This window comes from Martes martes, assembly GCF_963455335.1.
Source record: "Martes martes genome assembly, chromosome: 2".
NCBI classification, from domain to species: domain Eukaryota; kingdom Metazoa; phylum Chordata; class Mammalia; order Carnivora; family Mustelidae; genus Martes; species Martes martes.
In genome coordinates this window covers 203368822-203440910 of record NC_137889.1, presented here as the reverse complement: position 1 = coordinate 203440910, position 72089 = coordinate 203368822, and the positions used below count along the sequence as shown (strand labels likewise).

Sequence of the window (72089 nt, the reverse complement as noted above, 5' to 3'; positions counted from 1 at the left end):
ATGTTCCATATCATATGTCATCAGGGAAATCCATGTTAAAACAACAGTGAGAGACCACTCTACACCTATGAGAATGGCCCAACCCCAAACGCTGACAGCACTGAACGTTGATGAGGATGTGGAGCAACAGGAACTCATTCACTGAGGGTGGTAATGCAAAATGGCACAGCTACTCTGAAATACAGTTTGGCAGTTTTTTATAAAACCTAACATGTCCTTACCATATGATCCAGCAGTTGTCCTCCCTGTTATTTACACAAAGGAGTTGAAAACTTAGGTCCACACAAAAACATGCACATGGCTATTTATAACAGTTTTATTCATAATTGTCAAAACTTGGAAGCAACTAACCTGTCCTTTAGTAGATGAGTGAGTCGACAAACAAACCAGACAATGGAATGAAAGGACACGAAGGAAACTTAAATGCATACTACAGAGTGAAAGAAGCCAATCTGAAAAGACTGTATGATTATAATGATGTGATGTTCCGTAAGTGGCAAAACTACAGACACAGTAAAAAGATCGGTGGTGGCCAGGTGTTTAGGAGAGAAGAATGAATAGGCAGAATATAAAGAATTTCAGTATCATACTCTGTATGATACTATAATGATGGACACACATCATTACATTTTTGTCCAAACCCACAGAATGTGCAACATCAGAAGTGAACCATAATGTAAACTACAAATTTGGGGTGATTATGATATGTCAGTGTAGGTTTATCAATTGTCCATTTCTTGTACATTGTCCAATTTACTGGCATATAATTTTTCAAAATATTCTCTTATACTCTTTTGTGTTTTGTGGTTATGAGCTGCTACTTCTTTATTTCTGAATTTATTTATTTGAGTCCTCTCTTTTTGTCAGGATGAGTCTGGCTAAAAGTTTATTAATTTTAGCTTTTCAAAGAATAGCTCCTGATTTCATTGATTGGTTCCACAGTTTTTTGGTTTTTTAGTTTTTTATTTTTGGGTTTTTTTAGTCCCCATTTATTTCTGCTCTAATCTTTATTATTTCCTTTCTTCTACTGGCTTTGGTCTTTGTTCTTTTTTTAGCTCCTTTAGATACAAGGTTAAATTGTTTGAAAATTTTTTTTTATTTCTTGAGATAGATCTGTATTACTATAATCTTCCCTCGTGGAACACCTTTTGCTGCATTCAAAGACTTTGTACTGCTGTGTTTGTTTGTTTTTCCATTTGTCTTCTTGCATTTGTTTTTATAATTTTTCAATTTACCCATTCATTGTTTAGTAGCATGTTATTTAGACTCCATGCATTTGTGTTCTTTCTGGATTTTATCTTGTGAATGATTTCTACTTTCATATTCTTGGGGTCAAAAAAAAAGATGTATGATATGATTTTAGTCTTTTTTAATTTGTTGAGACTTGTTTTATGACCTAAGATGTGATCTCTTCCGGAGTATGCTCCATGTGTACTTGAAAAGAATGTGTATTCTGCTGTTTGGGGAGAGAATGTTCTGAATATATTGGTTAGGTCTGTCTGGTCTAATGTATCATTCAAAGCCACTGTTTCCTTATTGATTTTTTGTCTCAATGATCTATCCACTGATGTCAGTGGGGTGTTAAAGCTCCCTACTATTATTGTATTCCTGTCAATTTCTTTCTTTATGTGCTCCCATGGTGGGTGCATAAATATTTACAATTGCTATATCCTTTTGTTGGACGGTTCCCTTTATCGATATGTAGTACCTCTCTTAGTCTCTTGTTAAATTCTTTGTTTTAAAGTCTATTTGTTAAAAAAATAAAAAATAAAAATAAATTAAAAAGTCTATTTGTTCTGATATAAGTATCATTACTTCCTCTTTCTTTTTGCTTCCATTTGCATGGTTAATGTTTTTTCATCCCTCATTTTCCATCCACTTGTGTCTTTAGGTCTGAAGTGAGTCTCTTTAGGCAGCATATGGATGAGTCTTATTTGTTACCAATTCAGTCACCCTATCTCTTTTGATTGGAGCATTTAGTCCATTTAAAGTAATTTTTGATAAATATAGACTTACTGCATTTCTGTTACTTGTTTTAGGGTTATTTTTGCTGTTCTTCTCTGTTCCTTTCTTCTCTTGCTCTCTTCCCTTATAGTTTATTTTTTAAGGTTTATTTATTTATTTGAAAGACAGAGTGTGGTATGCAAGCAGAAGATGGGCAGGGGAAGAAGGACAGAATCCTCAGATTCCCTGCTGACCATGGAAGGAAGCCTTGATCTCAGAACCCTGAGATCATGACCTGAGCTGAAACCAAGAGTCAGATGTTTAACCGACCAAGCCACCCAGGCACCCTCCCCTACCTTTTCCTTGGTAAAATTTAATTTATTTTACAGAAAGAAAGAGCATGCATCCCTTAAGTTTGACAGCTTTCTTTGGTGTTATGCTTGGATTCCCTTCTCTTTACTTTTTTGTGTATCTATTACAGATTTTTAATTTGTGGTTATAATTAAATTCATATATAACATCTTATGTGAATAACAGTCTACATAAAGTTTATGGTCGCTTAAGTTTGAACTCATTCTAAAAGCTTTTACCCCACACGCATTTTATATATATGATGTCATACTTCACACCCTTTTATTCTGTGAATCCCTTAACTTATTTTTATAGGTATAATTGTGATTTTACTGCTTTTGTGCTTTAACTTCCACATTGGCTTTATAAGTGATTAATTTACTATTTTTATTATATGTTTGCATTTACCTGTGAAATTTTTTCCTGTCCTAATTTTATTACTCCTGATTATGGCCCTTTCTTTCCACTCAAAGAATTCCCTTTAATGTTTCTTGTACGAGTGGTTGATGAACTCCTTCAACTTATGTTTGTTGGGAAACTCTTAATCTCACCAACTCTGAATGATAACCTTATGGAGTAGAGCATTTCTGGTTGCAGGCTTTTCTTTTCAGTACTTTGAATATATCGTAACATCCCATTCTAGCCTGCAGTTTCTGATTAAAAAATCAGCCGATAGCCTTATGGGGTCCCCCTTGTATATAACTGTTTTCTTTTCTCTTGCTGCTTTTAACATTCTCTCTTCACCACGACTTTTTCCCACTTTAATTGCTCTGTGTCTTTGTGTGGACCTTCTGGAGGCTCTCTGTGTTTCCTGGATCTGGATGTCTATTTCCTTCCCTAAATTAGGGAACTTTATAGCTACTACTTCTTCAAATAAATTTTCTGCTCCTTTCTTTCTCTCTTCTCCTGAGAAGCTTAAAATGTGAATATTTTTATGCTTGATGATGTCACTGAGTTAACCCATTCTCATTTTTTTATTATTCTTTTTTATTTTTCTTGTTTAGTTTGATTGCTTTCCATCACCCTATCTTCCAGGTCACTGATATGCTCTTCTGCCCCCCGCCCCATTCATTCCTTCTAGTGTATTTTTGTATTTTGATTACTTAGTTCTTCATTTCCAACTGGTTCTTTTTATATTTTCTATGTCTTTGTTGTAGGCTCACTGAGATCCTCCACTCTTTTCTCAAGTTCAGTGACTATCTTTATGACCATTACTTTAAATTCTCTATCAGCCATATTGCTTATCTCTGTTTCATTTAGCTCTTCTGCTGTGATTTTGTCCGATTATTTCATTAGGAACATATTCCCTGGTCTCATTTTTCTTCTAACCTCTGTGGTGAAGAACAGAGAGCTTTTCCTCTAAGATCTGGAATAAGTCAAGGATGTCCATTCTCACCACTTTTATTCAACACAGTAATGGAAGCGCTAGCCACAGCAATCAGACAAGAAAAAAAAAGTCATCCATATTGGTAAAGAAGTAAAACTTCCACTATTTGCAGAAGACATGATATTATATATAAAATACCCTAAAGGTGCCACCAAAAACTGATAGAACTGCTAAGTGAGTTTAGTAAAGTTTCAGGATACAAAGTTAATATACAGAAATCTGTTGCATTTCTATACACTAATAACAAAGTCAGCAGAAATACAGAAATTAAGAAAACAATCTCATTTACAATTGCACCAAAAATAAAACCGAGGAATAAAGTTAATCAAAGAGGTGAAAGACTCATACTCTGAAAACTATAAAACATTGAAGAAAGAACCTGAAGACAACTAACACAAAAGAGTAAAAAGATGCTCCATGCTTATAGATTGGAAAAACAAATATTGCTAAAATGTCCATACTACTCAAAGCAATCTACAAATTTAATGCAACCCCTATCAAAAAAGCAACAGCATTTTTCACAGAACTAGAATAATATTAAAATTTGCATGGAACCACAAAAGACCTCAAACAGCCAAAACAATGTTGAGAAAGACAAACAAAACTGGTGGTAACACAATCCCAGATTTCAAATTATACTACAAAGCTGTAGTAATCAAAACTGTATGGAAATAGCACAAAAACAGACAAATAGATCAATAAAACAATAAAAATCTCAGAAATAAACCTACATTTACATGGCTAATTAATCATTGATAAAGGAGGCAAGAATATACAATGGAAAAAAGACAGTCTCTGCAACAAATGATGCTGGGAAAACTGGACAGCTATATGCAAAAGAATAAAACAACCATTTTCTTACAGCACACACAAAAATAAACTCAAACTGAATTAAGGACATAGATGTGAGACCTAAAACCAAAATACTCCTGAATGAAAACATAGGCAGTAATTTTTTTGACATTAATAATAGAAACATTTTTCTAGTTATGACTCCTCAGACAAAAGAAACAAAACCAAAATTAAGCTATTGGAACTACATCAAAATCAAAAGGTTTTGCACAGTGAAGGAGAAGCCTGGTTGGCTCAGTGGGTTAAAGCCTCTGCCTCTGGCTCAGATCATGATCCAGGGGGCCTGGGATCAAGCCCCACATCGGGCTCTCTGCTCAGCGGGGAGCCTGCTTCCTCCTCTCTCTCTCTCTGTCTGCATCTCTGCCTATTTGTGATCTCTGTCTGTCAAATAAATAAATAAAATCTTTTAAAAAAAATGTGAAGGACAACATCAAACAAAACAAAAAGTAATTTACCAAGTGGGAGAAAATATATGCAAATGATATATCTGGTGAGGGGTTAATACCCAAAATATATAAAGAATCTAGACAACTCAACACCCCCTGCAAATGGTACATCATGAGACCCAACTCTAAAAATGGGCTTCTCTTCCTTCCATCAAGAATCTCTAAGGCATCCACTCTCCACAGTTCTGCAGTATTTTAGTCATTTCATTGTTCAGATTTCCTTCCATCTATTTTCACTCTTACAGAGTGAGCTTCAGCCTCAGAAGTCTACGAGCACAAACAGAGTCTTACTAAAGTAGTAATAAGCTACATATACAGCTGCTATCCCCTGTCTGTAAAGCTGTAAACATCTCTAGCTCCTGAATCCCACCCTGGGAGGTGTCACAGGTGAGCTCATACACAGTCCTTTTTTTTTTTTAATTTGAATTTCATACTTTTATTGAAAAACTAGTAACACAGTAGAAGATTTAAAGTTTGTACCTGAAACAATAAAGAGGAACTATATTGGAAGAAAATGACATTAGTGTTGTGGAAGAACAACTTGGAAAATTCTTCTAGCATTTTTTTTAATGTTCCAAGTTCTTAAAATTCTAGTTAGTTAACATATAGTATATCAGATTCAGGAGTAGAATTTAGTGATTCATCACTTACAGATAACACCCACTGCACATCACAAGTGCCCTCCTTAATTCCCATCACCCACTTAGCCCATCCCCCTCTCACCTTCCCTCCAACAACCCTGAGTTTGTTTTCTATAGTTAATAGTCCTCTTATAGTTTGCTTCCCTCTCTTCCTCTCTTTTTACTTGCCTCCATGTTCACCTGATTTGTTTCTTAAATTCCAAATATGAGTGAAATCATATGGCACTTGACTTCTTTCACTTACATAATACACTCTAGCTCCATCTACAACTTTGCAAATTGTAGGATTTCATTTGTTGTGTGGATGATTAATATTCCATATATATGTGGAACACATACATACACACGCACATATACCACTTCTTCTTTATCCATGCATCAGTGGATGGACATCTGGACTTTTTCAGTAATTTGGCTATTGTTGATAAAGCTACTATAAACATCAGAGTGTACGTGCCCCTTCAAATCAGTATTTTTGTATCCTTTGGTAAATACTTAGCAGAGCAATTGCTAGATTGTAAGGTACTTCTATTTTTAACTTTTTGAGGAACCTCCATACTGTTTTCCAGAGTGACTGCACCAGTTTGCATTCCCACCAACAGTGTAAGATGGTTCCCCTTTCTCCACATCCTCGTCAATCACACAGTCTTTTTACCTTCCCCGACTCCAGTCCCTCTTGGACATGTCTGCTGCCTGTATAATCATCCAAGGATGAGACTTCAGAGCCTGGCTAGCACCACAATCAATGCACAAGTAATGACACTAATGTCTGGGTCTATACTTGGGTCTGTGCTTGCTGTCCCATTCCATTCCTCCCATTCTCTCTGAAACCCATTCTGATTAAATTTTAGCCAAATTTTTGATGTCACTGCACAGGGGGCTTTGGGCTGAAACAAGATTATTCAAATTTAAACCCCTTTCTCTACCCTTTTAAATTCTGCAGATAAATCTTGGTTAGAAGCCTAGAAATGTTTAAGGTTCTATTTAAACAATTAAACATATAAAAATGCATTCATTAGTTCAATATATTTAATTTTCTTTTTAAATACTTCAGTTGTTTTATTGGGAAAAAACTTTCCAAAGTACTTAAATAATTTTTACATACTTTTTATATTATTTAGTATGTTAAATATATAAAGAGCAATACTAACTTCTCTTAAGCATTCAAATACAATAGATAAATTTAGGAACTTTTACACATAAAAATCACAAGTTGAAACTAATTTCTTGACTATGCATTTTAATTTGAAGTTATAGACTATCATTCTAAGAGGCTGAAATTTGCTCATTTTAAGCAAATAGGATATGGAGTATAAGCAGATTCTTCCCTAACACACAAATATTAATGCTACAATTTTGAGTCTTAAACACTTTCACACTCCATTTTAAATCTTGAGGTTGAAAATGCATACCCATTAAAGAAGACAATCGGATCTCAACTTAGATTAATCAGAGATTTGGTAAGAGTGAATAGATAGATAGGTGGATATGTGTGTATGTTAAGGTGCAATTTCTTTATGTTCATAATACAGCAAATAATTAAGATATATATCTATGTGTTGCTGCTTTCCCCAGAATCCTCACTAGTCAAAAGGCTGCTGAAAAGAATACCCTGTTTCTTGGGGCGCCTGGGTGGCTCAGCAGGTTAAGCCTCTGCCTTCAGCTCAGGTCATGGTCCCAGGATCCTGGGATGGAGCCCCACATCGGGCTCTCTGCTTGGCAGAGAGCCTGCTTCCCCCTCTCCCTCTGCCTACTTGTGATCTCTGTCAAATAAATAAATAAAATCTTTAAAAAAAAAAAAAAAAGAATGCCCTATTTCTTATGCTGCACATTGTTCATGTCCACGTCTCACAGTTATTCTGTTTAATACAAATCCTTTAGCTCTCTCTCCTAAAGCAAGGTCCACAGCACCATACTTGCCAAATGAGAATGAATCTCTCCTTCGTCTATGCTTCTGGAATATGTTATTTATACTTCTTTTATACTGGTTAACACTTTCTGCTTCAAGCAACATATTTAGTTGAATTTATGTGTTACTCTCCTCTCTGAACTATGAATTCCTTAATGAAAGGGGCTGTTTCATGCTTAACTTTTATTCCAAAATATATCAGGCAAAACACACTCATTTTGTAGTAGCTTATAACAAACATGTTTATTTGAATTGTAAAGATTTTATGATTATCAGCATTTAATAAGCAAAAAGTAAGAACTGGGATATTGATTCAGACTACTAATCAGAAATAAAGGTGCAAAAAGCTTCAAACAGTTGAAATGACCATCATGTAGTTTTGTACTGGCAAGTGGTCTCAAATGCAGCATGTACAAGGGTACAAGTAAGGTCATTCAGTTTTCTGGATATAAATCCTGGTGACTTCTGTAAGCTACTTCACCTCTGTGTGAGGTTTCTTATCCCATACAGGACCTAATAAAAGCCCGTAGGTGAGATATGAGTATGAGGATTAGATGAGATAACACCCACAAAGCATCTGGATTAATACCCACCACGGAGAAAGCAAACCATGGAACAGAACACCCACCTTATGCAATGCCCTCTGCGGGCAGACAGCAAGTGTTCAATAAACTTATTATTATTACATCAGTATATAACTGTTCTCATTACATGTAGAAGAAGTATAAATTATGGAATGCAAAAGGGAATTTGGGTAAAGGTAAATTTTATCCTAGAAAATAATATTCAAGGACTCTTAAACACCTATTTGCCTAATAAGCTTCCCAAGGATCAGATGGTATCATAGCAACAAAACAGTACAAAAAAATAATGAAAGAAGTGACATTTCTAAAATAAAGACAGAATTCACATTTCTATTACCATCACAAATTAAGAGTGCACAGTACATAGCTTCAGGTTCTTAAAATTTTTTCCATTAAATAAATACAGTACCATTTTCCTAAAAGCAAAATCAATGCTATAGTACAGTAATTGTTAATTTTTAAATTTTGAAAATAGACTGTTTATATCCATACATAAATCTAGATACACTTATGTATCTAGATTTTCCCAGAAGTATTTTCAGATTGTGTTAACTCTAAACAAACTTTCATAAGTGAAAAAATAAAATGATTGAGGACAGCTAAGAATTAGTATATTAAGTACCAGTTATACATATAAATTACTATTTTAATTTCTTCCAAAATAGTTAAATTATCATTTTGTGTTTAACTTAATTGTGAAAGTTTGCAATATCCCATGTCATTCATGCCTTTTAGAAGTCTAGATGCTCAAGCTCCAAAGGTTATTTCTGAATTATAAAGCCTTTACAATTCATAAGATCACCATTCGATTGTCTTAATTATGGATCAAATGACCAAAGGAATCAATCTTGAATACATATGTTGCTGATTTGACGTAGGGGAGCAATCTATTTTTTTTATTTTAATTCCAGTATGGTTAACATATAGTGCTACATTAGCTTCAGGGGTACAATATAGTGATTCAACAATTTCAAATATCACCCAGTGCTCATTGCAAGTACACTCCTTACCCTGGAGGGGAACAACTTAATTATGACATATATCATCACCAAATTTTACCCAAAACCTAAATCTCGGTCCTCATTCATTCAACACATATTTTCTAATGTTCTCCTAACTGAGACTATTATTTTTTGGAGCTCATTCTAATTCTTAAAATTACAAAAGCTTCCAGTATCAATGGAGGATGCTTCTAAATATGTGTGATTTCTCCTCTGAATAGAAAAAAGAGACAAGAAGACCAAGGTTTGAATTCTGCCTTTCTCACTGACTCATTAAAGGACCTTAAGTTAATGACTAAATTCTCTAAAGTTCAGTTTCCTTATCCATGAAAGGAGAAACAGACCAGCTCCCTGTGACTGAAATAATCTATGCAAGGCCTGACTTTCCGTGTAACAGTGGCTAATACAACTTCCTGAATTGTCACTGCAGGTTCCGAGAGCTCTGAGGAAGAAAGACACCATTTACTCCAGTCTTTCCACCGAACGAGTGAGAACTACTTTCTCCTCTCTGGTCCATCACTAGTGTCTGCAGAGTTAGGGGGCAATCAGACACGCAAGGGCAACACAAGATCCCTCTTTCAGCTCTGTCTCTGCTGAATTCTAGCTTCTGTCCTTGGATAGATACTCCTGACTGTCTTCCAGGTAACTCCGCAAGAGTGGAAACAGCACGCATAGATCTCAGAGCTGGATGAGTTTCAGAAAGAGATACAAAGTAGCTCCCTGCTCTGAGGGGGAATGACACTTAGACCATCCAGGCAGATGGCTATCTACTCCTAGTTTTAAAGATCTCTAAGGATTGAACTTCCCATATTCCTAGGTTACCTGTTTCAACGTTTAATCCCTTCTTTATAGTTATGTCCATCTTTATGATCAACTGAACTTTTTCTCTTGCTACAACTTAAAAGTATTTCCTTTTATTTGGTCTCCTGTGGAAGTAAAGAACATCTGTTCTGCATCTCCCATATAATGACCTTTCAAATACTTGAAGACAGTTAAATCACCCCTTAGTTTTCCCTTCTCCAAGTCAAACAGTCCTGATCCCACTGAGCCCTCTCTCAGGAGCTGGTCCCCATTCCTTACATCACTTCTGCTGATCTTCGCTGGACCTTCTCCAGGGTCTCCATATGCTTTGCCAAAAGCAAAGACCAAAATTGAACACAGCAATAATGCCAAATAAAGCAGAAGGATTACTTTTCACTTCTGTATCCCTCTCTTGATAAAACATTCCAAGTGGTATGGTTGCCCTTTTTTCCAAAATCTACTGCTCTTCCTAATACTCTTTGCTTTGAAATCATGTATACTAGCATCTTGGGGTATCGTTCTCCAAAGCTTGTATCATATTTCAGGTGCTTCAAAAAATCCCTCCCTGTCAGTAAGGACCAAACTTAGAAGAGCACAGCTTCAGAACATTTTTTACCTTCTATAAAAGCTAAAATAAAAAAGCTGTGAAAACAAAACCCAAATTTATACAGTTCATGAAACAGTCATCAACATTTACATCTTGATGACATTTTAGACACATGTTTTTTTCATATGTTCATTGAAATCCATTTTCTTTTAAGAATGATATAATCTGACAGACTTTGTAGGAATATCCTGTAAATAAGTAACAAAAGAAATAAAAAGGCTAACACTTATAGAAGGTTTTGTCAATAAATTTGAGAAACTGGTAAGTCCCCAGTATATTTTAAATCTGGTTTATGTCTTATAACTTTAATCTACACTCTATAATAATACATACTGTGACAGATGGTAGCTATATTTCTGGTGAACATATAGCATAATATATTAAAAAGTATACATTAAGCATACATTTTCTGACACCCGTATTGGTTCAAATATTTCAATGTATTTATTAAGATTTATGTTTCTGAGGGTTTTAGAGATGTTAATAACTGTAGCTTTTTTTTTTAATTTTGAATGATTGTAAGTAACTGTATCTGAAATCACCTGAAATTTCTCACTGTTTCCCTCTTTCTGTCACCGTCGTGAAGATTCCTAACTATGTACAAATTCTCATTTCACAAGCATGTTAAGCCAAAGTTATACAGTTCCCTAATGCATATATTTATCAGCTGTTTATATTTTTCAGACATCACTTAACCTTGTTATTGCTTAGGAATGCTGAAACTGAAAGATATAAAAAGAGAAGTATTAAAACAATTTGAAGAGAAATTGTAGGAGTGTGTAATCATTTTAGAAATTCAATTTTTCTTTTAAAGTAGGGAATTTTCTTCCTGATTTCTCCTATACCTTCAGAGCCTCTTCTGGGTGTTACCATTTTTTTTTTAAGATTTTATTTATTTATTTGACAGACAGAGATCACAAGTAGGCAGAGAGGCAGGCAGAGAGAGAGGGGGAAGCAGGCTCCCTGCCGAGCAGAGAGCCCGATGCGGGGCTCATCCCAGGACCCTGGGATCATGACCGGAGCCGAAGGCAGAGACTTTAACCCACTGCACCCAGGCACCCCTGGGTGTTACCATTCTTAACCGTCATCTCAGATAGCAGTACATGATCTGGGGAATGTATGAAGGAGAGGACAATATCTATTTCTGCTCTACACATGAGCAAATGAGAATGTGAACTTACTCTTTGAATCCTAATAACTTCATACTCAAATTAATTTCACATTCTGTCAAAAGACATGCTATGCTAAGGGAGAAGGTAAATTATAAACTGGGAGAAGCTACTTGAAGTATATATAACTGAAACAAGTATAAATAAAATATTCCTGAACTATTACTCAGCCATAAAAAAGAATGGAATCTTGCCATTTGCAATGATGTGGATGGAGCTAGAGCATCTTATGCTAAGTAAAATAAACCAGTCAGAGAAAGAAAAATACCATGTGATTTCACTCACGTGTGGAATTTAAGAAATGAAACTGATGAACATAAGGGAAAGGGAAAAAAAAAAGAGGGAAGCAAACCATATGAGAGTCTCTTAACTATAGGGAACAAACTGAGGGTTGCTAAAATGGTAGGGTAGGAAAATGGCTAGATGGGTGATGGGGGATTAAGGTGGGCACTTACTGTGATGAGTACCCAGTGATGGATGGAACTGTTGAATGTTGTGTACCTGAGACTAACACTACACTGTATGTTAACTAACTGGAACTTAAATTAAAACTTAAAACATTATTAAAAAAACATTATTAAAAAAATAATATAAAATATTCTTACAAATAAGAAAAACACAAATAACCCAGTAATCTTTGATCAAGGAATACAAATCAAGACAACAACAAGAAACTAATTATAAAATATTCAAATGGTAAAAATAAAACAAATTCTGACCACACAAGTATAAGATGGAATATAGATCCAAAAGATATTTTATTAATTGGTAGTAGGAAGGAAAATTGGTTCAACTACTTTGGAAGTAAGGTTAAATATTCACATATCCTTCAACTGATATATTCTACTGTATGGCCAGGAAAAACTTTCCCATATGTGCATAAGGAGATATGGTCTGTTCATAACAGTTCTGTTCACAATAGCAAAACTTAAAAGCAACTCGAACTCCACCAACAAGAATGTTTAAAAGACTCAGTGGTACATATTCAACAGAATATTATACAGAAGGCAAAAACAAACTACAGCAACACACAACAACACGAATGACTCTTAGTACTAAAATATTATGTTAATGTAAGTCTCAAAAGAGTATATCTACAATATAAACTCTTTGTAAAGTCAAAATAAACAAAATTTATAATTTATTTTGTAAGAATATATAAAGATATAAAATTATATAATTATATAATTGTATAAACATAATGATGACTATGGAATTCAGGATGCTGGTTAACTTCTGATTTAAAAAATGACTCCAATTTTTTACAAAATGGACACCATCTTTCATACACCATCTCCCTACATCGCCCTATAATTTTGTACCTTCTTTCATCAAGAGGTGTGGTCCATTACACCACACCTTGAATCTGGACTGGCCTCACTTGCTTTAGTGAACAGAATGATACAGAAATGATGGTTCTAAGTCTTGGTCTCTCTCCCTTAAATCCCTGCCTCAGGCAGGAGAACATGCGCAGGACAAGCACTTGCTTGCCCTCGACCCTGGACGTTGGAGTCATCCCAGCCAAGGCCATCCCAAATCAGACAGTCCCAGACAACACACCAGCTCACCAGAGACTCCAGAACAAGCCTAGCTAAGGTCATTTGAGCCGGTTTCACAGCAGCAGGACTAAGCCCAGCCAACCCATTCATGTGTGAGCTGAATAAATTATTGTTGTTTTAAACCACTAAGTTTTGAGGTGCTTTTTAATGCAGAATTTTCATGGTGATCAGTATATAGCAGATATACCACAGGTTGGAAGAGTCAAGGCTCTACTCTGTATATTCTTGTTATTTTGTGTTCTATTCATTTTTTAACCTATATGTCCATTCATTGACATTGTACACATACTGACAATTTTAATTGTTCTACCATACTTTATCTTAATGATGTATCAGTTCACTTGGCCTCATTATTCTATCATTAGGCAGCACCGCAAAGTCACTCTGATTTTCAAAATACTAATTTAAATAGTAACGAATTTTGCTAAGATTGTTTATGTTTTCTACTATAAACCCCTGTAGACATGGTCTAGCATAGACTCTGGAAACATACAGCCCCCTGCCACTAACCAACTCTTTGATCTTGGGTAAGTAACTTAACTTCTCTGCACCTTATTTTCATCACCTATACGATGGATATGAGTACACTTACCTTTTCAAGATTGCTGTGAGAACCACATGAGAAGCTCACTCAGTTTTTACATAATCAACAAGTACACAGTCACATTATGGAGAGTTTCATAAGTATCAAACTTTGAAGTCTTCCTTTTCAAAAAAAAAAAATGTTCTTTTCACATTCTAATAAGTGAATGATACCTAACAATTAGTTTGATTAGTAACAAATGGAGTTTGATCCGACACCCACTGGGAAACCAACACCAAATAACTTTATCTAAGGTTTAAGAGTCTGTGGAACTAGGTCTTTCAACATTTTGGAAGCTAATGTACAAGATCCATTAAATAATCTGTGTGCTGACCATATACCCTGAATCAATATACTGATATTCCTATGTCTATCTAAAATCTGTGTCTGGTATACGACATTACCTCCTTTATCTTCCTGTTAAGACGTGGCATAATCCGATAGGTAGGTATAATTTTTAAAAAAACCACTCACAATGCCATAGTTTTAAATCAGTTAATAAAAAAGCACATCAGCTGATATCATTAATAACTACTATCAAGGCTATATACAATAACTATGTCAAAGATATAGTTAATACTTTGTCAGGAGCTGAATGCTCTAAGAAAAATAATATGCTCTTCAGAGAATCACAAAGGAAATTCTGAAACATGCTACAACATGAATGAATCTTGAAGACATTATACTAAGTGAACTAAACCAATCACAAAATAGACAATACTGTATCCACATACATGAGCTATCTAGAGTAGCCAAGTTCAAAGAGACAGAAAGTAGAAGGGTGCTTGCCAGAGACTGAGGCAGAGAGAAACAGGAAGTTTTGTTAAGTAGCTACAGAGAGTAGGTGCTTCTAGAGAATAGAAGCACAATAACGTCAATGTACCCAACACCACTGAACCGTACACTTAAAATGGTTAAGATGGTAAATCCAATGTAATGAGTATTTATACCACCAATATGAAATTTATATTATACATACATATGTATGCTATATAATCATTGATGGTTATGGCAATAATCAATGGCAATCTAACACAGAAGCAATTTGCCTAAGCACATAATTACACATAGAATTAAGTTTTTAAAAGATATATGTAAGTGTATGTTTTGGTAATGTGATTTTTAAATTTTTTTAAAGACTTTACTTATTTATTTGTCAGAGAGAGAGCACATGCAAGTGCAAGCAAGGGGAGCGGCAGGCAGAGGGAGAAACAGGCTCCCTGCTGAGCAAGGAGCCTGATGCGGGACTCGATCCCAGGACCCCACAATCATGACCTGAGCTGAAGGCAGATGCTTAACCAAATGAGCCACTCAGGCGTCCCTTAAATGTGTTTTATTAAAAAATAGTTGACACACATGTTACACATTAGTTTTAAGTATACAGCATAGTGATTCAACTTCTCTATATGTTACACTGTACTCACCCCAAATATAACTACCGTCTATCATCATATAATGCTATTACAATACCATTGACTTCCCTATGGTGTACCTTTTAACCCCATGACTTAGTCATTCCATAACTGGAAGCCTGTATCTCCCATGCACCCTCACCCACTTCGCCAAACCCCCACTCACCTCCCTCTTGCAACCATCAGTTTGCTCTTTGTATTTAGGTCCGATTCTGCTTTTTGTTTGTTTATTCATTTTTTTGCTTTTTACATTCCACATAAGTGAAATCATATAGTATTTGTCTTTCTCAGTCTGGCTCATTTAATTTAGCCTAATACTCTCCAGGTCCATCCATGTTGTCACGAAAGGCAAGATTTCATCCTTTTCATGGGTATTTAATAGTCCATTGTGCATGTGTTTGTATCTACCTACCTATCTATATCCATCCCATATCTTCCTACCTATTCATCCCCTGATGGACACTTATGCTGCTACCATATCTTAGCTATTGTAAATAATGCTGCAATAAGCATAGGGGTGCATAAAGCTTTTCAAGTTAGTATTTTTGTTTTCCTTGGGTAAATACCCAGTGGCATTACTGAATCATACGGCATATCTATTTTTAATTTTTTGAGGAACCTCCACACTGTTTTCACAGTGGCTGTACCAATTTACATTCCCATCGACAGTGCACAAGGGCTGGATGTACTATGGACAATGCAGGAGTAAAGTGATTTGTCAAGACATTTGTCAAGATGATTTGAACAAGAGAAAAAAGATTCTTGCATAATTATATGGAGTTTAAATGTATCTGTGGAGAAAGAGGGCATATATTCATCAATCAACACAAACAAAACATATCAGGTAGTAAAACCTCAGAGAAAAATAAAATAGAGCAATGCTATTGCAAGTAACTGGGTGGCTGGATTAGACTGACAGTCTGAGGAGATACACCGAGCGACAGAAGGAAGCCAGCCACACAATGGTCAATCAGGCAGAACAGTTTTCCAAAGAGAACAAACAACATAAAGTTTATGTCAGGAACAAGCTTCATGTTCACAAGAGGAAAAAAAATTAAGAACTCTTTTCAGAAAAAAAATTTTTTTTAAAGAAAGGGGGAAAGGATTCAAAACAGCAGAACCATCTTAAACCTATGCATAATAGCCCTGGACTCCACATATTATTGCCTGTACTCTAGCCCTTCTGCCTGAAGATTAAGTCGTTACAAAGAGTAACAATCCTTATTAAAAGGAAATGTTTTGTTGCACCTATGTAAACAAATTTTATTTATTGCTGCAGGCTTTTCCAAAACTATTTAGAATTAGAATATTATAAAATCACAGGAAAAAAAATTAAAGAGTCCGAATTTGTTCTTAGGCTGAGAAAGTTTGTTATCACTGTCCAAATCCAGGTGCAAAAACATTTTTGCTAATGTTACAAATACACCACTTAGACAGAAAAGCTGCCCAAACACACCTGCAGCTTTTCAGAGCTGATTTAATATTGTGTTAAAGTAAACATATTAAGGACACGACTGTTTAGTCATCAAAAAGCTCTATTGCCCAATTTGCTACTTAGAGTGAATGAAACAAGCTACTCAGATTCTGATAAAGATAAACCTGCACTTCGTGACTTCTTTTCCAAACTCAGTATTATCAGGTAGTGCTCGATGCTTGTAAGGTCACTTTAAGATTAGTTTGGTCATACGACTTACAGGATTGAGAACACACAGAATAAAGTATAAGGAAGAGGCTATGTTCTGAAGATATAGCATTAATGCCATATTTCATTTAGGAGCCAAGAGACTGCAGTAGTTATGAACCCAAACTCTAACACCAGACCACTTGGGCTCTCATTCCACTCCTGTCTTACTGGTTGTTTAAACTTGTATGTAAACTCTATATACTCAGTTTTTCTATCTGTAAAATTAAACACGTTAAAACATATAAAAATGCTCTACAGTGCCTGGTACATATCAGAAAATGACAGTTAAAATAACGTTAATTATTATTATACACAAAATACAGTCACATCCATCTACTGTCAATCTATTCACTGCCATCAAAGGTTACATATATAAATATGTATCAACATACAGACATAAAGAGAATATATAAAGTAAAAAAAGTACGAAATGAAAAAAGTCAGCATTATTCCAACAAACAGAAATGAAATTTTAATTTTTTAAAATCTAGTAATTGTGATAATTCATTTCAAGGATGTGCCATACATTCTTTTGATCTTATAGCAAAAGAATTTAAAAGAAAGATATCCAAAATAAATAAATAAATAAATAAAAGAAAGAAAGATATCTGTTTTTTTAGAATGTATTAGTTACGCGAAGTCAAGAAATAAGCACACATCTGGAAACTGTTTCAATATTTAAACTAAAAGGGTGAGCATACTAAACAGATCACTTCTAATCACGTTGATTTGGATAATTCTACAAGTAAGATTATATACAGTAGAAAGAACTTAATGCATCTCACCATCTCTAAAATTAATACTGATGCTAATAAAATTCATGGTACAAATTTTTAGATCTCATGTTCTAAATGTTATGGATATGAAACATCACATATATAAAACACATATTTTATTTTCTCAGTGGATGTTTGCAATTACCCTTGAAAGTATGTTGGAGGCGAACAGGGGTGTTTGATCTTATGATAGATTGAACTGACTCAAAAGAAGCTGGAAGAAATCCTGTCTACTCATCCACTGACACCTGTCCATAGTTCTTACTGATTACTGGAAATGGACATCTCTAACTCCAAAGAACAACTGTGGTGGGATTTTGCCACCTCCTCTTAAAGCAAACACATGATTTTCTGATTGTATTTTAAATATTTTTCCCATTAAACAAAAATTTAAGCAAACAAGAAAAATGACTTGTCAACTAAGCAAATTAATCATTGACTATGCTAAAAAGTCTGAGAGCAAAATGTAGTACTTTGGCAAACATCTACTGCTCTGTTTACTTATTTTTCCTTCAGTAGTGGCTTTAAACACATGAAAAGACAGAGGAAGAGAAGACAAAGAAAGAGTGTGTGTGTGTGTGTGTGTGCGCGCGTGCATGCATGCACATATACATGTTCATGTAGAACATAAGCTATTTTTAAGTTTTCCAGGCTAAATCATATGCCATACATATGTTAACTGATTTTAATGAATACAGTAACCAAGAGTTAAAGGAAGGTACAGATTATTAACAATAATTATGACTATGGTTCTAAATGATTACTTCAATGACTTGATAAAAAGTGAGGAGTTTGATAGGATTGAATTTAGTTTTAAATCTTCATTCAACTTGGTAAAAAGAACAAAAGACTGCATGCCACAGGTTTAAGTTGCTCCATTTCCTTTATAAGATCTTTTCTCTGTTAATTTGTAATAATCAAGTTAAGATTCATTAAACATAAACTATAAGCTTCTCACTGAAGGCATGATCCTTAGAAAAAATTTTTAAATCTCTCTGGTAATAAATTCTCAAAGTAGAAAACCATTGTGGGCTCTGGGGCCACTCTGCCTGGATTTAAGTCTTCAGCTCAGAACTAATACATTTCTTTACTTTGTGCCTCAATTTTACCATCCATGAAATTGTTTTAAAAATTAAATAACTATTGATAAAATCATTTTAGTACTAAATGTCTGAATTTTAGTCTGTGTTCAATAATATTAACTATTTATAACACTGATTAAACAATGGAAGCATAAAGTAAAAATGCTTTAACTCAGCCGAAGTAGTGCCAGAATATGAATTGCCCAGGCAGCAGATCTTGATCTCTCAATGACGAAACCATCTTTGCCCTCAAATAAACATTTTCTCCCAAAGCCTTATCATTCCAGTCATCTCTGATACCATGGTACAGCTCAAACCAAACAGCATTCCACTTACCCTTCCGCCATCAGATACCTCTGAGTTTCTGCTCTGATTTGTGTCCACTCTCGCCCGGTCTATAACATCTAGAAACAGGTAGGGACTGCCCTGTTTTTAGTTCCATGAGTGTCGGACCAGAGCTACAATAATTGAGCATATTTTAATAAATCCTTAGACTCTCAAAATGATTTAACCCTAGATGGGCAGGGTAGTGGGACAGGAAGCTAGTCAAAAGGTGAAGTCCAGGACCCCTGGGTGGTTCCATGGGCTAAGCACCCGCCTTCTGCTCAGGTCATGATCCTGCAATCCCAGGACCGAGCCTCACATCAGACTTCCCCTCTCAGCAGGGACTCTGCTTCTCCCTCTGACCTCCCCCTTTTTGTGCTCTCTCTCTCTCACTCATAGTCTCTCAAATAAATAAATAAAATCTTGGGGGCCTGGGTGGCTCAGTCAGTTAAGTGTCTGTCTTTGACTCAGGTCATGATCCCAAAGGTCCTGGGATTGAGTCCCACATCTGGCTCCCTGCTCAGTGGGGAGTCTGCTTCTCCCTCTGCCTCTGCACCTCCCCACTGCTAGTGCTCTCTCTCATGCTCTCTCTCTCTAATGAATAAGTAAAATATTTCAAATATAATAATAACAAAAATAAATAAACAAACAAAATCTTAAAAAGGAAAAAGAAAAGAAGGTGAAGTCCTGAACGGAAGAGTTGTTATGGTGATATCAAGTAAAAGGGATTAGGAGATTACATTGGTAGGACAGTCCAAATAATTTACTATTATTTAACTGAATCCAACAATGGATAATAAAAATAATAAACCAAGTTGTATTTATCCCAAGAATGCAAGGATAGTTTAGTATTCGAATATTCCTTAAATATCTTGTACCGCTTTAATAAAGGGAAAATATCATATAATCATCTATCTCCTTTAACTGCATATAGAAGGGAACTTTCCATGTCAAACACACACACACACACACACACAGATGCATACACACCACTATAAACATGGCAACAGCGGATACTATCACTTTAAAACCAGGAACAACACAAGAAAGCCCACTATCAACAATTCCATTCACCCATGTACTGAAGTACCTTAGAAGTACAATAAAAAAAGAAGAAATTAAGCAAATGATTGGAAGAAAGGTAATATAATATTATTTGTGAATATGACTACCTATACTGAAACCCCACTCACCGAATCTACTAACAAATTATAATATATAGATAGTGAAATTCACATTTCTGTAAAAATCAAAACTTTTTTCTGAAAAGCATATATTTAAATAAATGTACAAAAGGAAGAAAGCAAGGGAAATACATATTCTAAGGAGGTGTGTATAGGGACCAAGGCACCCTGCCCCAAAGTGGACCACTTTGGCATGAACATCATTTTGAGTTAAAAGCAATCCAACCCAGCAGACTCACAAAGAAACTCATTAACTCAACTGCCCAATTTACCAGGAAGAAAGCTATTAATTGAGATTGCTCTTTAAGAAAATTATCTGCATAACAGGACAATCTTTGTTTTCCAAGCATCTCTGTTTACCTTCCTGTAATGGTATTTCTACCCTTTGAATACTCAGACTCCTACCCTACTCCTTAACTCATATAAACATCATGTTGCTCACTGTCTAGACTTGCCATGTCTGTGTGGATCCCTTATCCATATGCTATCAAATCTGATTTTTTCCCTGTTGTCTCATGTCAATTTGATTCTTAGTCCAGCTAAAAGAACCTTAAAGGGTAGAGTAAATTCTTCCTCCCCAACATGTATGAAGAGGAAGAGAAATGTGAGTGAAAATGTGGGATAAAGAAGGAAAACACTTAAAATTTTGTTCATTAAAGAGGAGCATAGCAGAGACTCATGGCAATAGCATGCTATGGATTGAGGAGCACAATCAACTCAGTTCTGTGTTCCTGAGGTCCTTAAATTGAAAAGAAAGTGATAGGCATGATACCAACTTTGTTTTCCAAAACAAATACCATCAGTGTTCTGGCCTCATGTGCTAATTTTTCTGAACAATTTCTTTCCCTCCAATTATTCACATCTCATAAATCTTGTATGAAAATTTTTGTTCTGACTGATCACTAAATAAGTGTTTTTCCTCTCATCTCTTCAAATTGGTACTACAGCAAGTGCTTTCTTTCAGGCTTATCCCAGCACCCAGAGGACCACAGTGGTTCAAAATGCAGACAAAATGAGTTGTTTTTTTAAAGATTTTATTTATTTATTTGACAGAGGGAGAGTACAGTACGGGGAGGGCAGAGGCAGAGGGAGAAGCAGACTTCCTGCTGAGCAGGGATCCCAACACAGGACTCACTCCCAGGACCCCGGGATCATGACCTGAGCCAAGGCAGACACCTAACTGATGGAGCCCCCCAGGCGCCCCAAGACAAAATGAGTTCTGAGGCACCAACAGTACTGCCACTTGACTGTTTCATTCGCAGATTATAACTGAAACATTGCTAGTTGAGTGTCAGACTCTTTAATAAAGATTGGTTTTCTAATATCAGCATTGTTCAAATATTTATGAGTAATATAGAAACTAGAATAATTTTGCTTTGAATCCTCAGCATAATCCTCACCATAAAAATAGAATATATGTCCCTATGTCTAGCAGCACCTTTCATATTCTATGAGTTAAGTGTCCTGATCTTCTGGTTAGTAGAAAAGATAAGTAAGTAGGTAGTAGAACAGATCGATGTGCTTGGGGTGTGGGTGTGTGTGGAGGTGTGCGTGTGCGTGTGCGTGTGTGTGTGTGTGTGTCTGTTTACCTGGGGTAGGAGGATTCTAAGTCATGAGTAAGGGAAGATGTAAAAGAAAAAAAACAATTCCTGGGAGGAAAAGCATAATAAGCAGGTAAGGCATTTTGAATAAAAGTCAGAGTCAAGAGGATTCAAGGGCTCTTGAACCTTAATAACCTAATCACATTAAGAAAACTTCCCTAAGATTTCCCACTATACTACACCTAATGTCTCACCAGAACACACCCAAGTGGATATCCAAAGCAGCACAAGAGCAATGTCAATTTTTGAAAATCTGTGTCATCTTGAATTCCCATGAGGGAAAGAAAACCAGGAAAAACAGAACAATTTGGATGAAAATAAATACAAACAGCAATATTTCTGCTAATGTTAATTTAAGATAATCACTCAACATATTTGCCTAATAAGTAATAACAAAAGGTAACATTTGGTCAATAAAATTAGGTAATTTGGTAGGATTTTAAGTGTTAAGGATAAAAATTCCTATTGATCCTACAGGGCAAGAGTGAAATGCTTTTTTCTGTAAAACTTGGTTTTATTATCACTATAAAATGCTGATGGTGACATGGTTCACTCTTATACCAGGTTCTCACTATGTAACTCCTTAGAGGGTAAAAGAGCCTCAGAGCTGATGGTGCTCAGGACACACTACTTCAAAATATGGCCCCTTGGCATTTGGGCCCCTTGGCATTTGGAATATTTTAAGCAGAAACAGGAAGGTGGCTCTGACCTCCTCCTTCCTCATTCTCCTTCCCTAAAGTAGTCATAAAACCCTCGTGTTAGAGGTGCGTTCCCTATACGCAAGGGAAAGGAGCATCATTCTCTCTGAAGACCAAGGACTGCCAAGAAGAATCCTAACAAACAAGCCTTGCTAAGTGTCCCCCAGTTTACCACAATTACCTCATATTCTTTAACCTATCACATTCCCCCATACGGTCCACTTTTCATCAAACCCGGCATAAAATATTCAGGTCTGCTTCTTTGGGTCTTTATTTCCCCTTGAAGGTTCCTGTTCACATAAAACATGTTAAATAAATTTATAATCTTTTTTCCTGTTAATCTGTGTTTATCGGTTTCATTTTTCAGGCCCATCCAGGGACCGTATGAGGATCAAGGAAAATTTTGCCTCCCCTACACCTCTTAGAACCAGGAATATCTACAATTCTGGTCAATGGTTTTGTTGTTTCAGGTGGAATTTTAGAATGTAAATGTTTTCCCCTTTGAATTATCTTCCCAAATCTGGCATACATTTCAGGCACTAACCTCAACCTCAGCTTCATTGCATTTCTTCAACATTTATATTTTTTTTCTCCACCTTTTAAAATCTTATTGCCCAGAGGTTCATATTTCCCTTGCAAGCCACCTCAAATTCTTTTGTAGGAATGCAGATTTAGATAGTCCAAGGAAAGATAAAGGAATGTAAAGGCATAGGGATGAGAGAAAGATGTTTGAAAGCTGTGTCTCAGAAGCGTGATCTGGCAACGTGGTAGTAGAAGGTGAAGAAAACAGACTGAGCAATCTGGTAAGACACCACAATAAACCAAGTCGACCTAAAGAAAAACTGAACTAGCAATGTATAAAAGCTGTAGCAAATGCATGAGCCTGGGAGCAAGCATAGACAAGAGTCGACAGGAACCCACTGTTGATTGTTGTTTAGAACTGATCATCAAGTAGATTGAAAATAAAAAGCCTTGAGGCTAAAAAAAAAAAAAATGGTATTTGTGTATGGAGACCAGATCTGTAAGAGAATAATAATGGGAGGGGGTTTTGTACTTTATTATTGGCTTGACAACATTGAAAAACAGACATGGGAACTAAAATCCCAGAAGAAACATCAGGACTGCAGATTGGACCCAGGATAACTGAAAACCTAAAAGTAGCTGAGATGAAAACAGTAAATACAAGTGAGGTGAAAATACCGAAGAACTCTTCTTGGAGAGAGAGCCGAGGCGCTGAGAAGAAGGAAGCAGAGACTGCAGAGACAGCAGACAACAACAAACCAGGAAAAAGTGTAGGTTATAAGGTAATAAAAGTCAAAGGAAGAGAACATTTCAAGAAATCCCAAATTGCTGTTAAAGGCATCAGAGGCAGTCAAGCAAATCCACTCAATCTGAGAGAAGATCCGTAAATTTGCCTACAAAGGGGTTATGAATGACTACTGAATGAGTTCACAAAATTTTAGCCATGAGCTAAAACAATACAACAAAACCCAGAATTTAAATAATACTCTGAAGAAAAAGGCTATGACTTTTCAAAAATGTAAATTTTTTGCTTTTTAATTTATAATTAGCTGATCTATCATCAGTATTACATTTTGTCTACATGGTTTTCTCTGTGATTATTTAGATTACTTTTATGCTCAAAGAGGCTAAGATCTAAAACTAAATGTGGCAATGGTGACATGTCAAATGAAAAAATAATCAGTTCATCTAAGCAATGGGTCCATTTACAGCTCCCTGAGTTAAAATTAATTGCACTTATGACTATGTTCATATGTGTAGTCACCAAAAAAATAATATACATTTGTTGATAGAGAGATATATTTCTTGAAAAGATCAATAATATCTGTAATTGCTTGTTGGAGAGACAGAAAGAGAAGGAAAAAAAGAGTGAAAGAGGGAAAAAAGGAGAGAGGATGAGGGAGGAAGAGAGGAAAATTCAGAATGTAGGTCTCAGTGATTTAAAATATCCATCCAATTGACAATGAGCATTTATTGGTATCACATAACGTGCAGTCATAGTGAGTGTTATGTGAAATAATCTTTTGATTTAATCACACCCTTAATTTCATGAGAGAAGAGCTCCACCCAATATTTTGGTACCTAGATCTTATTAGGAAAATGTCACATTTGAAATGATCTCTCAATACAAGTTCCACATAAGCATTTATTTAGAAGAATTATAATTCCAATGAACATGAAACAAAGCCAATTATCTCATAAAAACAAATGAAAAGAATTTAAGAAGAAAGAATTTTAGCTGATAGTATTCATACTTATGTAAATGGATGTAAGAATTTAATGAGAAATTGGAAGTACTGGTCTCATAATTAGCGATATAACATACTATAATTAATTAAACTATAACATGCATCACTTCCAGTACTTAATCCCTACAAATCTAAAGGATAGAAATCATCCATCTTTCTAGATGAAAACACTGAAGACGATCACTTGATCGAGCTCATAAAGCAGAAAATGGTAACTGTCAGAACACAAACTAGGTAAACAGAGTATGAAACATTAAATTTTAGGCATATGACAGACACGGAGATGCACTGTTGCTAGGAAAAGAGCAAAAGCGGGGAGACCAAAAGCCTAGCCTGACTGCTCGGGCACAGATGTTCAGCGATGGCGGACGTGCTGAAGCTGGATCTGAACACTGAATTCTATATCCAGCAAAAAATATCTTTCAAAAGCAAAGAAAAATATTTTTGTCAAAAACTGACAGGTGAGGAAAATTCACTGCTTGCAGACCTGCACAGTAAAAAAGCTTAAAAGAAGATACAGAGTTACAACTGCACTTTCAAATAGAAATTTTGATCTGCACAAAGAAATGAAAAGTACCCAAAATGATCAAATGAGGGTCAATGTAAAAGAATATGTTTTATTTTGAATCACTTAAAAAGATCAGGGTCTTATGTGAAACAGTAACAATGTATTGTAGAATTTGCAACCTACTTAGAAATAAAATTTTTGACAAAAATAGAAAAAAACATGGGGAAAATGAATGGAACTGGGGCAAAGTTTTTACGCACTACATGAAAAGGTCATGATATTATTTGAATATAGACTATTAGAAGCTAAAATTGAATATTACAAGTTCTTTAGCCTACACTAGTTTTTTAAAGAACAATCACTAAAAAAAAAAGTTTAAAGAAGTATAAAAAAGTCAAATATGAAGAAAAAATGGATCATTTCTAAAAACTATATTTAAAGGAAGTCAGGTAAAGGCAAAATTTGACACACAGAAAACAGCAAGATGGTAGATTTAAGTCATATATATATGCATACATATATATAAAATCATATATATAATTATGAAAACATAAATCATCCAAATATACTAATTAAGGGCAGTGCTTGAAGACTGAATAAAAAAGGCAAAACTGTCCACAAGAAATCCATCTTAAATATATAAATATTCATAAGTTAAAAGTAAAAGTTAAAAAGGTAAGTTAAAAGTAAAAGAGTAAAATAAAAATCATACATATACCATTTAAAAACTCAAGTAACTATATGAATATCAGAAGAAGTAAACTTCAGAAAAAAAAATTATTACCAGGAATAAAGAGGAAATTTTAAAAATGATATAGGAGTCAATTCTTGACTTTTATATGTCAAGAAAACATAGGAATCATAAAGTTCAGACCTTAAAATACATAAAGCAAAAATAGATAAAACTGAAAAAATATACAGAAAAATCCATTATTATAGTTGGAGTTAGCAACACTAGTCAGAGCAAGGAGACAGAAAATCAGTAAGGATACAGAAAGCCTGAAAACACAATAAAACAACTTGACCTAACTGACTTTTTTAAAGAATATTCCACCTACAACAGCAACATGTTTTCAAATGTCGCTGGAACAGTCACTGACATAACCCATATTCTGGGGCAAAAAGTACATCTCAATAAATTTTAAAAGAAAGAAATAATACAGAATTTATTCTCCTTTCATGACAGAATTAAACAAGAAATCAGTACCAAAAAGATATTTCAAAAATCTGTAATATTTGGAGGTTAAACAACAACTTCAAAATAACTCATGGGTCACAAAGGAAATTTTAAAATCTTTTTAATTGAATGAAAATCAAAACAAACACCAAAATCGTTGAAATCCAACTAAAAGAGTGCCAAGAGGGAGATATATAGCATTAAAGTTCATATTAGAAAAGAAGAAAGGTCTAACATCAATATCTAAGATTCTACCTTAAGACACCAGAAAAAGAAAAAAACTAAACCCAATGCAATCTGAGGGAAATGATGAAGAGCAGAAAACAATGAAATAGAAAACAGAAATACTAGAGAAAAATCATTATAGTTCAAAAGTTAGTTCTTTGAAAGCATTAGTAAACTCCTATATAGTTAAATCAGGATTAATTTACTAATATGAGGAATGAAAGAGGAAACATCCCTACAGATTCTACATATATTAAAATGATTTAACACAGTATTATGACAATTTTGTGCCTATGTATATCTGATACAGAAATGTAATGAAAAAATTATCTGAAAGATACAAACTACAAAACCTTATTCTGAAAGAAAGAAGTAACCTTAACTTCCTTATTATCTACAAGAAATTAAATTTGCAGTTAATAGCCTTCTCACAAAGAAGATGTCAGGACTAGGTTTCACTGGTAACTACTACCGAACGATTAAGGAAGAAATAACATCAATTCTATACATTATGTCCAGGATATTTGAAAGAACAAGTAAAATTTCCCAAGGCATTTTATGGGACCAAAATTAACCTGATACAAAATGAAGAAAACACATTATAAGAAAAAAAAATCCATCAACTGGAGAATGTATAAATGCACAAATTTCCATTCATAGAATATTACTCAACAATAAACAAGAACAAACATACCTGCAAACTCATGATCTCAAAAGTCTTAGTGAAAAAACAGCTACATACTATATGATTCTACTGATGTGACATTCTGGAAAAGGCAAAAAACTCTAGGGACAGAAAGCAGATGAGTGGTTGCCAGGGACTGCCAGGAGGGCATAGATATAAAGGGGTGTAACTTTTGAAGTTATGAAGATATTAGCATCCTGACTATGGTGAATGTCTCACTCCTATGTATGTTTTTCACAAGTCATTAAATCAAACAATTTAAAAACATCAATAAATCTGACTTCTGAAAATGAATTATAAAATTAAAGGAATTATTGCCTGGCTTCAAGTAATATGGTTAGGGGGATGCCCGGGTGGCTCAGTTACTTAAGTGTCTGCCTTTGGCTTGGGTCATCACAATCCCAGGGTCCTGGGATCGAGTCCCCACATCAGGCTCCTTGTCCAGTGTGGAGCCTGCTTCTCCTTCTGCCTGCCACTCCCCTTGCTTGTGCTCTCTCACACTCTCTGACAAATAAACAGATGAAATCTTAAAAAGAAAGAGAGAGAGAGAGAGAGGAAGGAAGGGGGGGGAAGGGAGGGAGAGAGGGAGGGAGCGAAGGAAGAAAGAAAGAGTTAGGTGATTGCTTCCAGTTAGCCTCAACCAATGAGCAGATGTCGTGCTGTTCTCAGAATGGCCTCTGTAAATCACGAAGCAAGACAACGGTTCTAAGATCAAACACATCTTAGATCTATCAGATTCCACCAATTGTGGGATCCCTTTAACATAACCTGCTTTGCAAACATTCCACTGACCTGAAAGAGACTCGGCGAGGTGAGCATCAAGGTCTGACACTTCCCCCTAATTTTACTTCCAGCCTTTTCTTTCTATGTTTTTTACTCTCCAGTTCCCCTTCTGAATTCTTAACTTCATCTCTGTGCCTGCTTCCTAGAAAGGCTAGTCTGTGATAGACCGTACCTGGAATAGTCTCAAAAAGCAGGCAGTAAAATGGGCTTTGGGGACTCTATCTCTCACCACGAGCCCTTTAGTAATAAAGTCCACAGCCCGTGAGGTAAGTGGTGTGCAGACAGCCCCAGCACACGGTAGCGAGCCCAGTGTTAAAACACTCACTCACGTGTGGAAAACCAGGATGCTGTACGATTAAAGTGGAGTGCCCTAGCCAGTGGGATGATTCAGGCATTTGAAATGTACGGAGAGTGACACAATGTAACAACACTGCAAGTACCTAGCTAGCTGTCCCTAAATTGCACTGATGCCCTAAAGGTTGCTAATGCAAAACTGGGGGCAAGTAACCAACAACTGTAACAAAACAAACAAACAAAAAAACAAACCAGTGTCTTTGCTAGCTTACAAAGAAGTCCTCACCTCATGCAGTGGGCGAGCACAGGATGAATCCAGCACAGGACCTGATAGTCTCAGCGGCTGAAGTCCAAAGACACTCGGATATTCAGCAGGGGCAGGTTTGTTACAGCAAAATCAGAATTCTCATTAAGAAAACTCGGGATCCCGACACACACCTGAGTAGATGTTCCTGAGACTCGGACTTCCCCAGACTTCTGAATCTTCCGAGTCCGAAGCAGTGATCTCAACCTCTCCATTAGGAACTATCCTACTCTCACCACCGGCAGCAAAACAGAAGGAAAACACAGAGGTCCTCCTCCCATGAGGCAACATATGTCTACCTCAGGAGATGTCCCCAGTTCTGCTCCCGGCCCTCAGGCCTATAAAAGAGTTAGATCACAGCCAGGGACATGTTAGGTCTGGTAAGAGAGGAAATGGACATTACTCCCAAAGGAGCTGTGCACCTAGACAGCACATAAGCAGGACTGGGAGATAAATCTATACCAGGAGAGCCAGAAATAAGACTGAGTGTGTCAGAATTTGTTGACTTGCTGCACCTCCTCAGAACACAAGACATAGCATTTTGGTAAGGATCCCAGAAGACGGTGCAAAGTCACCGCAAAGGTGACTCCAAGAAACTGGAAACCAGCAATGACCCACAATGACTAGAGCTGAAATGGCTAAGTTGCAGAGACAGAATTTTAAGGAAGGGATTAAAGCTCAGGCTAGAATGGACATATTCTGTGAGGCCAGAAGATCCACCAAGGATTATGGTCCATGGAAGGTCTCAGAGGACACCGAGTCACCACGGCCATCAGAAATACACTGGTCAGAACAGAACCAAAATCACTAAGAAAAAATGCAGTGGCCCTCCTCTGCAAGCCAGGGTGAATACAAAAGAGCATGTCGGGGCACTTGAGTGGCTTAGTTGGTTGAACATCCAACTCCTGATTTCAGCTCAGGTCATGATCTTGGGCTCTCCTAGGATCAAGACCCACATCAGGCTCCATGCTCAGCACAGAGTCTGCTTGTCCCTCTCCCTCTGCTCCTCCCCCAGCCCCTGCTCCTGTTCATTCTTTCTAAGATAAATGGATAAATCTTTAAAAAAAAAAAAAAAAAAGCATGCCATAGACATTAGCTTGCTGAAAGGAATGGGAATAACAGCATCTTAAACTAACACTAAATATACCCTAAGAACCCACTATTCAACCTGTGTTGCAATTAGTTAAGGTCCATCTCTCCATCACCTGTGGAAACAAACTGAACTTCTCACTACAAATGAAAATTCTCTGGAACTTCTGATGGGGATTCCTCATTAACATACCTTGGCCAAACCCTGGAGAGAAGAACATCCAGTCTTGACAAAAAGTTCACCAACAAAGCTATACGCATTCCTCCTTCCCAACATTTAAAGCTTCTTTCTGCCTTATGGCTACTATACCAGATGCTGTGAACCTCAGTTCAGGACAGGTGAGAGATGATGTCTACATGATAATAAGGCAGAGATGGTTTATCCCAGAAAATGTGGAAGTGGTACAGCTTTAGGGGAAAAAGTCTTAGAAGGAAACAGGTATAAATTTAGACATAGAGGTAGATAGGATGATTTTTGAAGGAGGGGAGTTTGTCACAGAATTGAGGCCAAATGGATATGTCCATCTTCACACCCTTCTTTGCCTGATTAATTCCTACCTATCCTATAAGAGCCACATTAGCAGCCTTGCCTTAAGAAGAGCTTTCCCTGTTCTTCACATCCCCCAAATCTTGACTTCAGGGTGTCACCACAGCAACTATGACAGAATGCATCCTTTTCTGTTGTAATTGACTTTATTGAGCTATAATTCATATACCATAAAATTCAAACTTTTAAGGTATAGGATTCAATGTTCTTGGTATATTTACAAGTTGTGCAATCCTCTCCAAGTCTGGAATATTTCAACACCCCAAAGGAATCCCCATACCCACTGGCCGTCATTCTCCATTCACCCTTCCTTCCAGCCCTTGGCAACCACAGGTCCGCTTTCTGTCTCCATGCATTTGCCTACTTCGGACATTTTATACAAACAGAACTATACAATATGCAGTTCTTTTGTCTGCCTTCTTTCCTCTAGCCTAATGCTGTCAAGTTTTATCTATGTGGTAGCATGTGACAATATGTACTTCTCTCCTTTTCATGGCTAAATCCTATTCCACTGTGTCTATATGCCACCTTTTTTTTACCCATTCGTCAGGTGATAGACATTTGGATTCTTTCCACTTTATGGTGACTATGAATAACGCTGCTTTGAACACTGGTGAACAAGTTTTTAAGTGGACCTATGTTTTCAGTGCTCTTGGGTGTATGCCTAGGAATGGAACTGCTGGGTCATATGGGACTCTGCATTCAACTTTTTGAAGAACTGCCGAACTGTTTTCTATTTTATATTCCCACCGGCAATGTAACTGTCTTTCGTTTATCTAGCCCTCACATTCCTTGAGGGCAGGGACTCTCTTATGTTCTACCATATCCCCAGCATTTACACAGTGCCTAATGCAATATGGTTGTGTATGAGTATTTGTAAAGTGAATGACTAAATTAAAAGCACAATAATTTTTTTCACCTTATGCCTTCTTCTGGAGAGATACTTAGCAAAATATCACTTCCTCACAATGCTCCCTCCCAATACCTTTAACTTTCTTCTCTCCAGACTCCTTCACCTCTGAAACTAATCTAAGTAAATAACATACTCTCCGGTACCAGCGCTTCTTGAAATGGGCGCTGGACGATCACCAGACCAGAGGACTGGGACTACAAAGGACTCCTCACCTGCACATTAGAGAAGTTAATATAATATAATCTGATGGTAGAATCAAGTGTTCCTTGTTTCCAAGTTTCAAGTTTCCAAGTTTCCAACCGGCAGACAGGCAGATAATTCATGTATATTTTCAAAGTCATTCTCCTGCAAATATAGGCCCAAGACGTATTTGACTCTAGGTCTCCCTCTGCTGGCCCTGCTGTCAATTACACTACCACAGACCGCAGAGGGAAGGGAGCAAAGTGACTGCCACATGGGGCCAGAGGCAACATATGGGGCCCGTCCCATTACAAAGGCAGCCAGAGAAACTCTGCAGATGAAAGGGCCTTCCAATTCTAGCAGCTCTGGGTGGGGATTAGCCTCCCATGACTGGTACTTAAGCAGCCTGATGACTTCCAGCTCTGGCCAGTTAAAGAGACTATTGCATAGAGCAAATACTCACTTTGATCCTCAAACACAAAGTGGACATGATGCGCACTTACACTTTAAACATGACCAACTTCTCTCGTATGAATTGGACAAGTCTCTAATAAAATATGAATATACGTTAATTCCCTGCAAAATCTCACAAAAATCTCTCCACTTCCGCTCTTGATAAACATTTACTGGTTCGGAAAGAGAAGACTCCCCTGATGTTTTATATAAGACACATCACATTGTACCCATATACTTGGCACCGTTTCAGTTTTTTTTAAGAACAGAAGTCGTGTATAACTATGTTGAATAAATTCTCAAACTTTTGTATAAAGGACCTGCAGTAAGCAGAATGCTCACCCAAGGCTGCCCGTGCCCTAATTCCTAGAACCTGCAAACATGTTACCTTACATAGAAAAAGGGACTTTGCAGATGTAATGAAGGCTACAGACCCTAAAATAAGGAGATGATTGCGATAATCTAGACGGACGCAGTGTGACCACATGAGCCCTTAAAAGGAGAGCTCTTTCTCTGGCTAGAATTAGGAAAGATGCTGCAGAAGGAGAAGTCAGAAATTCGGAGGGTGAGAGAATTCTGAACTACTCCTGCTGAAAGGGGACCACATGGAAAGCATGAGGACAAATGTGGGTAGTCTGTAGGACCCCGCAGCCCAGGCCCCAAAAGGACAGCGGACAAGGAAATGGGAACCTCAGTTCCATAATCACGAGAAACTGAGTCTGGCCAGTGACCTGAATGTGTGGAAGCAGATTCACCCTCAGAGTCTCCAGACCATGACGCGGTCCAGCCAACACCCAGATTTCAACCTTGTGATGTACTGAGCAGAGGCCCCAGGTGAGCCACTGTCCTCTTGACTTCTGACCCAAAGAACTATGAATAAATACATTCATGTTGTTTTAAGCCACTGAGTTTGTAGTAACGTGTTATGGCAGCATCAGATTACTAATATATTACCAAATGTCAGTTTATTAAATTCCAAAACTCCATGGTAATGAAGCACAATAACCACTAGAACAATCAATTAAAATTGCACACTCCTGGAACCAATTCCCATTTCACTACCAAAACATTATTTGTTATGATAAATCCATGAGAGATTTCTACTCATAATTATAGGGTAGTTTTCAAAATTATGTCTAAGAATCATATGCCAATTTCTAAGTAATTGTCCTCTTCCACATGCACAGCTTTAGCATTCGTTTTTAAAAAGTAAACAGATAACTGCTTTGTCACACCTTTCATACTGGCTTATCCGTTGATAAGGTTCACTTTAGGTATACATCTCTTTCATAATACAGCTAACATATTTAATTAGATTCCTAGTTCATGTACCCTGTATTAGTCACATTAACAAAAGCCAGTGACCTTTAAGAAAGTTGAATGAAATAATGTTTTCAGAAACATAAGGACATAAATGATGTCAAAGACTTATAGGTCTCAAAAGTACAAAGAATTCTAAGGCAAAAGTCACTTACATTTTTAGTATATAAATACACAAAGCCAATAACACCAACTTACTTTTTCATAAGACTCTGTTAGTCTAATGACAGTATTTTGGTGTTTATGTTTCTAAATCAGTCGCTTCAAGTTGCATGTGACTTCTTGCAAGCGTATCACAGTTCCTCCAGTTCCTGACCGGAAGAACACGTGCTTGGGATATTTCAAGTTCTACCTGCTCCAGTCAATGTTTCTAAATTACAACAGTGCCGATGAAATTGGACTTTTCCAGAGACTCTACACTATGATATAAAATCTAGATTTGGAACACAGACACTTACTTTTTCTGAGTTCTTTCAGCCAGCCTTGCGATCTCAATCGCTGCCTTCCTTGCTTCAAAATCTTCCCTTTTCACCACCTCTCCAGTCCCTCGGTAGCCTAGCTCCACCAACTGGCGGGCCAGGCTTTCATCCTAAAGAAAAAAATAAATTTTAAGATTTGTGCACGAATTAGACATCTTAGTTTTTATTCGACGTATACCGAATAACTGTTTTAAATGAAAAATCAAATTTATTTTTTAAATAGGAGACATGTGAGATATGAAAACTTAGAATTCTTTCTAATGATACTTTCATCAACATTGGATTGTCACCCTTTTCCCACAGATGTACAATGAAGATAAAAAGGAAACATCAGTCACTAAATTTTCTCTAAGGGATTAAAGGACAAAAGTCTGTTGTGTTTTTAAACCATTTATGAGAGCAGCTGCAGATAATTAATAGAGTATCTTTAAAACAATAAAACTGAGACAATAGTTCTCATACAAGAAAGACTTTTAAAAAACCACTTGCACAAGAGGAGAATTGGGTTCCTCCCATAAAGTGCAACATTTCAGAGACTTACTTCCTTGAAGTCAATGAACTGATGACACAGAGCATTAAAACTTCAAATACAAAATAAAGAGCAGATGAATTTCCTATTTAACTGGAAAGATATTGTTTCCATATAACGTTGGTACCAATAAAAACGGCAAAGAAGAAACCCAGAAAGATGACAACAAAAAAGCTTCAAGCTGAAAAAAGTTTCTCCACAATCCTTTAGCCCTTTCATATTTCAGCTACTTTAAGAAATGTCTCACACATTTGTGTCACTTGCATAGCATATTCAAAAAAGAATACTGTTTCCCCCATAATCTGAAGAGGTGTCATTTTATGTTAAGTTACTGATACAAAGACTAAAGTATTACATAAAAATATGTATATATTAGTAATGTTCTTTATATTATCATCTTGGTTAAAATGAAATAAGCATACATTTTACTGTTACAGACACTCTATACATCACTGTGGAATGCAAGAACCACTTGACAGGAAAAAAAAAAAAAAAAAAAAAAAAGAATCACCTGGCAGGATTAAATGAGAAAATGTAAGAGGCCCGGTTAACAATCGATTTGGCCCTTAGAGGCTGGCTGGTTTAAAATCCAAACCAGCAGGAAGAAAACATTTAGATATTATCAGCCTAGAAAACTTGCTACTTTCCTTTGCTAAACATTAAAAGCAAACACAGTTGACTGTCAAACAGCAAGGGTCTGAACTGGACAGGTCCACTTACACACATTTTTTTCTCAATAAATATACTGGAAAATTATTTAGAGATTTGCAGCAATTTTAAAAACTCACAAATTAATTGTGGAGCCTAAAAAGAGTGGAAGAATTATGAAAAAGTTACCTGTGTCATAAATGCATAAAATACATATAGATACTAGTCTATTTTATCATTTACTACCCTAAAAGATACAGAAATCTATGATAAAACATTAAAGTTCATCAACACGTACAGAAGGTACACCCTCTTTTCATCCTGGTGTCAGAAATACCCATAACATCTACAGTGGTCTGTATCCTATAAGACAATAGTGATATAGGTACAGACAGACGACTCGTCTTATGAAGAGTTGATGTAAACTTAAAGTTTAGATAAACAACAGTCCAGTACTGTCAATGTGTTTTCTCTTCCTTGTGATGTTCTTTCTTTTAAAATTTCATTTATTTATGTGAAAGAGAGAGAAAGAGAGAGAGAGAGGGAGACCGTGAGCAGGGTAGGGGCAGAGGCAGAGGGAGAAACAGACTCCCCACTGAGCAGGGCTCCGTTCCAGGACCCTGGGCCACGGCCTGAGCTGAAGGCAGCGGTTAACAGACTGAGCCACCCAGGTCCCTCCGTACGATGTTCTTACTAACATCACCTTTTCTCCAGCTTACTTGATTGTAAGAATATAGCACACAATACAGGTGATATACAAAACATGCATGTTTCATGTTCTCTCCTCAGCTGTTGATGTTCTCGGTAGGACCACTGGTCAGCAGCAGGCCATCGATAGTTAAGTTCTGGGGGACTCAAAAGTTCGCCACAGATTTTTAACTGCATGGGGATCGGTGCCCCTAATCCCCTGTTGTTCAATGGAACTACGTGTAGTAATGGGGATGCATTTGCCGAGCTAATACAGTGCAAACCACCAAGCTTGGGAGGGCTGTGGGCCTTTTTTTCTGACTCGTTTCCCTGCTTATTAGACTCGTTATTGCTAGGCTCTTTCGTGAGAACCACAAAACTAAGCAAATGCCTCCACCTAGTGGAATTAATATTTAATAGAAAAAAAACAGTCAAGATTTTGGATTTGGTTTACAGAAGAGAGATGATTTGAGTGTAAGTTTACATAAGTATATGCTAAAAGTGAGCAAATGGGAACAACTCTCAGCTAAACTCTGACACTGTGGGGTTTTTCTAGAAGAACATAAAGGACTCGTAGTCAACATATTATCTGACATAGTAAAGCCCACTAAAAAGTTGCTCTTTTAATTTCATATATGGCATGAATTGTGCTTTTCTGAGCGTCTTACCTGGGCCAACAAAATCATCCGGATAGCTCTGCCCTCATCTACACTAACGTGCAGTGCGACAGACAGCAAGACCTACTGAGAAAGCAAGTGGGAAGCAGACGTTGGTTGCCGCACCAACCACTACCACGAGGAGAATCCTAAGTCATCTGTCCACTTTAAGTGGTCAATCATCTCTAAAGAAATTATCCTTAAAGAAACCTAAGAAACAAAACATTTTTACTTATTCACATATTTAGCACTTCTGATGTTTTATTCCTTTGTGTACATCCGTGTTTCCTGCTGATATGATTTTCCTTCTGCCTAAAAAATCTCTAACATTTCTTGTGGTGTAGGTCTGCCAACAACTAATTACCTTGCCTTTTTTTTGACGGAAAAAATGGATTTCACCTTAATTTTTGAAAGACGTTTTTGCTGGGACAGTTAGTGTTCCCGGTTGACTTTTGAGCTTTCAACACTTTAAAGATGTCACCCCATCGCCTCATGCCTCATACTACCTTAGAGGTGTTTAGTCTTTCCTGTCTGTTTTATTTTATATAATGTGTCATTTCATTTTAGATTCTTTTAAGATTTTCTCTTTATTACTGGTTTTCAGCAATTCTAAGATAGTCCTTGGGTTGGTTTCTTTGTGTTTATTCTGCTGGAAATGTGATATACCCCTTGGCTCTGTGGATTTATAGTTTTCACAAGATCTGGAAACTTTTTAGGCGTTATTTTTTCAAATATATTCTATTCCCTACTTCCCTCTGACCCTTCTGGGATTCCACTTACATTTTTTGGAGGGGCAAAAAGATTATAATTTTCTTTAAAACTCTACTGGTTTTGACTATACCAGTTCATCTTAGTAAAAACAGGTGATCAGCCATGATAATCCAAGCATATAAAGAAGACAGTAATCTTGCACTAATTCTCAGTGCTTCTTCCCTTATGTGAACATGAGTCACTGACTTTTGGAGGCCAGCAGTTTGGAGCAGGTTAACTATAAAGAGGCGTCATGCAGAGCAGAACCCAGACATGGCTCACCCTTAAAGAGAAGGCTTCCTTGCTTCCCATGAACCATAAAACATGTGGCAAGGCAGAGGCCACCCAAGTGGGCAGCAAATGTGTGTGCAGGACTTAATTCTGACTACACAACTATTCTTCTGGGACAGACGTTAGAGAGCTCTCAGCTGCTGGCACAGAGGTTTGCCCCCAAGGATGTGCAACGGAACGCTGCCTTCCAGCTCTGTGGCCCTGGACTTTGCAGAGTCGGACGGGGACTCCAGGGTTCCAGCCCAGCAGGCCACAAAGCTCCCCAGGGTCATACTGATTTCTGGAAGGCTACAGATCTGTGGCCTGGCCTGCACAATTCACTCCCCAAACAAATTTGGGGCCGTACTGTCCCGTCTTTGGGCCAGAGCCCATGCCTGCCCCCAGCGCGGCTGCACCCCTGGAGCACAGTGCCTCCCACACTGGTCCTCTAGTGGGGTGAGGGTGAGGGTGAGGGGTAGATGAAGATTGGAATTTGGTGTTATCTGGTGTGAGCCAGACTCCTAACAGGTGAGTCCAGAACAAGAGGTAGCCAGCATCTGGAGCACTGAGGTATTTCTCATCAGAAGAAGAGAGAGAGAAACAGAGAAAGAAAGAAAAGAGGGACAGAAGGAAGGAAGGAAGGAAGGAAGGGAAGGAGGGAGGGAGGGAGAGAGGGGAAGGGGAGAAGGGGAGGAGCAGAGGAGGGAGGAAGGAAAGAAGGTAGGCAGGAAAGAGGGAAGGAAGAAGGAGGAAGGGAGGGCAAAAAGGAGGGAAGGGGAGAAGGGAAGGAAGAAGGGAGGGAGGAAAGAAGGAAGGGTGGGTAGGTCTATGGCCACTAGAACACTTGATTTTGTCCACAGGCTACGGAGGCTGCCTTAGCTTTTGTGTCTTTTGTTATCATGCTGTATATTGCTGGAGAAGTTATTATTGTAGTTCAATCTTAGATTTCTTGGACTAAACTCACTCATTTGTTCTAATAGGGTTCCAGTTTAATTTTCTTGTATTCTCATGGCAGATAACCATACTGCCTTTATAATAATATTCTGACTTCTTCCAAGTATTTATGACATTTTTCTTTCATCGTAGCATTGCTGTGGTCAGACTACCAATAAAAAGTTACAAGTACTCACACTTTTATCATGTTTCTATTCCAGTGCTAAACTTTCAAATGTTTAACCACTGATTATGAGGTTTACAAGTGTTTGCTATGTACTCTTCATCAAATTATGACATGAGTTTAGAATTTTATCCTATGCTTTTCCTGCATCTATCGAGATGATATATATATATTTTTAAATTTAATGTCATGGGAAAATTTGCTCAAGTTAACAAAATCAGAAAAGACCAGTAGGTGGTTTTAGAAGTCCCTGATTCCCCCCACAAAAAGACTATTTTTCACTCCCATTTGAATGCTAAATTACCTACTTTAGTCAGTCCAGGCGGGGAAACAGATGACACATGTAAATGGAGTAACTAAGCAAATTGAGTGGCTGAGTTAATTAACAAAGGTGTATACAGGGTTAAGAGAAATCCTAGAGAGATAATGAAGCACCCTGCTGCTAGCTAAGGCAATAAGCTATCAACAGCCACTAACTAGTCCAAATGAGTTAAGAGGAGGGAGCAGTTAATAGAGCCCAGGGAAATAGCTGTAGGACCCAACCCTAAATTGTGGCTTTTTGGAAGAAAATATCCATCGCTAATCTGCAGCACAGTATGGAAGGAATCTGGGGGGAAAACTGCCTAACCTCTCTCTTTTGGAATCTAATTTCTTGCTGGTGCCTCTAATTGGCTGAACCCAACTGACCAAACGCAAAGGGGGGCCCAGCTGAAGCACTCAACAGAAATCAAGCTCTTGGGACAGAGAGCAAGTTGGGGTAGGAAAGCAGGTAGGTCTCAATGGTCAAACAGAAGATATCTAATCCAACCAAGTAAAGAATTCTGGTTCAAAATAAAATTTTCCAGAAGTTTGAAGATGTTACTTTAATTTTATTATTTATAAGATTTACTTTAATTTTATTATTTTCAAAATAAATTTTTATTATTTATATATTAATACTTATATTATTTATTATTATTTATGTTATATGTAATATACATATATAATATATTGTTATTTATAGAAAAATAAATTTTATTTATTTCAAAATAAAATTTTCCAGAAGTTTAAAGATATTACTTTAATTTTATTATTTATAAGATTTACTTTAATTTTATTACTTTCTTTTAGGAGTCACTCCTGGAAATGCAGTCTAAGATCAAGCTGACTTACAGGTAAGTTATTGACACTCCAAATTATTTTTTTAATTTGGATAAAATATATAAAATATAAAATTAACCATTTTAAGTGTATAGTCCATTTTAAGTGTGTAGTATTAAGTACATTCATACAGTTGGGCAATCACTGCCACCGTCAATCTCCAGAACGCTTTTCATCTTGTAAAGCTGAAACTCCGTACCAATTAAACAATAATTCCCGTTCTCCCTTTGCCCCAGACCCCGGCAATGACCATTTTACTTTCTGTCTATGCATCTGACTACCCTAGGTATCTCATAAAAGTGAAATTACACAGTATTTGTCTTTTTGTGGTTGGATTATTTCAGTTAGCATAATGTCCTCCAAGTTCATCCATGGGGTAGCATGTGTCAGAACTTTCTTCCTTTTAAAGGCTGAATAGATTGCCTTGTAGATGGATGGCACCTTTTTCTATGCTCTGATCCGTCAACAGATTTTTGGGTTGTTTCCACCTCCTGAGTATTGTGAATAATGCTGCTAGGAACATGGGTACACCAGTGTCTATTCTAGTCCCCGCTTTCAATGCTCTTGGCTGTATACTCACAAGTGAAATTGCCAGATCATACGGTAATTCTCACTTTAATTTTTTGAGGAGATGCTCAAACAGCTCGACTATTTCCACAATGACTGCACCATTAGATGTTGCCACCAGACGTGCAGTGTTCCAATTTCTCCATGTTCTTGCTAACACTTGTTATTTTGTTGTTGTTGTTGTTGTTGTTGTTGAAAATAGCTATCCTAATAGATGTGAAATGCTATATCATTGTGGAACAGTTTTGCTTTTTTTCAGTATAGTTGAACACAATGTTACATTAGTTTCAGGTATACAACTTAGTGAGTTGACAAGTTTATACATTATGCTACACTCACAAGTGTACCAACCATCTGTCCCATTACATCACTATCACAATTATCATTGACTATATTCCTTATGCTGTGCCTTTTATTCTTGTGACTTATTCATTCCATAACTGGAAGCCTGTATCTCCCAATCCTCTTCACCCAACCCCCCACTTCCCTTCCCTCCGGCAACCATCAGTTTATTTTCTGTATTTACAGGTCTGATGTTATTTGTGTTTTTAGAGTCTACTTATGAGTGGAATCACACATTGTCTTTAACAGTCAGATTTATTTCACTTAGCACAGGTCCATCAATGTTATCTCAAACAGCACAGTCTTGTCCTTTTTTATGCCTGTGTAATATTCCTGTGTGTCTCGTGTGTCTGTATGTGTCTGTGTGTGTTTGTGTGCATATGTACCACATTTTCCTTATCCATTAATTTACTGATGGGCACTAAAGTTGCTTCCATACATTGGCTATCATAAATAATGCTGCAATAAACATACGGGTGCACATTTTTGAATTATTGGGTTTTTTTAAAAAAAGATTTTACTTATTTATTTGGCAGAGAGAGAGAGGACTAGCAAGGGGAGTGGCAGGCAGAGGGAAAGGGAGAAGCAGGCTCCCTGCTAATCAGGAAGTCTGATGTGGGTCTCAATCCTGGGACCCTGAGATCATAACCCAAGCTGAAGGCAGATGCTTAACTGACTGACCCACCCATGCACTCCTCAATTAATGTTTTCATTTTGTTGAATAAATACCCAGTAGTGGAATTAAAGGATTATATGATATTTCTATTTTTAAATTTTGAGGAATCTCCATACTGTTTTCCATAGTGGCTGTACCAATTTACATTCCACCAACAGTGCAACAGAGTCCCCTCATCTCCACATCATCATCAACACTTGTTACTTCTTGTCATTTTTATTTCAGCCATTCTAAGGGATATACAGTGATATCTTACTGTGATTTTTATTTGCATTTCCCTGGTGATTAGTGATGTTGAGCACCTTTTCATGTGTCTGTTGTCTGTCTTCTTTGGGAAAATGTCTATTCAGGCCCCCTGTCCATTTTTCAATCAGACTGTTTTTTTTTTTTTCTTTTTGGTGTTAAGTTACATAAATTCTTCATATATTTTGAATATGATCCCCTTATCAGATATGTCAATTGCCAATATATTCTCCCATTCAGTAGGTTGTCTTCTTGTTTTGTTGCTGTGCAACATCTTTTTATTTTGATATGGTCCCAGTAGTTTATTTTTGCTTTTGTTTCCCTTGTCTTAGGAGACATATCTAGAAGAAAATGTTACTGTGGCTGATGTCTGAGAAATTACTGCTGCGCTCTACTAGGATTTTAATGGTTTCATGTCTCACATTTAGGTCTCTAATCCATTTTGAGTTTATTTCTGTGTATGGCATTAGAATGTGGTCCAGTTTCATTCTTTTATGTATAGCTATCCAACTTTCCCAGCACAACTTATTGAAGAAAATGTCTTTTCCTCGTTGTATATATGATTTTGGTTTTGATTTGCATAGCACATGATTTTTTAAAAGACTTTATTTATTTGACATAGAGAGAGAGATCACAAGTAGACAGAGAGGCAGGCAGAGAGAGAGGGAGAAACAGGCTCCCTGCCGAGCAGAGAGCCGGACGTGGGGCTTGATCCCAGGACCCTGAGACCATGACCTGAGCTGAAGGCAGAGGCTTAACCCTCTGAGCCACCCAGGCACTCCTGCATAGTTAATGATTGATGATGTTGAACATCTTCTTATGAGCTTATTGGACATTTGTGATACCCTTTGAAGAAATGTCCATTCAAATACTTTGCCAATTTTTAACTGAGTTGTTTGCTTTTGTGTTGTTGAGTTGCAGAACTTCTTTATATACTCTAGATATTAACCCCTCATTAGATACATAATCTGCAAATATTTCCTCCCATTCAATGGCACACTGATAGTGTACTTTGGCGCACAAATGTTTTTAATTTTAGTATCATCCAATCTAATTTGAATTATTTTTGAATTATCATTTTATTCTCAGAATTCTAAAATTCTATCACTATGTACCTAGTGGGAATCTTTTTCATTTGTCCAACTACATAGCTAAAGAAGACTATAATTTTATGCTTATCTCCAACACAGAGAAAAAATTTTCTATTATTCAATTAAGTATTTTATCCCCCTCATTTTCTGCCTTATTTCTTTCTGGTAAGTTTATTAGATAGATATTGAGCCTCCTGGAATTATTCTTTCATATTTTCTTTCATATAATTCTTTCTTATTTTCCTCTTTTTTTCACTATATTCTGAGCAATTATATCACTTAATTTCCACATGATTAATTTGTCCTTTAAAAAGTGTCCATTCTATTAGTCCTTTTACAAATGTTGTCAATTATATTTTTAATTTCTAAGAATTCTTTCTTGCTCTCTGATTCTCCCTTTTCATACATTTATCACTTTGCTCATAGGTTTCATTGATACTAAAATATCTCTGAGATAGAAAATTGGAATTTATTTAATGTGCTCCCTGGGTTTTAAATGTTTTGTTTTGCCTGCCATTAGTTATTCTCCTTTGTCACCTTGGGCTATCTCTTTCATTCTGCACCTGTAGCTACATATGAACAGAGGACTGGATTGCTTGATACAGACATTAGCATGGATTCCCTCCATAGTTGTACAGGTCCAGCTCCCTCATCGGAGTCTCCTTTGAACAGGTCAACTGCGGACATTATGTATAAAAGGGCAGAATATGGCAACATACAGACTCCACTTGAGGATACATGGGCATGAAAGAGAAAGGAGAGTTGGAATATATCCCACTCTTCCAACCTAACTGCCAAAATAAGAAGGGCTTGGCATAAGTGTAATTTTTCCAGATTTTATGCTTCTCTTCATAACTTCTAACATGATTTAATTGCTTTGAGCTTACTTCTTTTTTCTCAGGCTCCTTTACTCCCTCCAGGTCCCCTTATTAGCCTGTACTTCACTTTCCTTAGAGAACGGTTCTCTCACTCATTCTTGGGTTAAATACTGCAAGTGTATATACCATGTATAGGGTGTACCTCTGGCTTAGCTACGTGGAATTAACTTCTTTAATCAATTACAGGTTCTCTCCTGCCCTTCGTATTATTATTGACTCTGACATTTCTCTAAATCTGTTTTATTCATTTTCCCTATGTTTTCTCTATCTTGTCAATCTGATTTACAAAAAATATGCACAATTTCTGGTTCCCTAGAGTGGATCATTTCTTGTTTCCTAGTGCTTTTATTGATTTATTCTCTTTCATACTGTCATAGAAAATAGGGAGACAGATGATGGAAAAATAGGAAGGGAGGAAGGAAAGGAGGGAGGAAGTGTTGGTTGATTATATCCAGGGCTCTACAAGTCTGCTGTGTCCACATTAGTTCTAGTCACACTCCTCTCTTCTGATGTACTAAAAAAAGCTTCACAAAAAGCCTTCTTGCCTCTATTTGTACACCAATACAAGCCATCCTCTCAGTAGAAGATTTGAATGATTAAACTACAGAGTGTTCGTTGAATCTACTGACACATCCCTCATTTGCGACCACAGGAGAAGACAATTTCTATTGAATGATGAAGATGGGAACTAGCTTGCAGTGGGTTGAAAAGTGGAAGATGAGGAAATGAAGACAGAGATTATTTTATGATTCATTCCAGAATAATAACTATAAAAAAGGAAGAATATGGGAGGGCAAGATAGACAGAACTCAATGAACACGGGAAGGGACTCTGGAATTAACCATGAAAGGAACTAATCAATACAGACAGTTCCCTAAAAGCATAAAAGGGAAGGGTGCAGAATGTCGGTAAATATCATCATTCAAGGATATTAACTGCAAACAGCAGAACTTACTGTCATCAGTCCAAATACAAAAAGAAATTTTTTAAATACAATAGACCCCAAACCCCAGGAAAAGTCGAGTTAAGCCTACAGAGCCAGAAACAACACTCACAGCCACAGGAACTGTTTCGGTGAATACTCCTCTGCTGTCACTACTGAAAACAGATACTGCAACTCACCATTTAACCAGAACTTTTGCCACTCCATCACCTGAAAGCCAAAAGCCTCCACCACCTCATTCAGTACAAAATGGATTCCACATGGTGCTTTCTGTTACTCTTTTCTAAAGAGTGGCCTCATGCAAGTACATGTGATTGGCAGTGCCTGTGTACCTGCAAAGATAACACCAGAAGCAAGGGAAACTGAGAAGGGGAGTTTCGGTCTCTACCTTAGGAAGGTGGGACTCAGAGTTGGCAACATTCTCAGAAATGTTATAATGATAGTGAGTGTTCAAAACGAGGACACAGGAAGTAGACTGACAGGCATTACATGTACTAGACACTAGCAACACAGGAGGGAAGGAAGAGCGCATGCCAAGAAATTAAGGTAGTTTTATAAGTTTCATGGTAGAAAACTGAGGAACTTTCCAGCTCAATTTGCTTTTCTTTGTTGACTTTGAGGTTGTAGGTTTTCTTTGTTTTCTTTGCTGACTAAGAGTCAGAAGTCTAAAGAGAGTAGAAAAGGTTTGAAAAAACAAGTTGTGAAACAAACAAGGGATATCGACAGGCAATTCACAGAAGAAATGCAAATGGTGAAGAAACATATAAAAAGATAATCAACCACACTAAATATCAGGGAAATTAAAATTAAAACCATGAGCTTTTTTTCACATATGATACTGGCGAAAAATGAAAGGGCTGATGATATTGGTGATGATCTGAGGAAAAAAGTGTCTCAAACGCTGCTGGTGGGAGACTAAATGGCTACTCTGGAGGGCACTTCAACCATGTCCATTATGACCCACCGGTTCCACTTTTTGATATATTGACAACTGCACATAAAGAACACATACCAAAGATGCTCATTTCACTGTGGTTCATGATACTGTATAAGGAAAACAAACTTCTAAAGAACCTAAGTAAAAAACATGGAAAGCAGCAACTTCTAAAGAATAGGGAGACCTATATAGAGTGACATTAAAAGGTCTTCAAGATTTAATGTCATTTCTTTAATTACAGAAAGATATAAAAATTATTTTGTGTAGAAAATGACAAAGAACAGTATATGTATTTACATATAATAAAAATAAATACAATTTGTTGAAGATTGCTCACATAACTACAAAGGAAGGATATTGGGTTGGACTATATAACACTTGCCGCTGCTGCTTGGCTCAGAACCACAGCAAATATGCAGCATCTCCTACCTCCACCAGCCATGCTGCCTTCCCCCACTTTCAACTAACACCTCCGCTGAGTGTTAATAGATCACCAGTGTTGTGAACCAGACCTCATTCCTGAGGGGTCTGAACCCCAGTAACCATTCCCCTTCCAAGCCCTGGTTGCTACACTTGTCCATTTACCACAACAAGAGGCATCCAAGTGAATCACCAGAATCTCAAACACATTCCTTCATTATTGATTGTGTAACAGCCCTAACTTCCCTGACAGTCAGGGCCAATTATTTTTGCCAAGATAGTGACTGTCTTCTAGCATCCAGATTCCTAGACGAGGAGCCTAAAGATTCCAGGGAAGAGCTGCAACTTATAATTCAATGGGACTCTCACTGAGTCACCTGATGAGTGTTTCCCCATTTGGTACTGTAACAGCACTCCAGCCGGTAGTAACGGTTAACTTGCTTCAAGCTTATGTACCTCTTGCTTGCTGACCTAAAACCCCTGATCTGTAGCAGAACTAACATGTTCCTCAAGATTTGCAGACCACTGGCCTTGAGGAGTGAAGGACCAAACTTTCCCAGAAAATAAGGCCTGACTACATTTGAAAATAAAGCCCATGGATGCCAGCAAATCTGTTCAGGGTCATGGTGGCATACAACCAACCACCTGAGCACCTGTTTCTCCTGCACACAGCCCCGTCCCTTTTCCCATATCTTCCCCTTTAGAGCCCTATGGCTTTACCAGGACGATGAAGATGGCCTTTGAGACGTTTGTCCACCATCTTCCCAAGTTGTTGGCTTCCTATAAGGGAAATTTCCTTTCCCACCACCACTTCTCTAACCTATTGTTTTCTAGTGGTGAGCAGCTAAACCTGAATTTAGAACTGGTTCTCTATCCAGTAACAGTACAAGGACAATTAACCCTGTAGAGCCCATAGTGAAGTAAGAAAGCACAAATTTCCTGAGTTGGTCATTGAGAATGATGGTAAGATGCTTCAACCTCTTAGTTCCCAGACCAAGGAAAGGAACCTAAATGCAAAGGTCTTTAATTCACAGTGTACACTGTATTGTGGAGAATGGCATCCCAATTCTCTTAAACTATCATCTACAAAGTGGCACTTCAGTTGTGCTTTTAGGAACCCATCCCAAAGATGTATCTGCTGGCAGCTCTGAATGTTTCAGAATATATTATGAGAAAAGAATCACATAATAGTTTTACTCCCACTGCTCCTTTGTTTTAAAATAGGTCCCTGGTCTGACATGATGTCATATAGAACCCTGTGCCTGTGGAACAAATATTCCATAAGCCCCCATTGATTCAATCGATTCAATTGATTCAATGTAATCCCTATCAAGATTCCAATAACCTTTTTCTATGGAAGTAGGAAAAAAGTGCTAAAATTTATATGGAACCACAAAAGACCCCAGGATAGCCAATACAATCCTGAAAAAGAACAACAAAGTGGGAAGCTGTATTATTTCAAGCTATATTATAAAGGTATAGCAATCAAAAAAGAATGGTACTGGCACAAGAACAGGCACACAGATGAATAGAATAGTACTGAGAGACTGGAAATAAAACCACGTGTATATGGTAAACTAGTATTTGACAAAGGAGCCAAGAATACTCAATGGCGAAAAGATCATCTCTTCAATAATTGGCACTGGAAGTTGGATACTCACATGTAAAAGAACGAAATTAGACCCATATCTTAAACCACTCAAAAATTAACTCAAAATGAATTTAAGACTTAAATGTAAGACTAGAAACCATAAAACTCCTAGTGGAAAATATAGGGGAAAAGCTCCTTGATGTAAGTCTCAGCAACAATTTTTGGGATATGGTACCTAAAGCATAAAGAACAAAATACAAAATAAAAAGTAAGTAAAAGATACTACACCAAAATGAAAAGCTTCTACACAGTGAAAGAAATAATCCACAAATTGAAAAGGCGAGCTATGGAATGAGACAAAGTACTTACAATTCATGTATCTGATAAGAGGTTAATGCCCAAAATACACAAAGAATTCATACAACTGAATAGCAGAAAAACAAATAATCCAACTCAAAAATTGGCAAAAGACCTGAACAGACTTTTTTTCAAAGCAGATATTGAAATGGCCAACAGGTACATGAAAAGGTGCTCAATATCACTCATCATCAGCGAAATGCAAATCAAAACCTTAATGAGATATCACTTCACACCTGTTTGAATGACTATCATCACAACGACAATAGATAACAAATACTGGTAGGAATGTGGAGAAAGGGGAACACTTATGCATTGCTAGTGGGAATACAAACTGGTACAGTCACTATGGAAAACAGTGTAGAGGTTCCTCAAAAAATGAAAAATAGGATAGAGGCAAGATGGCAGAGGAGTAGCAGACTGAAATGAAATCAGGTCACAGGAGTTCAGCTAGATAGTTATCAAACCATTCTGAACACCTACAAACTCAATGGGAGATTGAAGAGAAGAGGAGCAGCAATTCTAGGAACAGAAAATCGACCACTTTCTGGAAGGTAGGATGTGCTGAGAAGTGAATACAAAGCAACGGGAAGATAGATTACAGGGGAAGGGGCCGGCTCCTGGCAAGTGGTGGAGCAGTAGAGCATAAAATCAGAACTTTTAGAAGTCTGCTCCACTGAGGGATATCACTCCAGAGGCTAAGTGGGGGTGGAGCCCTCGTGGGGACATTGTGGTCTCAGGTCCCATGGAGTCACTGAAAGATCGGGGGTGTCTGAGTGTGGTAGAGCTCCCAGGTATCAGAGTACGGAAGCCGACCACAAAGACAGAGCCAATGAGTGAGCTCTCAGCTAGGAGTTACCTTAAACCATGATCCGCAGCACAGTCAGACCACTGCTCTTTGAGCAGGGACCCCACAGGTGGCAAAGCCAGGGAGACTCACCTTCCTCCTCTAGAGGCGGGAATCTGCTGGGTTTGGAGACTCCAAATGGGGCTGTGTGCCAGAGACAGAAATACTCATTCAGAGGCTGGGATAGCCCAGAGCATGGTCAGAGACCAGGGAGACGAGAGTGACTGACCCCTTTTCTCTGAGGGTGCACTGAGGAGTGGGGCCCCAAGCTCTCGGCTCCTCCGGGCTGGAGATTGGGAGGCCACCATTTTCATTCCTGTCGTCCAGAGCTCTATGGAAAGCATTCAGGGAACAAAAACTCCTGAGAACGAACTCCAGCAGATTTCTTAGCCTGGCCCCTGGCAAAGGTGGTGCAATTCTGCCTCAGGCAAAGACATTTGAGAATCGCTACAACAGGCCCCTCCCCCAGAAGATCAGCAAGAACATCCAGCCAAGACCAAGCTCACGGATCAAGAACAGCAGAACTCCAGAGCTAGGGGAAAGCAATGCATGGAATTCATGGCTTTCTCCCGATGATCCTTTAGTCTGGCAAAATTAAATTAAATTTTTTTAAATTTTATAATTTTCTTATTTTAATTTTTTAACTTTTCCTCTTTCCTCTTTTAACGTTTTTTAACTAGTTTATCTTAATAATACCTTTCTTTAAAAAATCTCTTTAAACCTTCATTATTATAGTCATATTTTATCCTTCATTGTATTTAACCTTATATTTTGTATATAGTTTTTTTTTTTTTTTCTAAAAAATTTTGGGATACAATTTCGTCTAATAGATCAAAATATACCCTAAATCTAGCACAGGGATTTGTTCTCATCTCCAGCCTGAGCACATTCTCTCCCCCCTTTTTTTTTCCTTCTTTCTTTTTCCAGCCAACTTATCAATTCCTTTTTTAGATTCTTTTTAGTTGTTATCTTTACAGTCATATTCCATCCCTTCATCGTGTTTACCCTTATTTTTGTATATATATATACGTTTTTCTTTCTTTAAAATTCTGGGAGGTAGTTTCTTCTAAGAGACCAAAATACACCCAAAATCAAGTGGGTGGCTCTGTCCTATTCAACAGCCTAATATACGCGCGCACGTGTGTGTGTGTGTGTGTGCGTGTGTATTTTTTTTTTTAAAGATTTTATTTATTTATTTGACAGACAGAGATCACAAGTAGAGAGGCAGGCAGGAGAGAGAAGAGGAAGCAGGCTCCCTGCAGAGCAGAGAGCCCGATGTGGGGCTCGATCCCAGGACCCTGGGATCATGACCTGAGCCGAAGGCAGAGGCTTTAACCCACTGAGCCACCCATGTGCCCCGTGTGTGTATTTTTAAAATTTCTTTTTATCCCCTTCCTTCTCCCCTCAATTTGGGGTCTCTTCTGATTTGGTTAGCATACACTATTCTGGGGTCTTCGCCACTCTTTTAGTATTTTATTCTCTCATTCATGTATTTTTATCTGGATAAAATGACAAGGCAGAAAAACTCACCACAAAAAAAAAAAAGAACAAGAGGCAGCACCGACAGCTAGGGACCTAATCAATACAGACATTGGTAATATGTCATATCTAGCGTTCAAAATGACGATTCTCAAGGTGCTAGCTGGGCTTGAAAAAGGCATGGAGGATTTTAGAGAAACGCTGTCTGAAGAAATAAAATCCCTTTCTGGAGAAATAAAAGAACTAAAATCTAACCAAACTGAAATCAAAAAAGCTATTAATGAGGTACAATCAAGAATGGATGCTCTTACTGCTAGGATAAATGAGGCACAAGAGAGAATTAGTGATAGAGAAGACCAAATGATGGGGAATAAAGATGCTGAGCAAAAGAGAGACAAACAACTACTGGACCATGAGGGGAGAATTCGAGAGATAAGTGATACCATGAGATGAAACAATATTAGAATAATTGGGATTCCAGAACAAGAAGCAAGAGGGGAGAGGGGGCAGAAGGTTTATTGGGGCAAATTATAATAGAGAATTTCCCTAATATGGCAAAGGGAACAAGCATCAAAACCCAGAAGGCACAGAGAACCCCCCTCAAAATCAATAAAAATAAGTCCACACCCCATCATCTAATAGTAAAACTTACTAGTCTTAGTGACAAAGAGAAAATCCTGAAAGCAGCTCAGGACAAGAAACCTGTAACATACAATAGTAGAAATATTAGATTGACAGCAAATGTATCCACAGAGACCTGGCAGGCCAGAAAGGACTGGCATGATATATTCAGAGCACTAAATGAGAAAACTATGCAGCCAAGAATACTATATCCAGCTAGGCTATCATTGAAAATAGGAGAGAGAAAAATCTTCCAGGACAAACAAAAAAAAAAAAAGAATTTGTAAACACCAAACCAGTCCTATAGGAAATATTGAAAGGGGTCCTCCAAGCAAAGAGAGAGCCTAAAAGTAGAAGACCAGAAAGGAAAAGAAACAATATACAGTAACAGTCACCTTACAGGCAATACAAGGGCACTAAATTTATATCTTCCAATAGTTATCCTGAATGTAAATGGGCTAAATACCCCAATCAAAACACACAGGGTATCAGAATGGACATAAAAACAAAACCCATCAATATGCTGTCTGTAAGAAACTCATTTTAGACCCCAGGACACCTCCAGATTTAAAGTGAGGGGGTGAAAAACAATTTACCATGCTAATGGACATCAAAAGAAAGCTGGGGTGGTGATCCTTATATCAGATAAATTAGATTTTAAGCCAAATACTATAATAAGAGATGAGGAAGGAAGCTATATCTTACTCAAAGGGTCTGTACAACAAGAAGATCTAACAATTTTAAATATCTATGCCCCTAACATGGAAGCAGCCAACTATATAAACCAATTAATAACAAAATCAAAGAAACACATTGACAATAATACAATAATAGTAGGGGACTTTAACACCCCCTCACTGAAATGGACAGATCATCCAAGCAAAATATCAAAAAGGAAATAAAGGACACACTGGACCAGATGGACATCACAGATATATTCAGAACATTCCATCCAAAGCAAAAGAATACACATTTTTCTCTAGTGCACATGGAACATTCTCCAGAATAGATCACATCCTGGGTCATAAATCAGGTCTCAACCGGTATCAAAAGATTGGGATCTTTCCCTGCATATTTTTAGACCACAACGCTCTGAAGCTAGAACTCAATCACAGGAGGAAATTTGGAAAGAACCCAAATACATGGAGACTAAACAGCATCCTTCTAAAGAATGAATGGGTCAACCAGGAAATTAAAGAAGAATTGAAAAAATTCATGGAAACAAATGATAATGAAAACACAATGGTTCAAAATCTGTGGGACACAGCAAAGACAGTCCTGAGAGGAAATATATAGCGGTACAAGCCTTTCTCAAGAAACAAGAAAGGTCTCAAATACACAATCTAAGCCTACACCTAAAGGAGCTGGAGAAAGAACAACAAAGAAAGCCTAAACCCAGCAGGAGAAGAGAAATCATAAAGATCAGAGCAGAAACCAATCAAATAGAAACCAAAAGAACAGGAGAACAAATCAACAAAACTAGGAGCTGGTTCTTTGAAAGAATTAATCATTGATAAACCCCTGGCCAGACTTATCAAAAAGAAAAGAGAAGGGACCCAAATAAATAAAATCATGAATGATAGAGGAGAGATCACAACCAACACCAAAGAAATACAAACAATTATAAGAACATATTATGAGCAACTATACGCCAATAAATTTGACAATCTAGAAGAAATGGATGCTTTCCTAGAGACATATGAACTACCAAAACTGAACCAGGAAGAAATAGAAAACGTGAACAGACCCATAACCAGTAAGGAGATTGAAGCAGTCATCAAAAATCTCCCAAAAAAAAAAAAGAGCCCAGGGCCAGGTGGTTTCCCAGGGGAATTCTACCAAACATTTAAAGAAGAATTAATACCCATTCTCCTGAAACTGCTCCAAAAAATATAAATGGAAGGAAAACTGCCAAACTCATTTTATGAAGCCAGCATTACCTTGATCCCAAAACCAGATAAAGACCCCATCAAAAAAGAGAATTACAGATCAATATCCTTGATGAACACAGATGCAAAAATTCTCACCATAATACTAGCCAACAGGATCCAACAGTACATTAAAAGAATTATTCACCACAACCAAGTGGGATTTATAACTGGGCTGCAAGTTTGGTTCAACATCTGCAAATCAATCAATGTGATACAATACATTAATAAATGAAAGAACAAGAACCATATGATACTCTCAATAGATGCTGAAAAAGCATTTGGCAAAGTACAGCATCTTTTCTTGATCAAAACTCTGCAAAGTGTAGGGATAGAGGGTACATTCCTCAATATCATCAAAGTCATCTATTAAAAGCCCACAGTGAATATCTTCATCAATGGGGAAAATCTGAGAGCTTTTCCACTAAGATCAGGAACATGGCAGGGATGTCCACTATCACCACTGCTATTCAACATAGTACTAGAAGTCCTAGCCTCAGTAATCAGACAACAAAAAGAAATTAAAGGCATCCAAATCAGCAAAGAAGTCGTCAAATTTTCACTATTTGCAGATGATATGATACTATTATGTGGAAAACCCAAAAGACTCTAGTCCAAAACTGCTAGAACTTGTACAGGAATTCAGTAAAGTGTCAGGATATAAAATCAACGCACAGAAATCAGTTGCATTTCTATACACCAACACCAAGACAGAAGAACGAGAAATTAAGGCGTCGATCCCATTTACAATTTCACCCAAAACTGTAAGATACCCAGGAATAAACCTAACCAAAGAGGCAAAGAATCTGTACTCAGAAAACTATAAAGTACTTCTGAAAGAAATCGAGCAAGACACAAAGAAATGGAAAAACATTCCATGCTCATGAATTAGAAGAACAAATATTGTGAAAATGTCTATGCTACCTAAAGCAGTCTACACATTTAAGGCAATCCCTATCAAAATACCATCAATTTATTTCAAAGAAATAGAACAAATAATCCTAAAATTTATATGGAACCAGAAAAGGCCCCAAATAGCCAGAGGAATGTTGAAAAAGAAAGCCAAATTTGGTGGCACCACAATTCCAGACTTCAAGCTCTATTACAAAGCTGTCATCATCAAGACAGTATGGTAATGGCACAAAAAACAGACACATAGATCAATAGAACAGAATACGGAGCCCAGAAATAGACCCTCAACTCTATGGTCAACTAATCTTTGACAAAGCAGGAAAGAATAGTCAATGGAAAAAAGACAAGTCTCTTCAACAAATGCTGTTGGGAAAATTGGGACAGCCACATGCAGAAATATGAAACTGGACCATTTCCTTACACCACACACAAAAATAGACTCAAAATGGATGAAAGACCTCAATGTGAGACAGGAATCCATCAAAATCCTTGAGGAGAACACAGGCAACAATCTATTTGACCTCAGCTGCAACAACTTCTTTCTAGGAACATTGCCAAAGGCAAGGGAAGCAAAGGCAAAAAAGAACCATTGGGACCTCATCAAGATCAAAAGCTTTTGCACAGCAAAAGAAACACTCAACCAAACCAAAAGACAACTGATAGAATGGGAGAAGATAATCACTAATGACTTATCAGATAAAGGACTAGTATCCAAAATCTATAAAGAACTTATCAAACTCAACACCCAAAGAAGAAATAATCCAATCAAGAAATGGGCAGAGGACATGAACAGACATTTCTGCAAAGAAGACATCCAGATGGCCAACAGACACATGAAAAAGTACTCCACGTCACTCGGCATCAGGGAACTACAAATCAAAACCACAATGAGATACCACCTCACACCAGTCAGAATGGCTAAAATTAACAAGTCAGGAAACGACAGGTATTGGCAAGGATGTGAAGAAAGGGGAACCCTCCTACACTGTTTGTGGGAATGCACCTGGTGCAGCCACTCTGGAAAACAGCACGGAGGTTCCTCAAAGAGTTGAAAATAGAGCTATCCTATGACCGACCCAGCAATCACACCACTGGATATTTACCCAAAGATACAAATGTAGTGATCCAAAGGGGCACATGCACCCAAATGTTTATAGCAGCAATGTCCACAATAGCCAAACTATGGAAAGAACCTAGATGTCCATCAACAGATGAATGGATAAAGAAGAAGTGGTATACATACATACATACATACATACATACATATACATACACACACACACACTGGAATACTATGCAGCCATCAAAAGAAGTGAAATCTTGCCATTTGCAATGACGTGGATGGAACTAGAGGGTATTATGCTGAGCAAAATAAGTCAACCAGAGAAAGACAATTATCATATGATCTCCCTGATATGAGGAATTTGAGATGCAGAGTAGGGGGTTTGCGGGGTAGGGAAGGAAAAAAATGAAACAAGATGGGATCGGGAGGGTGACAAACCGTAAAAGACTCTTAATGTCACAAAATAAACTGAGGGCTGCTGGGGGGAGAAGGGGTATGGAGAAGATGGTTGGGTTATGGACATTGGGGAGGGTATGTGATATGGTGAGTGCTGTGAAGTGTGTAAGCCTGACAATTCGCAGACCTGTACCCCTGGTGCAAATAATACATTATATGTTAATAAAAATAATAATTTTTAAAATGTAAAATAGAACTACCACATCATCCAACAATTTCACCTTTGGGTATGTATGTGAAGGAAACAAAATCAGTATATCAAAGAAATATCTACACCCCCATATTCACTGCAGCATGATTCACAAAAGACCTGGAAAAAACCTAAGTGTCTTCCAACAGGTAAATGGTTTTAAGTGGATAAAGAAAATATGTATGTGTTAGAATACTATTCAGCCATAAACAATAAGGAAATCCTGCTACTTGAGACCACATAACATGCATGGACCTTGAAGGCATTATACTAAGTAAAATAAGTCAGAGGAAGACAAATACTTCATGGTATCACCTATTATCACCTATATGTGGAATCTTAAAACAAACAACAAAAAAAATTCATAAAGAAATCAGATATATGGTTACCAAAGGAGAGATGTGAGAGAATTGAATGAAAGCAGCAAAAAGGTACAAAATTCCAGTTATAAGATAAATAAGTACTGGAGATATACTAAACATTTTAACTAAAATAAATACTGCTGTATGGCATATTTAAACATTTCTAGGAGAGTAAATGCTAAGTTTTATCACAAGGAAAAAAAGCACTTTTTTCTTACATCTATATGAGATGATGAGTGTTAACTTATTGCAAAAATCATTTTGCAATACATGTCAATAAATCATTACATTTTACCTCTTAAACTTATATAGTGCTCTATGTCAGTTATATCTCAGTACAACTGAAAGGAAAAAAAAAAGAAAATATTCCATTAGGACTTAGGATAGCTGACATGTGACTATACCACATATGCTTACGCCTATGAGGTTGAATTGCTGGCCCTTCCGAAGAGGAAGGGGTCCGCCATGGTCAATCTTCCACCAAGCAGTTGGTTGGTTACCTTGAGAAATGGTGCTCTAGTAGAGGGCTGGCCTGGACTGTTGACATGTTGGACATTCAGAGGTCACAGTAGCTAGACTGGCCTTGGTAAGTGGGAGCACATGCTGTGGGGCTCCTGCAGAGCCCCATCTCTGCTACCACAGTCCCTTCTGCTATGGGCCCATTGTGTTGGCACAGAGGTGGTAAATGAAAGATGCAGTCTGACAGCAATTGGCCACGTCTTTCTGTCTGCCTGGCTGTGTATGCCTCTTCTGTGCTAGGCGCATTGTGACCACTTCCACATGAGCAAGCACATTTGCGTCTGTCATTTACCACTGCCTAGCAGTCCTTATATAGCTTAACTGTGAACCGCTTCTGTGGTCACAGAAAGTAGATGACCTCTGAAAAGATTCTGTCTTCCCACAATCTTTACAGACCTCACCTAGTTGAAGCAATACTGCAGCTACTGTCCATTTTCAATTTCTACCCACACACCAAATGGCTCATTCGTACACCAGGCTCGGACTTTCCATTCCTCCTGTAGCCAGTTATAAGAAAGTCCCCACATAACCATATATGTAAGCTGAGGAAAAGATGCATGTCTACTAGTGGTGAAAACCTGGGATCTAGACTCTTGCTTATGCAGCTGGCACACCCACTTTGTTCCCAGTCCTGCTCTGTTCCAGATGTACTACACCTCCATCTAATCACTGTTGCTGGGCCTGCCTGACCTCAAGACTTGGTGGGTCCCAAAGAACTCAGCTCATTATGGGCAGTTCCAAGTCCATGGCCCTTTGCTGATTCCATGACCAGCTTCTCTCTCTCTCTCTCTTTTTTTTTTTTTTTTTTGTTAACCAGAACCCAGTGGTATACCAGGTGTTTCTGGCATATTATTCTCTTTCTTAAGGACATATAATTCTCCTCTGCTTAAAGCATGGACTGGCACTCAGCCTCCCTGACCCCTCGCTTGCTTGGCTATGGTGCACTGTTTTACTATAATGTTGTTCCTAATATTGTGTCCCTTTTCTGTAATAAATTCTAGATTTGTAAGGATTGTCATTGTGGGTCCTGTGCATCTTTTAGCAATTAAATTCTGCTCAACCATCACTGTTAATGCAAAAACCTAGAAAGCTGAATACTCAGAACAAATTAATTAGCTGATTATTTACTAATAAATGTTGTTGAGGTTTTTCAACAAAACTACCACTTTGGTTAATATATCCAATATTAAAGATTTTTCTTACAGTTGTTTGGTCAATCAGTAGCTTTTTAAATTTTTTTTATTGTAAAATAAAACACAGATACAGAAACACCGACAAAGAGACATGATGAACAGAGTTTAATGTTGTTATAACGTACACTCTGGTAACCACCATTCCAGTCAAGAAATAAAACTCTGGAAGGCATTTCAGGAGCTCCTTCATGTACACCTTCCTAACTACTACCCCTTTTTCCCCCTGAAAGTAGCCGCTCTCCTGACTTTTATAGTTATCACTTCTCTGCATTTCTTTATAGGTTTATCAGTCAAGTGTGTAAGCCTAGATACCAGTTTAGTCTTCCCTACTTTTAAAAATTTCATGTGTCTTCTAAATTTCTCTTAATTTACACCTACCTATATAAGAAGAACATATATGAGGTTTGATCTATAGTTTCCCACCACCTGGTCTTGCTGATTGTATATCCATAGTTCCATTCAGTGTGTTCCTCTGCCTTCTGTGTGTCCTGCAAACTAGTGGCTGCACACAGAGACTAGATCAGATTTAGGTTAGAGGTCTTCAAACCTAAATTTTTAGGTTTGTTTAGTAGTGTTTTGTTCTCTCATGTACCAATGTTGGCTTTTCTCCCTTTGTGACGTTAGCGGCTGTGGATGCTCAATGTTACCAATCCCTACGTTGATACCACCTTAGTTATTTTTTTTCTAGTGTTCTTTCTATAACACATTAATTAGGAGGGACCCATCATAAAACTGGGTTATTGCATATTGATAACAATTTGTGACCTTTACATCTGAAATTCGTATTTGCTGGATATAAAATCCTTGGCTCAAATATTCTCCCCTTGAAAACCTTAAATAAGTGATCCCAATTTGTTCTCGCCCAAAACATTAAAAAGTCTGATGATTAATTTCATTTGTTTTAACCTATAAGTCATGTCTGTTTATGTCTTGAAGTCCAAATGACTTTTTGTCTTTTTCTTTAAAGTTCATATACTTTTTTTGGATGCCTGAGTGGCTCAGTCAGCTAAGTGTCTGACTTCAGCTCAGGTCATGAGCTGAAGGACAGCTGGGATGGAGACCTACAGCAGAGTTGGGTCCCCTGCTCAGCGAGGATCCTGATTTTCCCTCTGCCTGCCGCTCCCCCTGCTTGTACTCCAGCATGCTCACACTCGAGCTCTCTGATAAGTAAATAAAATCTTAAAAAAAAATAAAGTTCATATAATTTTACTAGATACACCTTGGTCATACCTGGTTTAAATTCTCAGGTACAGAGTGTATTCTTCTCATATGTCATTTTGAATCTTTTTTGCTGTTTCTTTCAAGAAAATTATGAACTATAGTTCCTAGGGTTAAGTCTGCTTCCTTACTCTTATTTACTTCTTCAGGGACTCTTATTATCTATATGCTGCATGTTCTATCTTCAATAATTGTCAATTTTGCTTGAATCCTTTATCTCTTATTTTTTCAACTAAAAATTTTCCTCCTTTTAACTGTTTCTTTAGGATATCATCTATTCTGCTGATCCATTCTCGTGTTCCTTCTAGTTACTTTTCATTTCTCAAGATTTCCTTTTTTTCCTAATCATTTCCTGAATTCTGTCACATCATCTCTGAACTCTTTCATGTGTATATCAATTTCTTAATGTCTTTTAGATTGAACTCAAAAAGGTCACGGTTTTGTTAGGGAGGATAAGGATGCTATTCTGCTCCTTACCAGCTCTTTTCTCCTATAACTCTGAGTGGGCTTTGACCTCAGTGATTTTCTACATCTCACTTTTGGTTCTCCTGAACATGTAAAAGAAACTGTGGCTTACAGAACTTTCCTCTTCTTTTGTTTCCCTATGGTATTCAAAAGTTGGCACTTGCTTTCTGGGTTTTTTCTTTTACCTTCCTGCTTTTATTTTATCTTTCTCTTTCAAATTTTGTCTCTACTGTCCCCATCTGGCTCAGTGTTGATTCCACTTCTAACAGCATCTCCAGTGTGGAGTGCTGCCCAAGTCAGCTATAGAAGATAGTTTCAAGAGTTCACACTGGCTACACTGCTGTAGCACCTTCAGACCTTGCCTGGGAACCTACATACTCACCTACTACTGACTGGCCAAAACCCCTCCTACTTCCAGCTGCTGTTCTCAAAGTGGACCATTCCACTACCAGTGAACAGAAGTTGACTATCTTGCTATTTCTCCTTTAGGGTCCTACGGTTGTCCTGTTATCTTTACTTTTCTACCACGTGGAGGCCAATACCTTTTAGATGTTATGTCTATGGATAATTATTCCCCATCTGCTCTACTGTTGGGGTTCACAGAAAGAACACTCACCTAGCTTTGTGTAAATGTTGTTCAAGGGTGTTTTGCTATCTAACTGCTCTTGGTTTCTGGGATCATCCCATCCTCCTTATTTCCTCCTACTTTTCTGAATCCCCTTATCATTGTCCTTGTGAGCACCACCTCCATGCCCACACCTTAAATAATGGTTGTTCTCCAGCATTTTGCCATAAGCCCCCTGTCTTGTCTTATTCTCCACACTACTTGGGAACCTTCCCTTTCTCCACTCATCTCTTCCTTTTCAAGTCAATATAAGTACCAAATGAATGAAACAGACTTTAAATACAAAGAATATAGATTTTAGCGGAATTGTTTGAGACACAGTTGAGACACTGAGGATGATGTTAGGTTCACAGCATTTAAAATTTGTCCTTATGAAGTTTCAGAAGTCCTGTGGATGTGGATTTCTGGATTCAATTTCACCCCCTGATCATCAGAATTCACATCCTTGAAGGATTAGATATTTTTACTTAGGGATAAGCACCCCTGTGGACCTATTAAAGGAAAAATGTAGGACTTCTCTTACAGAGAGCAGCTAATTTAGGCCAATTTTTTTCCTATTGAATCAACAAAAGAGTACAGCTGATTCTGAAATATATGAAGTAAGATATTTCATAGGAAACATCATCTACTCTGTACCTGATCCAATTAATACTAGAAAAATACGGGAAAATGCAATAAATACTGGTTGGTTATTGGCTGGCTTATTGTATAATCATGGCAAATTGTGCTACTGGACTTTTCCTGGAATCTCACTTAATCAGTGTCTGCCAAATAATTTTAAGATTATGTCCAAAGATTTAATTTGTGTGATTTATGTTTTCTAAATGATAGAATGATAATCTCTAAATAAAGCTTTCACACTGCTAATCTCTATAAGTAATTACGCCACAACTAAGATGCATTAGTCAGGGAAATTTAAAAACAATTCTAAAAACACCCCTTGATTCTTTACCTGGGAAAAGCAATTCGATAGGCCTTTTGGTTCTCTAGTGGCCAGCGGCAGCCACAGCTGAAATAAAGGAACTGTGTTTATTCAGCATGGAAGAATTACCCAGAAAGAATCTGGAAAGTCATAGTGCAAAAATTTTGCTAAAATTTCTCAAGTATTTTTATATCAGTTTGGTTGGGTTTAATTAGTTTGAGGTACCACTAACTCTGAGAATAAATATTGTTATTTGGTTTAGCAGAGATAAATCTAATTGCTGTTATAAATGTCGCTTGGTTTATAGGCAGCCGCCAGTAAAATGAGCAAGGCACAGTGGACACAGGATGAAGAGCCTATCTTATTCTCCTTTACCACCTTACCCCTCTCCATCTCATCGAATAGCTAACTGGTGCAGGTCTTCATTTTTTTGCTCCTGTGTCCCTTCCTTCCTACTCCTATTTTAGCGTATGTGCTACCAAAGTAAGCACCGTTCCTTCCTAGCCTTAATTGCATGAAAACATTGCAGTCAGTATATACATACACGACTTGTATACTTAGAGTGGTCTGAGATGTTGAATGATAATATAGAAGTCAGGGTCATAGTAGCCAAACTCAAAAGAGATGATTAAAAAAATAAAAGCACAATTTACAAAGATATGCCAAGATTAATGGAAACCAACACAGGATGAATTAGTGTCTTGCTGGGCTGCAACAGTGGGAGGTCGTTAACACCATTAGGCCTGAAAGGAGACGAGAGAGGAAACAGTTCCTAGAATAGAGAGTGCTGCCAATCCCAAACCACAGCCAGTAGGAAGAGGAGAAGGAATCAATTCTTCGACTCCTCCCTTCCTGCCCTCTGATTTCCTCTCGGCTGAAACAAAGCCAAAGCCAAAAGACTACAGAGGATAGCTTCTAGGGACACACATATGGGTGGTGAAGAACAGCAAATGCATCCGCCAAAGATAATAGAGTATCATCGCTTCGTATGTGAAGCATTGTTACTAACTTCTATTGAAATTAATTGAAAACTTATAGCTATAGAATAATATTCTATATAACAGAAGAGTAACTGGAAGAGAATACTTGCAAAATGTTTGCTGATTAAAGAAAACTTAGACTGAACTGTAAGCACAATACTAAAGTTAGGGGACTTGGGGCACCTGGGTGGCTCCGTTAGTTAAGCATCGGCCTTCAGTTCAGGCCATAATCCTGGGGTCCCCCGATGGAGCCCTGTGTCTGGCTCCTCATCCAGCAGGGAGTCTTCTCCCGCCCCTGCTTGTGCTCTCTCAATCTCTCTCTCAAATAAGTAAATGTTTTTTTTAAAAAATAAATAAAAAATAAAGTTAGGTGACTAGAACTGATTCTTTCTTAAATTCCTAGCAATTTAGGAGCTACCTACTACAGCAGGCTGCCGCTGAGGCTTTCCGTCTCAGACAGTTGGATGAACACACGGACGCCGGGATGGACAGATGGATTTATAGATGTCTCATAAAATTCTACACGCACAGCCCTGGATGTTATCTGGTCCAGCCCCTTCACTTTGCAGATGAGGAAACAGTTTCAAATTGTTTACAGAGCAATGCAGAATTAGGACCCAAATCATAGGACTCTCGGCTCTTCTGGCTAAAACGTGCCATCTCAGGGAGCCCGGGCCGTTCTGTCGTTAAGTGTTCAGCTCAGGTCATGATCCCAGGGTGCTGAGATCGAGCCCCGCCATCAGGCTCCCTGCTCAGCCGGAAGCCTGCTTCTCCCTCTCCCACTCCTCCTGCTTGTGTTCCCTCCCCGCCCCGTCAAAAAAATAGATAAAAACGTTAAAAAAATAATAAAACACGCCATCTCAAACTTTCCATTTGGAACCTGCTTCAGCCACATCAGTCAACTACCGACGACACACGCACACAGCCCAGTACTCACCGAGCAGGAGCCACCTCACGAGCGGGCCCGTGGCCGTCGCGCGCGCCCGTGGCCGTCGCGCGCGCCCGCGGTCCCGGCCCGGCCGCCGGAGGAATCTGGGGCGCGCACTCGCCTCTGCGCAAGCCCGGGGCAGCCCACTCGCCTCTGCGCGCGCGCGCTCGGGACTTCCGAAGTTTCAGGACGCCCCAAAGTGACACTTGAAAGTTCCACTCTCCAACCCGAAATACATACACTTGCCTTAATGTTGCTCCATTAAATCTTTATCTTACGTTCTATGAAAGTCCAATGAGAATAAGCTAAGCCTTGCCAGATTCTAAGTAAATGTGTCGTTTCCCCAAACACAGGCTTTTCCCTTTGAGAGACCTTCAAAGCGCCGCCTGACGGCAAACCAAGCTTTCACTCCTCAGTCCTCACGAACGTTCTAATTCCCGCTTGAAGAACCCGCAGCGGGACGTTCCCGGCGGGGCTGGATCTTCGGCCCCTCGCGCGGGGCGCCCCCCGGTTCCCGCTCTCGGGGCGCCCGGGTCTGCGTCCCGCCGCGGCCGGCTCGCACGTGCGGACGCGGGCGCCGTCCAGTCCCGCTACCGCCCAGTCCTCGTTTGGTGTCTTCGGGGCAACGCACTCGTGACGTCAGACGTACCAACTGTATGAAATGCCAAAAAGCTTGTTTTTGCGGCCGAAGCCGCGCTGTAAGCGCCGCCGGAGGCGAGTCCCCACGGACCGGGCCGGAACGGTCCCTCGGCTGGCGGGGCAGAGGCGGGGCGCGCGCCGCGGGCCGCTCCTCCCTGCGGAACATCCCGCTCGCGGCCCCGGAGACGCGTCCTGAGGAAACACGCGAACTTTCCCGCCGCGCAGGCGGCCTTGAAGGAAGTCCCGCTCGCCGGGCTCTTCGGCGTGAGAACCGCAGCGCGCTGAGGCGCAGAACGCGCCGTCGCCGACGCGGAGTCGGACCCCAGCCCCCGCCGGCGTCCGCGGCGCGGCGGCCGGGGCGGGACGCGCGGGAGGCGACCGCCAGGCCCCCCGCGTCCTCCTGAGGCGGCGCGCGCTTCCGGGGAGCCTCCGCGGCCGTCCTGTCCGCCGCGACGGCCGACGCCGGGAGCGCACGTCACAGCGGGACGCGTCCCCGAGGCCTTCGGCGCCCAGCGGAGTGCGGTGGCCCCGACGCCCGGCGTCGCAGCGGAGGCCCCCGCGGGCTGGCGACGCCGCTCGCCCCGCAAGGCTCGTCTTCTGCGCGCGGACACCGACGGGCACGGCCGAGAGAAACGGCCGCGCGGCGGGACTCCAGCCCGGCGCAAGGTGTCGCGGGCGTCCGCACGCAGCCCCCCCTCACAGGGCCCTGGAAGGAGCGGGCCGGGGCGGCACGAGCGGGCACGGACGGATACTCGAGATCCCCCACGGGCGGGCGGGCGGGCAGGCGTCCTTCGCGCTGGCAGCCACGGGCGGGCTGAGCTCCGCACCGTCTGAGGCCGCGCGGGGCGGGTAGGCGCGGGCGATGGCGCAGGCGCGGGCGCAGCCGTCGGGGAACGGCGCAGCCCCGCGTCGCCGGAGTCCACCGCCAGGGGGCGAGCACCGCACGCCGCGGGGGCTCCGGGAGGGAGGGAAATGGGGCGGGGGGAGCGGGGGGGAGCGGGGGGGAGCGGGGGTCCGCCCTGGGGGCTGCGTCCCTTACCTCCAGGTAGTACAGGTCCACGGTCGTGATCTGCGAGTCGAGGAAGTCCTCGTAGGTGCTGAACTGAGTGACGACGTTGTCCACGGCGCTGACGCCGTCGTCCCGATCCATCGCAACCCGGCCGCAGGGCGTCCCTAGCGACGGAGGCGCGGCGGCCCGTGCGCAGCTGCCCCGCCCCCTCCCCCCCGCGCGCGGTCTCGCCCGGCCCGGAGCCGCCGCGCAGCCGCGTGCGCTAGTCCCGCCCCCGCGCTCGTCCCCGAGTCTCCCCTCCGCGGCGCGGCGACGCCGTCTCCAACGGCCGCTCCGAACCCGCGGCCTCGAGCCGTGCGGAAGCGGGAGCCCCGGGGAGGTGCGGCCTGCGTCCGAGCGCGAGACGAGGACCCGGCGGGACGTGCGGAGCGGGCGCCGGCAGAGCGGACGTGGGCGCCGCGACCTCGCTCCGGAACGGCGTCCTGCGGCGGGAGCGCCCCGGGGAGCGCCCCGGCTCCTGAGGGCGATTCTGCGGGAAGCGCCCTGCGGAGCGAAGTCGTCGGAGATGACCTCGTGCCCGAACCCGAGAGCGGAATAATGACTCGTTAGGTCATTCTGAAAGGTGTATCCGAAAGGCTAATTAGTACTACTGTTTGGATATGAGGAAGAATGTATGGATTTCCAAAACTGAAGGAATTCAATGAAAATATCTTTGAAGACAAGACCTCTTTTGGCCCCAAGTGCTTGTTTTTTAAGCTTTTTTATTTTTAAAACGGATTTAAAGTAATCAACACTACAGATGGCAAAACGTTTTAGAACTCATTAGATTTTAATATTTTACAGATATTTATAAGTTAACATAGTACAATACTGAGCCTGTGGTAGTTGCTCTACGGCTTGAATTGCTTTTGAAGATTTTCAGATGAGCTAAAAAAAATTTAATGAAAATATCTGGTAAGATACAATTTAAAAGGTCATCTCAAAAATTGGGGTGTCACAATGTACAAATTTTAAGTGATATAGACACAACAATCTCAAGATTTCACTGACTTATTTTTTAATTAATGAAAATATCTTGAAATATTTTAAAAGACATTTTGGACTTCTTTTAATGCAATTTAATCATTGAATTCAGAAGAACAGAAAGGATAGGGAAATCCTAAACACTCAAAATACAAAAGCGACAACAACAACAAAAAGGGACACCTGGCTGGCTCGGTCAGTAGAGCACACAACTCTTGATCTCAGGGCGGTGGGTTGAACCCCCATGTTGGGTGGAGCCTATCTAAAAAAAGAAAAAGAAAAAATACCAGAAAACAGCAACAATAATAACAATATCTATTGAACCCTCCCTGCATGCCAAGTAATTGTGCTACCCTTAACAACCACCACCAACTTTACATCATCTAATATCTACCATGTTCTAACAGACCAGGGACCTAAGTCTCAATATTCTTTATTATCCATAGAGATAGAGAATAGAGAAGTAACTCCTTGAAGTCACTCCTGAAAGAAGCATTATTCTGTTAACTGAGCACAGCAAAGGCTTAGAAAAGTCTCAGCCACTTAATATATGCAGAAAATACAAGTATTTGCTGTACTATAGTATTTATTGAGACTATCATGTGCCAGCTCTGTTCTAAATGCTTTCTGTGCATTATCTACAGAAATCATGTACATTATCTACATTAATCATGACAACAAATCCACTAGGAAAGTAGCATTAGCATTATTCGTAATATAGAGACAGAGTGAATCTGAACAGATTGGTGGAAATCTTAAAGATAAAATTAGCAACACAATTTATTACTCCTGATTGCCCACAAAGGAAAGCCCAGGTGAATAGAGGTTTGAAGAGCCACGCGGAATTAATTATGGAAGTTGGATGTTTTTGTTGTTATTGTTGGTTTATTAGAAAAAATACCAGATTGTGAAAGGGAGTATAGACTTAGTATAAATAACAGGAGGAAAAGGATGTATATTCCAAGATGGGGAGGCAAGAAACATTAGGTTCTGTGTAGGGGAAAGCTGCACATTGTTTTAATGTTATGAGGGGGCAGTTAAGAAGAGTAGAGAAAAAGAAGCTCTCTGAAGGAAGAAACTTAGTAGGAAGGCTTTGAATAGTAGGTTGAAGAGTTTGAAAAGGTAGTAATCATGTCCTTGAATAACAGTAGGATACAATAGGGGGCGCTTGGTTGGCTCAGTTGGTTAGGCATCTGCCTTGGGCTGAGGTCATGATTCTGGGGTCCTGGGATTAGCCCAGCATAGGGCTCCCTTCTCAGCGGGAAGCCTGCTTCTCCCCCTCCCACTCCCCCTGCTTGTGTTCCCTCTCGTTGTGTCTCTCTGTGTCCAATAAATGGATAGGATCTTTAAAAAAAAATTTTAAGTTACCATTTAAAAAAAAACACAGTAGGATACAATAAAAATGGTTTTAAGTGATGATCAGTCACTACTGAAAGTCATGTCTTACTGTCAAAGCCTCCGGGGTGCATCTATTTGTATTTACATTTGCTTTGAGGTCCTCCTCCATCAAGATGTCATCACTTTCAAGAAACAGTAAATCATCTAGAAAATCTTGGGTTCGTTAAACTATAGCACTTTGATTATAAGGACCTGTATTTTATTTTATTTTTTTAAAGATTTTATTTATTTGACAGAGATCACAAGTAGGCAGAGAGGCAGGCAGAGAGAGAGAGGGAAGCAGGATCCCCGCTGAGCAGAGAGCCCGACATGGGGCTCGATCCCAGGACCTTGGGATCATGACCCGAGCCGAAGGCAGAGGCTTTAACCCACTGAGCCACCCAGGACCTGTATTTTAGTAAAATGCAGGGTCATGGCTTATGTGTCATACTATTATGATCTATTGTGATGGAGCATTTTCAATGGAAAAACCTCATTAAGTTTATTATTTGGTAGACAGCTCTTGGATGAAGTCAACTCTAAGGCATCTAAATTTTAACAATTATGTAAATATTTTCAGTCAATGAGTCTAGCTGTGTCTTCTAACTCAAAAAGGGTGATTTTGAACAAATTGGTTTCTCTATGAATATTTAAAGAGAAAAAGAAAAGTTATAAGTTTAGACCTGTTCCTCATAGAGAGGCTTGAATTACTGTAGGCCTAATTCAATTGTGTTTTGCTTAACTTTCAGTTTAAGTTCAAAAGCCCTTTTTGACTCGTGCCTGAGAAAAAGACAGTGACAGAGAAATTAATGAGCTTCAGCAAGTCCCTATTTACAACTGTGAAGTCTTTGTTATGATTGGGACAATACTTTATTTTGATAACATACATTCCTACTTAAAGTCCAGGATTTCTGAAGATTGAAATCTGGAATTTAGCACCAAATCCTAGAAATCCCATTCCTTGCAAAAGGACCAGCAAGGATTATGTATATTCACAGCAAAATTCTAAAATGTAAAAGAGAATAAATATGTGCTATATAAGAATAACAGAATATATGCCATATTTAGCTTAGTTCTGAGTAAAAACAAAGCAAAGCGAAAAGCAAGGTAAAAACAAAGTTCATAAGAATGTAGGCAAAATCTAAGCCTAAGTGTCTTCTTAAAAAAAACAGGCTTTGGTACTGTAGTTACCTGGTGGTAGTACACAAGAGAATTTCAAGTTAAACCCTACACTTTTCTATATCTAGATGTTCAGCAATATACCATGATGTCTGAGGAAGTGAATAGGAGGGCACCTTGGTAGCTAAGTCAGGTAAGTGTCTGCCTTCTGCTCAGGTCATGATTCCAGGGTTCTGGGATCGAATCCCACATTGGGCTCCCCGCTCGGTGGGAAGTCTCTTTCTCCCTTTCCCTTTGCTGTGCGTGCTCGCTCGCTCTCTCTCTCTCTCTGTCAAATAAATACATAAAATCTTTTTTTTTTTTAAGTGAATAATAGGAGGGGCGCCTGGGTGGCTCAGTGGGTTAAAGCCTCTGCCTTCGGCTCTGGTCATGATCCCAGGGTCCTGGGATCGAGCCCCACATCAGGCTCTCTGCTCAGCAGGGAGCCTGTTTCCTCCTCTCTCTCTGCCTGCCTCTCTGCCTACCTGTGATCTCTGTCAAATAAATAAATCTTTAAAAAAAATGAATAGGAAACATACTTTTGGTATGTTGACAAGTTCAGAAGGGGAGTGGCTGGTTTACTACGCTCATGTGATGCTCAACACTCTGAGTAAGAACTTTTGGCTCGGTTAAAATGGACTTAACACATTACCATTATCGTAAGAAGGAAAAACATGTGCTTGCTCTAATAAGATAAGAGATTTGTGTCTGATGTTGCCCAAGTGCTTATTAAGTTTCTATGGACTGCAGATGAGGACTATTGCTTAATCTCAGCCAAGGAGAGCTCTCTTGTGCTTGGTAATAATGACGACATTGAATGAATTTAAGATACCTCTTGTGAGGAGATCACTGGACTTCGACACTGTCTCGGTTATTCTAAAGTGCTGCAGCTCTGGTTCCACGGCTTCTGTCTGGAGACACAATGTGTTCATGTGCCCTAAGTCCTGAGTTTTCTCCCCTCTTGGCTGTAACAGTGCGTAACAGGAAGGATCCAGAAGACCAGAAAACAAGAATGGGGTTTCCGGGTGTTAGCAGCTGATAAGAGTTGAGAAGTACGACTGCGCGATGGGGTGGAGATGGTAGATATCATAGCTACAACCATCTCTTTGGAACAGAAGGAAACTTGGACTCTCAATGGCTCCATAACGTTTTTCTAACAGTTTCACTGAAAATTCCCTCAACTTATTTGTCTACATGGAAATGGGACTCTACCCTCTTGAGTGACCAAACATTCTTAGAAAACATCACGTGGAAATAGGTGGCCCCACTATCCATGTAAAGCTGCCAGGTTCAACTGGGTACTCACCACTGCCCCCGCAGTCTTACTGTGTTTCTTCCCTTCAGTTCACTCTGATTTTCCTCAATGAATTTTCCTGTTTTCTTTTCTCCCTTTAATCCTATATCCTCCAGTCTACAAAACAGATCATCTTAACTTCTCCACAAATGAAGTAAAACTCATCACATTAGATATTCTTTAGTCAAATTACAGGCTTACATATCAATTCTTTACTCTTCCCTTTTGTTTCAAAGGAAGAGATTTACCTTCTCTCAGACCTTCGTTCTACACCGTCTCTCTCCTTCTGCCTTCCCAGGATTTCTTATTTTGTTTATCCACTCTTATCATGAATGTATCTCTCTTCTCCTTTTTTTTCTTCTCTCAAAATCTCTCCATCCGCCCCCACCTTTTCCTCATTTTAAAAACCAAGCAAAAAAAAAAACCAACAACAACAAGCAAATGAACTTAAAAACAAACCTCTCAACTTCACAGCCCACTTCAGCAGTAGGCCCTGCCACCTTTCATAGCAAAGCTTCATGAAAGAGCTATAATCACTCTCTCCCATTCTTTCCATCCACTTTCTGCCCAATGCATTTCACCAAGTTTTACTTACTGTCCCACAAAGTTTTTACCAAATTCAGTTATGATCTCCTTGCCATTAAGCGTCAATAGCCTTTTTTTTTTTTTTTTTTTTTTTTTTGGTCCTCCTACTACTTGACTCTCAGGAGCTTTAGGTCCTGTGACCACTCCCTTTTCTTCAAAACTCTCTCCATTAGTTTCCCTCACATTTCTTAGCCCTAAGACTGGTTGGTTGATTGGTTGGTTGGTTGGTTGGTTGGTTGGGTTTCCATTGGCTTTTTTGTTTGTTTACTTTTTTGGTCTTTTTTATTGGCTCCTCCTCCCCAAGCTAGTTTTTGAAATTGGGAGAGTCTCAGGGTGCTGTCCTGGAGGGCTTTTTTTTGCCTCTTCACTCTTTCACTTTGAGACCACATCCATATCCATTAACTTTACGTATGTCCTACATGCATACGGTTCCCAAGTCTGTATGACTAGCCAGGTTACCCTCTGAAGCTCCAGACCGAACATCCAACTTCCTACCAGACACCACTGGATATATAAAGTGTATAAAATTGGCTCGTTTCTCTTACCCTGCCTCCTAATCTTGCTCCTACCCCAGGGTTCCCTCTCTCAACATACAGCCTCCTTTATTTTGGTGATTCATGGCCGAAGCCTGGAAGACAGTTAGGACCCTTGCCTCTCCTTCACCCCTGAAACAGACAGCCTATTATTTCAGTCTCCCAAGTACGACTTCTGTAGACTTCAATTTCTCTCCCATCTCATTCCCACTGCTTTCTAGCCTAAGCCAGAGACTAATACCCACCCTCCAGAAATAGCCTCTTTTCTGGTTTCCTTGTCCCCCACTGGCTCCATTCTACTCTTACCAGTGTAATCATAGTGATTGTTTAAAAACATTGATCTGATTTCATCACATTCCTCTGACAACCTCCACTGACTTCCCTTTGCCCTTAGAATAACATGGCTTACAGGCCTTCCACATTCTGACTCTCCTCTGACACCTTCCATCCTACACATGACATGTTCTAACCACACTGGATTATTTTCAGTTTTTAAAGAAGCCACCATTTCTTTTTGGCACTGGATCTTTAAACATTGCTACATCTACCTGGAACACTCTTTCAAGGTACACATTCTTTTTAACTATGAGTTCCATCCTATCAATAGAAGTCCTGAGATCTAGTAGATGATCTTCTGTTACATATCCCCAGAGCAGTTTCTACTCCCCTCACTATTAGGAACATCTCACATGCAATAAATTATTTGCCGAATGTCTCCTGTATGCTTTACTCATTCATTTTTGGAAACTACTAGTGTGAGGAATATAAACAACTTAAACTTTAACATCCAAGTTTTGGAAAGGTCCTTCACAATACAAATGCAACAGCACAAGACAAAATGATATTTTTGAAGCAGTATGGAAATCCAGAGCAGCTAAAAATCACTTTTACCTGGGAGATCCAATAAAAAATTAAAGTATAACACAGACTTTGTAGTAAATTTGAACTACTGAGATAGGGATATGGGGCTGTAAATTAAAGTCCATGTGAATGAGTCACATGTGCCAAAGTTTCAAGGTGAGAAAATGAAGATTTGGGGCACCTGGGTGGCTCAGTTGTTAAGCAGCTGCCTTTGGCTTGTGTCATGATCCAGAGTCCTGGGGTTGAGCCCAGCATCCGGCTCCCTGCTCAGAGGGAAGCCTGCCTATCCCTCTCCCACTCCCCCTGCTTGTGTTCCTTCTCTTGCTGTCTCTCTCTCTGTGTCAAATACATAAAATCTTAAAAAAAAAAAAAAGGAAGGAAGGAAAAAAGAAAAGAAATTGCAGATTTATCCAAGTAAATTTGATTATAATTCAAAATATGTGTAAGAGTGGAGAAAATAGTATGCTAAGTCAGAAGCTGACCATGGGGTGATTTGTGAACTTAATAAACTTCAACCATATTCTCCATATAAAGGAGAGTCAAAAGAAGTGTTTGGAAAGAAGTGATAATCAGAACCATACTTTAAAAAGATTATCCTAACAGCACCAAATGATTGGAGGGGTGGCAGAAAGACCTCTTAGTTCTAGAAGAGAAGAAGGAAGGGGAGTCTGAACTGGAGAGTAAGTATAGGGAAGACAGATTCAAGAAACCGGTGGCGGGGCGGGGGGGCTGTTAAATTCTACAGAGAAGCAACTGACTTCAAGTTTAATACACACTTTTTACACCTGAGTAAGATTCAGGAAACTTTCACTTAAGGTCTAACTTTCTACCTGCTCAAAATAAGAACTACATCAACATTGTTGGGTTTTTTTTTTTTAAAGATTTTATTTATTTATTTGGTAGACAGAGATCACAAGTAGGCAGAGAGGCAGGCAGAGAGAGGAGGAAGCAGGCTCCCCGCTGAGCAGAGAGCCCGACGTGGGACTCGATCCCAGGACCCTGAGACCATGACCTGAGCCGAAAGCAGAGGCTTTAACCCACTGAGCCACCCAGGCGCCCCAGCGTTGTTGGTTTTTAATGGAAACTTGTTGGTACTTAATAAATTCAAATAATGAGGCACTGATGTGAAGATAAGTGAATTCAGATGGACTTTCAGAAGAAAATATAAAGTGACATCTTTAAAACCCCAGATACAAGGTGGAAACAGGCTGTCTCTCTGAGGAATATATTTAGCCCCT

General features: G+C 38.8%; 1 protein-coding gene across 1 annotated transcript; it reads right to left on the bottom strand.

Moving 5' to 3' along the window:
• Nucleotides 1-33797: 33797 nt before the first annotated feature.
• LOC308339046 (cilia- and flagella-associated protein 299-like) lies at nt 33798-64161 on the bottom strand (the record flags this gene model as incomplete). Its single annotated transcript, XM_080797410.1, has 2 exons — nt 33798-33932; nt 64051-64161. 2 exons carry the CDS (start codon nt 64159-64161, stop codon nt 33798-33800), a joined length of 246 nt encoding a protein of 81 aa, XP_080653536.1.
• Between the last annotated feature and the right edge of the window lie 7928 nt (nt 64162-72089).